Consider the following 58,313-nt stretch of genomic DNA (forward strand, 5'->3'; position numbering starts at 1 on the left):
TCAGCTCTCTGAAGACTCTGGGTTTCAGCAATAAGGGAAACCACCTGTAATTTATAAAGTAGCCATGCTCACTTGGCAAATCCCAGCTAATAAGTAACACGTGAAACTCTTACCACGGGAAGGTTACACTTTCTTCCACAAACTATTCAGTTTATTGTTACAAATAAAAGCAGGCTGGACTCTGCTGGCTTAACTGTTTTCTTAACCTATTCTATCAGTTGTCTTTTCGAAAAGATTTTTAATTAAAAAAAATACTCAAAAGAAATACTAAACTAGAAATAGGCTATGTGCCAGGAAGAAGGAAAAAAATGGAGTCAAACAACCAAACCCGACAGTAGCAAAGTGCAGAGTTCATTTTAGAGAGCACTATGTAAAGGTTGTTTGCTGCAACTGCCATTTTCTGTGCTCCAATCTATATTCTACTTTAAAATAATTAGATAAGTCATCTGCTTTATTTTCTTCTTGCAGAAGCACTTACCCAAATCTTTTCATTTTAGTATGACGCTTATAAGTGTTATGGACAATAAAATTGGGATGTTGAAGTGCCTGATGATAATCACATAGACATTAATTTAAGTTTAGGAACTCTAAAAACATGGTCTGCATTGTCAAGAGCTTCCCAGAGCAGAGCAATGGCCCCTTAGAGCAAAGTGCCAAAAACTTAATTTGTTAATTCAATTCAAGGATCACTGTGCAGGTCTGCTAGTGTCTCAAGGTACAGAAAAACATGTCATTTATCCTGTAACATACTATGTCTGAACTGCAACCTGGAAGTGAAGCAATACTTGATAGCTAATCTCTGTTGCATAGGAAATCCTAACTGAGGAGGCACAGAAAAAGGACTGACTGTTGATTGCATCCACCATATATGGCATTCTTAACAGCAATTTCACACACGAACACACACACCCAATAGTTCTGCTGAAATCTGCTTTGGTTCAACAGTAGGCTTTTTTGTTTCGTTTGTTTGTTCTCCTGGAGCTGGGGTGCTCAAAGGAATCAGGTCAGCAGGGAGACTATGTAAATTCTAAAGAGTTACAGTAGCATCTATAAAGTAATTACTGGTTTAGGGCTCCTCCTTTTCAAATTATAAAACCTACCTTAGCTATTCGAAAAGTGACAGTAAATTCAAACCTTAAATTCCCCATATCAAGTTAGGGTCCCTCTATAATCTTGTTTTAGAGTGAGGATCACCAAACTCTAAGCAAGTTTCACAGTTTTCTTCCTTCACCTTTGTACTTCCTTGCATCCTCTCTACTCCCTCTTAGCCTTTCTTGAGGCTACAACACAACTGACTCTGTCTCCAGCCATACAGTCAGAAGGTAAGTCTAAAGTTTCTTGAGCCAGAAGGATGCTCCTGGAGCAAATCGCGCGACCATCCCTGCTTACTGTGCTTTTGCTTGCCCTGCAGAGCAGTCTCTGTGAACTGGATCCCTTTCAAATAAAGATAAAACAGAAGATTCAGTCTGAGAAAGCAGCTAGTATGCCCCAGTCATTGATGGGTATTCAGGACAGACAAGCTAATCTGGAACAGAACTCAAAAACGCATGTTTTGCAGATGTTGAGTCCTCAGCACTGTCCTGTGCTCTATAGACCTGCTACACCGGGGTCTACTACCTGCTGATGTAGATGAAGTCAGAGAACCAAGTTACAAGTACCAGCAGCATTTATTAGTTTGGGTTCTGCTCCATGCTTACTGATTAAGAGTAGTTGTTAAAACAGTGGTTGTCCTATGGAAGTGAAAGACATTTTTTTCTGTCACAGCTGCTGTTTAAACACCGTTCTTCAGACAGCTGTTGACATCAACCGTACCTCAGTGACATGGATAACCATGGCAGGGGAGCGAGGGCAGACAGCAGAGCTGGGCCTGCTGTAATCCAGAAGCAGTGCTTGAACTGCGTTCTTCAGGTGAGGCCAGGCACAAGTGGAAGAATAGCTATGATGCAAAACTCCACCGTATCCTAGCATCTGAAGGTACGTTAAGAAAACATGGCTGTACACCCTTCCAATTTCAGCTGCAGATATTAAGTTTCCCCAAACCAGATGTTTGCTTTGGCAAAACAAACAAACAAAACAAACAAACAAACAAAAAAACTCTTTTTAGGTATATGGGTACTTCATCCTTCTGGGCTGCTAGTAGAAAAATATCGCAATGGAAGCAGGTAGCATGGGCACAATCAAACAAGCTCTTTCTACACTATGTTTTTCCTTCTAATTTATTCATTTACTCCAGGTTTTATGCATAGACAGTACAATTAAGCTGTGAACATTGCAAGGCTGTTACTGCTTCTTTCTGCAGACATCGTTGGTTGTGACAAAGTGAGCCAGCACTCAGCTGAAATAGGGCTCAGTCCCTCCCTACTCCTTAGTCAACCTGCTGCATTATTCTTCTCAGTTCTTTTAAGTATACCCTGACTAGATCATAGCCTCAAATTTGGCTTTATTGGTCTGGGCTGGTTGTAGCCTTTGGCTGAGGAGTAAGGCCTGTGATCAAACCTCTGTGATTACAGTGAAGATGTGCTCTGGAACCTTCCCTGTAACAAAGGTTCCCTACCAAACGGGCTCCTAAGTGTACTGCAGTAATAGCCATCTTAACCGCCTCGTCAGGCTGGACATATGGTGCTTTCTTTTTTCCCTCCTGTAAGAAACTAAGGGGGATGATCTGGATAAGACTGGTATTACTATGGCTCACAACTTGGTTTCCTCCATTGTTATCTGGATGGTAGAAAGGCTTTAAGATAGACTTAGCTTAGATAATGTCATAGGGAGATTACTGCCCGCTACTCACCCTTCTTTCCCTGAATCCTCATGCTGCACTGAGTGCTTATTTATGGTATTGTGTTGCTAAAACAGCAGCTCAAGCATACAGAGGATGAAATTCCACCTTGTGTCAGTGCCTCCACTTTGATCTACTGAAGTGCATGTTATTTCTGCAACTTTGATCAAGTGTGACGGACTGTAAAGCAATAGCTAAAGTCATGGTATACATTGTGTACAACAGTCAACATTTCTTCCACATTCTTGCATTTGCCTCTGAAACCATGCACAATATGATTAAAACAAGGATGCAAACGTATGAACAAACAGTCTTGCTTCAGTATATACAATCACATCTCATTAGCTTCAGCATAAACTACTAGACAGCTTCTTAAATACATATGCAGGACAATTGGATTTTTCCATTTCCGCCTCCACACAGTTCACAGTCAGGGCATTATGTGCAGTAGAAGCAGGGAAGCCGAGCTATGGTTGTCATTTGCTGAGATACTGCAAAAATGCATTGCTGACATAAGTGGATACAACTCTGTTTTACCAGAGCAGGAGCTGTGTGTACTCAGCATGCTGAAATTCAAGCCACTTATGTACTATGGGCCTATGTCCCCCAGCTTTGCCTTAAAAACTGGGCTCAAAAGAAATTCCCAAATCGAAGTCCAGTAAGAATGCTGAATAGTTAGCTACCTCATCGTCTACAAAATCCAAACAATAACAAGGAAAGAAAATCAGTGAAGGCATGGGAGGAGCCCAACGGGCTGTGCAACTGCTGTTTAAGCACTGTGCAGATTCCAGACTGTGCTGTGATCCGCCAATCATTGTTGGCACGGATTGTAATCTGGCTAGTCCTGAACATCTGTGTATGGTATATCAGGTTTTATTTCATTAAAAAGAAGACAAGTTACACAGTGGAATTCCAATCCTTGTAGTCTAATGTATAGCAATACAGTGTTTTCTCAAATCAAATCTGGTACTGCAAATTTTCCATAGACTCTGTTCAAACCCTCATACCTTACTTAAAAAAATATATATTTTTTGTCAGTGATAACAAGTGGATTTAGTTCAGCACAGGCGAACAACACTCAAGTAAATAACCCGCAAAAAGAATATTCATCAGCCTGTGACATTATGATCAGCTCTGCAATTCCCATTGGAGCATGAAATCACTTTAAACATCCTTTAGTTTCTATAGGACAGCAGTTGTCTATGCTACAGAGGCCACAGCCAGCAACCTAGAGAACACAAAATTATCACGCAGCTCCTGATACAGACATATCCAGACAGGGAAATCAATTCACCTTTGAAGTCCAGAAGAGCAAGATAAAAGCAAAAGACACATACATACAGAATATATTCTTAGTTTGACTCAACCACAATCTTTTTCTCAGATACAGCTGACAAAATAATCTGCAAAAAGAAAGTGTTTTATGGAAAACTTCATAACAGAACAAACCATTTTTGAGTTACAGGCAGACAAGTACTGGATAAAAATAGTTTAAAAGTTACAGTAATTTTCCCATTACCACTAATTAAAACATCATTTAGTAGAAGAAGATAAAATTTGTAAAAATGTAGCTATAACACAACCTATCAGAGGAAAAAAAAATTGTATATCTTACACAGTTAAAAGAAATTCACTATGACTTGTTTTGCTAATTGCTCTGCTGTTTTAGGCTATTTAGGGAAATATTTCTGTTAGCACTGCAAGGAAATCACACCATTTAAGTTCAAGTGTGTAACGCTAATGGAGCAACAGTTGGAGGTGTTTGGCTTAGTTTAATTTAACCAATTGCTAATATTAATATTACATACATTTTTAAAATTTGCAGTAAAAATGAGTTTGCCCTGTTCCAAATTTTTCATATTTATCTGTTAACATAAATGTGAGCAGAAAGAGTTTGAGGCATTTGCCTTCATCTATGCTTAGAAGACCTCGAATATGTAAATACTCCACAGTTGCTTTATTAGGTTTGCTTTCGCCATTTGAGTGTTAATAATTCAGCTTCCCTAGGACATATTCTTCAAATAAGCTTGGAAGTTGCTCTGTCTAAAGATACAGGAATATCTATATTCAAACAACTAAATCTACTAAAGTTAAAAGAATAAAATTATCAGCAGCAACTTACTCTAAAAGAAATTTTATGCAGCAGCACTTTCACAGGTTATGTAAGGTTAGAAGAGCTGAGTCTTCTATAATGACCACAGAAAGAAGGATTCATTTGTTTTGTAATACATATGGAAATAAGGAAACAAAGATTTTTTTTCTTCATTTCGTCCCCTGCAACACTACAGGTTTTTACTATTCTTCTTGCCCTTCAAGAGAACAGCTGCTCTTTATTTACGCAGACCATTATGCATCACCAGCACATCCCTCTACATGTGCAAAACTACGGTCTTCAGTTATACGTGGAACAGATTGTTCAGCTAGTCTTCAGTAATAAAATTATTAATTAGTTGCTAATTAATTTGAAGTGGAAAAACGTTGTAAAAGACCACATCCCCAGTTTCCCTGCAACCTAGCATCAAGAATAGCAGGAATTAGTGATACATACTGCATGAGAATAGGTATTGGTGTAGTGGTATGATCAGGTTTTCTTTTTTTTTTTTTTCCTTTAAATCTAAAATAAAGCTACACATGGAACTATAAGTTGTGCCCAGGCTCAGTCACTATGCAGTATGTAATCTACAAAATTTTCATATCTTATCTCATGAGTTTTGTTCAGACGGCCTCATACCTGCAGAATACTGATCTACGTCCATTCCAATTCCTTATTAAAAGTACCGCATGTGTTCTTGACCAAGCCTTTGGGCATTCTCTAAGGGCTTCTCTTGTGACAGGGTCTTCCTTTTCTCTTTATAATAGGTGTCCTATTTCTTCCATCTTGAAGATTACACCAGGAGCAGGGCTTGCTATAAATCCAACAGATTCTACAAACACCCGATTTGTGTAAGCTTTAATTTTAGCTTCTACCTCCGTTTTTGTGGTAAATTTAAAATATCAGAATATTCCTTTCCAGCAATTGTTACATGGGAAAACTCCATCCCTAGAGAGCAGAAACTAACTTGATGCTTACTAAGCAAACTAGGGAAGGTAATTGGCATTACCCATAAATCTCAGTCGGCATGAAAAAGCCAGGTGGATGACCTGCTAAGCCTTTCCCATCCCTCTTACGAACCACAAGTAGTAAAGCAGGATATGCAAGCCATATGCTCTCTAAATTAAGACCACATAGAGCTCTGCATACATGAGACAGTCTGGAAGATCTTTACTTTGTTGATACTCTCAAAGCTTCTTGATTTATTTATGAGGAAAAAAGAAACAACTTGTGCATTTACATCACATACCTGCATGCTTCTAAGTGAGGCCCAAGGGCAAGTGATTTCATTTCAGTCAGCATATAAAGGGAGCTTACTCCTTTATGGTTTAATTTCCCAAAGCTTATTTTGAAAATGGTGCATCTTGAATTTTAAAGAATAGGTTATGATAGAAATATTTTGAGAGGTTTATTTTAAATGAACAAAGAAGGGCTAGATATGAAAAGCCACGTTCTAAGCAGCAGATTTTAAGATATGAGGCTGTGTTGGGTCTGTCTAGGATGGAGTCACCTCTCCCTGCAGCAGCCCACACAGTGCTGTGCTCTGCAGTCGTAGCTGGAACAGCACTGGTATCACTCCAGTGTTGTGTCTGTTGCTGCGTAGTGCTGGCACAGCATCAGGACTCCCTCCAAGCCCCCAAGAGCCAGCAGGCTGGGGGTGGGCAAGTGATGGGGAGGGGACATCGCCAGGGCAGCTGACCTGAACCAGCCAAAGGGATATTCCATAACACCTGATGTCACACTCAGCAATAAAAAGGGGGGGCTCTCGTGGGGGAGGGGGTTGTCCTCCTGAACAACTGCTACGCATTTTGAGGCCCTGCTTCCCAGGACATGGCCGAACATCGCTCGTTGATGGGAAGTAGAGAGTAACTTTTTTTCTTTCTCTCTGTGCTTCCGCACGGCCTTATTATTTCGTTTCTTTTTCCCCCCATTCCATTTCCCTTTAATTAAATCATTCTCATCTCAAACCTCGAGCTCTTTGTGTTGTATTTTCTCCCCCTTCCTCTTTGGGGGGTGGGGCGGAGTGAGAGAACGGTTGTGGTGGAGCTCGACTGCCCACCCGAGCAAAACCACCGCAGAGGCCATAAAGCAAAGATACAAATTATGCACTGCTATGAATCAGGCAACTCCATGACGCTGCTTCAGGAAACCTGAAGGGTAAAGAAACCCATAGACCTTGCAAATTATGTATTGCTACATCAAATATTAGAGTAGGGAAATTGTGCCTAACCCAGCCAGTTTATGAATACATTCTGAAATATTTGGCATTCTTACAAGCAAGCCTCATTTGAGGTTTGGAAGTACCTGAGGAAGGCATAGAGCAGTACAGAAACAAAGCTGACTTCAGTTCTTCTGTGCTTTAGGAAACCTCTTCACAGGCCATACTTGTCGCCCTACAATATTGTCTTTCACATTTACTTACATGCCTTTGATATTCCTTCCCCTGTTCACTTCTCAGGAGTCTCCCACTCACTGGTTCTCTCCCTTTCATTTTATCACAAGCACTCTTTCAAGAATGCAGCAACTGCCCTCTTTTCCAATGCTTTTTGAGCCTATCTAGGAGTCTCACATGAAGAAGGATTCTGAGAGTTAAGGTTTTTTTGTTGCAAAACTGTCAAGGACAAGCTTTACAGTTAATAACCATATTGCAGTTACAGGTCTATCACTGGATCGTAACCCTCTGAGAACAGCAGGACAGTTGATTTAAAGTACATCCCTCACAATCAAAATTTGGAAGATTGAAAAGCCGATTCACACTTCAACTTGTGTTAAAATGAGACAAAACATTTTACTATCAGGCACTGAAAATAACTTTCAAAACTTTCAAAAACCAGTCGAGCTGTTATAATTCCTAATCTTCTGAACTTCAGATGAGTACACTAAACTTTTAAAGAGAAAAGTATCTCTACTATACTAGATACTACATTTAGTAATTTGACTGCATCTTGTTCATACATGTCAAAAAGTTGTTTGAAGGATAACAGGTTACTTATCCTCTAAAAATGACTGAGTGCTAATCCCAGCCCAGTGTTTTGTATATTGAGAATGAAGTATAGCTGAACCTTGACAAACACACAACTCCCCTGACTTTGATTAACTTGGCCCATGAACATGAGCTACAGAGCTGTCTCCGATTTGTTTGAAAAGCCAGTTGGTGTCGTTTCATTCTGCAAGTCTCCAAATGAAATTTAAACAACGTTTAGTGGATGAGTTTTAGGAAGCTTAATGCTTACTAGTTGGTTCTACCCTAGTATTATGTATCACCGCTGTATTAGAGGTGGACTTCCCACTCTCATGCACTCTCCAAAAATACTACTGTTGAGCACACACTAGCAGGGGAAAGGCCCAAAATACTTATGGTTACATGAAGCAAGTCACAATTATTAACTTAATTTCCAAAATAAAAGGGGAGCTCTTCAAAGGAATAACAGTAAACAGTAACACCTAGATCCAGGAAAACACAAAAAGGTTAACAGCATCAACAATTAAAAAAAAAAAACAACTTTCTCAGTACTGACCCAACAGGCAACATCTAACAGAATTTAATGCTGGATGTTAGGCTGTTTCCATTTTTTCCTCAGTTTTGTTTAAAAAAACCCCTGATTTGTGTACCTGTTTTATATAGCAGCCTTCTGTCAGAAGATGCTCCTGTATAGAGCACAGAAGCCAGCTCAGTGTGAACGAGCAGAGCAGCAAACACTGTTCCCCAGTGACCTCTCCGGATGCTAGGTACGCCTCCCAGTCCGATTTCTAGGGGAATGGTGTTCCTAGTTCAAATGAGTGTAAGCAGCCAGGTAAGATTTAGGGACTTTGGTGCAAGATTTTGTTTAATTTCAAAATCTGTTCCAACAGAACTTCTGCTATGTTTTTTCTCTTTAACAGCCTCTGTTTAACTTTGTGAAGTTTGGATAGAACAGTTGCATAACAGCAACCAGATACGGTAACTAACTCATTTCCCAAGTTGATCAATGACCAGCATTGGATTCATCAAGTATCATGTGCCATGTCTAGATGGATGAGAGGGGGAATACATTAAAAAAGTGGTAAGGAAAAGCACTAAAACCAGTTACAGCTGCACTTACAAAACAGTGAACCTGCAACTGCCCTTCTTAATGTGGAAGGAAATTAGTTTATCAAATTCAAAATGCAAGCCCACTTATAGCCATATAGAAGAAAGCCAGATGCTATTACAAGTGACAGATGCTATTCTGAACTGTCCTTCAAGCAGGCATACTACATCCTCTTTCATAAATAAACGCCATTTGTTTTTGCCCCCAGAATAAACCGAGAAGTTTGAATTTCTTGTCTGGAAAACACTAACTCCAAGTCAAATCTGAATTTACCCTTCTAGCAGGCTACTAGCTCTAGAAACAAAAGGAAACATTGGAAGACTTTAGGAGGTGCTGAAACATTTGTTTTGAGGTTTTATTACAAAAATATATTTGCAAACATACAAAATTTTGGATGAAAAATGCTCATTCTTAAACATTTATGCAATAACTTAGTAACTGCAAACATACATAGGTGCTATAAAATCCATACCATACTAAAAATGTTAATGATGCAGTATCTACATTTATTGACTTAAAATTGTTCGGGTTCTGTTTCCAGAAATCTGTCCTGAAGCCTCCCTTCCCCATGGTTTTCATGCTCAAAGAACATGCAAATGAGTACGTAACTGGTGCATCCACCAAAGTGGTAAAACTCGGAAACTGCTAAAAGCACATAACGTACATTAAAAAACACAAAACAACCATATGCCCATACACTGATAATAGATAAATATAAATAGACAACCAAATTAAAGATACTGCAATTTTTCCAACTTGAAGTGAAGGGAAGATATTGCATCTTAACATTTCCATAACATTGCCAGACAAAACTGAGGTGATATATATTGCACACATTCCTCCTGTTAAGATACGCTGTACAAAGCAACCGAAATAGCTGGCAAAAAGGTGGGTGATTTGTTTAGAATACTTTTTAAAACAAGAAGTCCCAAATTAACGTTGGCTTTCAAAAATATTTCAGAAAGTACATCAGTGACTACACATGGCATAATGGGTTTCAGAAATATACCAAAATGAAGCAATTAGAAATGCAAGCAAAAGTGAGATACATCCAGCAGCGAGTTTTTAAATATTATATTGAGTATCTATACAGAGTTAAACATATATAAGAAATCAAAATGAAGTACTTAAATTTTTTAAACTTTATTCAATCATTCTGCAAATCTTGTTTAATTTGGAAAGATATACTGCTTCTAAGTTAACAGATGTTAGGCACCTTTCATATAAACTTTGCATTAGTAAATAACAGCAGATAAAGTTTAACTACAAAACTGAGAATTTTGATTTTCCTGAATAATTCAGCAGCTGTAGGTTTTAAACCTGTCTTTGATTAGGCTTTATTTTTTTGTTTGTTTTTAAATTAAAGTGACTTAACATTAGCCACAAAAAAACATGCTTAGATAATGCAATTTATTTGGGGAGTATAGTCTAAACTAACTTTTTCATTCTCAGAACTAATAGGTATAATCCCATTAACACAGTAGTTTTATCAAAAAACTCCGCACACTTGAAAATGGTCAAAATAGTTTGCTGTGATGATCCATGGTAACTTGCTACACCCTAGTTATAGCTACATGCTGCTAACACGAATCAAGCACGTCAACAAGCTGGTAGTTTTAGGTTTATGTAAAAAGTTAAAAAAAATCAGGAAATAAAAGTTTTTAAATAACACAGTCTACATTTAAAAAATTTCAAGTTTTACACTGTAGTTAAGCTTGTGTATTACAATGCAACTTATCTTTAAAGAGATTTATCTGTTAAATCTGTTACTCTGGCACTCATAAATCACAAACTCTGCAGTGTATTAGAGGACACCTACGTTCGTTCCAGTGTCTGCTTGCTATACATACAGAGGCCAGGCCAGACCAGACATGTTCAAGATGAACAAGTCTGCTTGTAGTACAAATGATTTCACTGTTTCCTTTCCAATTCATTTTAAAAGTTGGGGGAAACAAAAGTAAACCATATTTAAAACATATTGCTACTAATACATTAAATAAAAACAAATGAAGGATATTCAGGTGACAGAGTAGAGTCAAACTCTCATAGCAGCATTGCTGCTCGAAACAGTATTTTGTCAACTGTACACAACTTAAGGACTCAAAATACAACTCCTTCCATTGTTTCTATAGATCTTTGGATACGACTGTATTTAGCAACCAGTACAAATATTCGTCATTAGCTTCCAATATCTCTGTTCTTAGAAACTCATCAAATCTTCCTCCAAAAAAGCTGGAAGTTGTACATAAAAAGCCGGGAGTTATGAACTCAATCTTTGCAAAAGCAACTCTGTATTTGGTTTAGGCTATACATTTTTGTTCATGGGAACTGCTCATTGGTTTGTTCCTTTTAGTAAAAGTTTTTCTAAACAATAAATTGAAACCGTAGACCTAATCTGAGTCTCGTTGTTTATGCACGTATACAGTATCATAACTCTAGAATTTGTGTAGGAAGCTCCCATTTTCCCTAACAAGGCTCAGTGTCTATATTGCTGAATTCAAATGCTACCATTAAAGCCAATACAGTTCTTCATGAATGTGCATGACATTAGCATCATTCCCTGAATCTTCCCCTTTTTTTAGCAAAATACTATATATTTTAAACTGAAACATTGAACTCAAAGGCTGAGAAGAGCTCTTCAGAAGGCAGGTAGTGCTAAAGAAGATATATTTTTCCACTAAAAAACTATAAAAAATAAAATAGATCAAATACATAAAATGTAAATATTTATCTAAAACATACCACTTTGTGAAAAGTCACAATTAAAGCTCAATTAGTTTCAAATGAAATGGCCTTGACTATGTCAACATGTACTAATCCTTAGGATACATATATATACATATGTTTTTTTGTAAGGAGCCAAACAATTTTTTTCTTCAATTTCAACAGTGCTTGGGGGAGGGGGAAAAAGCAGTGCATCATAACTCAATACAGATCATCTTTCTACTCAATAAACCAAAACTTTTCTACTGCAAAAGCAACCTTTAAAACTACTATTGCTGGAAAAAGTTGAGACCTGTAGTCTTATTAACTACCTTTGTATGACTTCAAGAAATAAATACAAGCCATGGGCTAACCAATACAGCAGCGTAAGAAAATATAATCAGAAATTTTTCTGACTTCAAATGGGAAAGTATGAGGTTAAACTCTTACATTACTGAATTATGAAATCACATAAGAAGCACTAACAGGTTAACTACATAAACTTCAGACTATGAAGTATGCATGAACAATCTGGGGAGAGGGCAAGAGAAAAGCATGCATTTGTTCCCCATCTGCATAGTTTTCAACACCGCAGTTCCAACACAACTGAGGAATGAAACCCAACTAAGATATGGTCCATCCTTAAGCTAAAAGGGAAACCAAGTATTTCAAACTATTTCAGTCAAACACTACTCAATGGGAAAATGGTCTTTCAGTGGTGGTTTCTTAACTATACATTTAAACCAAAATAACTTCAACATACAACAGAACTATTCCATTGCTTAAAAACGATACAATCACTGAAGTTTGCATATTTCTAATTCCACCTTTTTAGAGAAAATGGCCTTACTCACTTGGATACCTGTTTAATGTCAGGGATGGAGAAGCAGTACAATTAATGGAATATATAAAAGATGAATTGATGTGCGTTAGCTAGAGACTGTTAATGTATTGAGCAAATCACATTTTTAAACATTTTGCTAAAGATTTAGCTCTGAAGGCCTGGTGTCCAGATCCCTCTCTTCCCCACAGCTGCCAACTTAATCACGTAGCATTTTGCTCTCACCCTAAAACTGGAACTAGGTTTCCACAACCAAGTTTTGTCTGGTGTGGTGTAGTGTACTGTACTATGTATTTGATAGTTTAAAGAGTATGAGTCTGTAATCCTTGAAAACTGAATACAGCTAGGAATGAAAGCCACAGCAAACACCTGCATGTTCCGTTAATGCGAATGAAAGCTCATATGCAACTTAACTCCCCTCCCCAATAAAAACAAAGGTTTGCTGGTGATGATCACAGTGAAAACCTAGATCGCTTCTGAGAACATTACTTTCTTAAGTATTTAAGGAATAGTCTTTCCTAACAGGTTCAAATTCAAGACATTGAAAACTAAATATTCTTTTAAAAAAATACTAGTTTTATAGATGAGGCATAATTGTTTCTAAAGTGGTAATATTCTAAGTAGATTTAGCTTCGATTATAGGTTAATGTTGTCTGTATTCTTGGTTAGGACTTGCAAGTAGACTTCGTGAATAGTGCTGAGAAAACGGGAATCATTCTGTAGGAAAAAAAAGCATCAGAAACATTAGTAAAAAGATACCAGAAAAAAAAGTATAATTTAACTCCATTTAAGCTATGCACAAAGATTCCTACTATGTTGCTATCTACCTGAGGGCTAAGGCAAGGGAACTGGGGCAACTTGATCTGGTGGGTGGTGTCCCCGCCCATGGCAGGGGGTTGGAACCAGACAGTCTTGAAGGCCCCTTCCTACTCAACCTTTCCATACATTTATATTAATTCTATGATTTAAAAATTCCTGTCAAAGCATCACCAGGAAGTGAAATTTTTTAATTGATAGACAACATTTAGAGAGATTTCCTGAGTCCTACTCCTTCAAATGGTATACATTTCTCTAGGCTGAAGATGTAGTATTCTTTCTACAAAAATCTACGGAGAAAATTTATGTATCTTGCTTGGAACATTCTGTAAGTACTCCCATGCTACAGGGTATGCCCATTTTGGCCTATGTTCAGCTATCTCTATAAGTAAAATGAAGACTAGAAAGCTGGCTGGAATATTTGTCTCCAAAATCACTACAGTGATTCAGACTACTGGGGGGAGACTCTCTAATGAGAATAAGACTTCTGGCAATTGAGCTCAGTTGCAAGTCTTACAAGTAAGCTAGTTTAAGTCTTTAAATAAAAAACACCAATATGCAAGTTGTGCAAAAATAAACAACATAGATAAGTCAGGCAATCTAGCTGATGTTGGGATTTGGTAGTGGCCCTTTTGATCATAGCTTTTTCGCTAGGAAGATATTGTTTGCTATTTTAGACCTGTGTTTTGGGTGTAAAACCTAGCATTAGCATGTACAGAGCAAGAGAATCCTGAGTTAACACAGTACAGCTGTCACAGCAACTTCTGCTGGTTACCTATGAATCTCACTATGGCTACTCCCAGCATTACAGATTTAAATCAGCTGAATATTTTAGTCACTAGGGATGGCAACACCAGAGCTTCGTAAATTCCATTTCAAAGACACATACTTTGGCTAAAGTACAAGAACAGCTCTAGGTAAGTGGAAACAGGAAAGCTTTCCCAAGGAAAGCAGAAACACCCACAAAGACAGTAAAAACAGCCCCCAACCCCCATACAAAGGCTTCTACATGTATAACTTTTTCCTCAGGTGTCCACAAGCTCATATGGATGTAAAAGGACATCTCAAGCAGAGCTGTCCTTCAAAGTCTTCCATCTCACAACCAAAGTCTCAGTACTGGCTACTCTACTTGGAACCCCATCCCTCAGATACTGAGTTCTTTAAGGACAGGACCTTTATTAGATGTATCAGTGCTTCTTGAAGCTGGGACCTACTGAGAACAGTAGGAGGTATAGTCTGAATTTCTGTTGTTCCAAGTGTTAAAGGTGAAGAAGAATTGGCTTTATTTTCCACTTCAGTAGCTTTTGTAGCTGACTGTTGAAAAACACTAGGAGACAAGAGTATTGAAGGAGTTACTGTAGTTGTGGCTGTAACAAACTGCGGAGGTGTGACCTGTAAAAGAACAGAAAGTCATTGAGCACCACCTCCAGTAGGAACGAATGCTGTTATTAAAAGACAGAGATAAGCACAAAAAAATAAAAAAACACGCTATTACTGTAGGTCCGTTCAGTATTACAGAATAGTTATTCATAATGAGGAGGTATCTGCCTATGAAGGGTACCTGCTCAAGGGCAGTTCTAAGAACTTTAAATTTGTATCTAGATCACCACAGCCTGCTATTACAAAGTTTCACAGTGGTAAGTTCTGTTATTCTTTTCTTCCTCTATCTGCCATTTTACTGTCCTGGTATCTTTTTTCATGAAACACAAAGTATCTCAAGAACACTGAAAGACAGCAAGGCAAGGATTACATTTTATGCCTCTTGGGTGCTTAAGGCTCAACTGAGGCTAATATACACCACAACAATATAGCATAAATACTTAAAAACAAAAATCAGTTCCAATGGTGTTAACGCAAGACTGCAGAGCCAAAAATGTACTTTCATTTCTGCATTTGCACCAACAGTAAGAGATACTGTAATATACAACTGACTAAACTTCTGTAACTCTTCCTCACTTCAGTACAGCTTGTTTCTGCTCCATCAACGGCATTTTAAATATGGTCAGAGTGGACAATATGACTGTATGATATGGCAGTGATTACCATCTTTTAAAATGTCTTAAATTTTATTTTAAAATCAAACTGAATGCGTTGAAGTGTTTATTCACCTCACCTGACTTGTTTTAGATAAAGTCTTCGTCTGTGGAAATACTTCTGATTCCTTGTTTTGTTGTACAGTCTAATTTAAAAAGAAAGAATAAATCACAAGTTAGTATCCGCAGCCCAATTTCCGGTGGTGATTATCTGAGTTTTTACAAAGCTGCAAAAATCTAAGTACCAACAGATTTTAGATGTAGTTCGCTCCAGTTTGTAACAGTTGGAATTCATGTTTTATACTTTCAGTATTACAGCTAACTCTTAACAACACAGTTATTAAGAAACTCTACCACAGTTCAAAAAAACTTTAGTAAAACATAGAACAGGAACCAAATGCATACAAAATGAAGAGTTTAATCAGAGTGTATGTCAGTATGGCAAACTGACAGGATGCTAAATTCAGTGTTTTTTCCTAGAAGTTTTATCTAATTCCCTCTACAGAAATGAAATGCTGTTGTCTACTAGATCTCTGTATTTTATATCTTTACAAATGACATCCAGGTATCTCTTTAGTCAGATTTCAAGACTGTAATATAATAAAATTATAGGATTATAAAAGCTTGGAAAACAAACAAAAAAAGGCATGTAGATAAGGTACTTTAATAAATTCACCTTGCATTCTTGGAAAGGCTTGTTATAGCCATTTGGAAAACCTCAACAGAAAAAAAAAACACACCCTCAGGTAACTGATAACCTATATCTATAATGACAAAAGTCAAATGAGCTTTCTGAAGTGGTAACAATGACAAGATCAAATCGCTAAGACCTAATTACGCAAGAGTTAAGAAGTCTTGCTAGTTTGAGAGAACATATTTGGACTATGAAGAACTTTGTCCAGCAAAAATATATACACACAATGGACCTCATCAAAGAAAAAAGGGTGCAAGACTAGCACATGAATCAGAATTCACAAGGCTATCACAGCGGACATTGAATAAATCTAGTAAGAGCAGTTACGGATTCACCTTGCCAGCTTTTCTAGATGCTTAACATCACAATCCCAAGTCAAATCTGTACCAAGTTTTACCAGTACATGGAAGAAAGACACTGCTCAGAATGTACAGTTCTTCAACACTAGATCCAGACCGCTGCTCATTCTTGTACTCGGACCTCCTCCTCCCTTGGCAAAATGGATCAGCCCGAACATCTCAACAAGGTGATGGCTTGTAAAATAACCCTAGTATACAGCGCTCACGGCCTTCTTGAAAGTTTTCAAGAACAGCAGTAGGTTATAAATGGGGTAATTAGAAAGACAGCACAATGACAGCACACCCATTTCTTAAAAAAAGAAAAAAAAGTAATAATTCTTCTAAAGACAGAAGATCCACATGTGAAAAATACAGGGCATTTACTGCTTAGGGTGCTACAGGCAGAAGAGTTGAGCTGTTTGTTAGATCTGTGTTATGAGTAAGTCATCACCACTATCACAGCAAAAAATAGTAGTATCAGCTGACCCAGACAAGACTGCTGAAGATTTTGTCAAAACCCAGTGGGAAGCACTGGATAATAAAAAAAAAAAAAAAAAAAAAAAGAAAGAAAATTCATGCAAATATAGCTGTAAGTAGTTTTGTGTGATAGTTTTTTTTCTTGCATTCTCACTGTCCTTAAGATGCAACACTAAGCAACAGAAAATTTAAAACACAAAGCACGAGCATTAATCTTACAGAGTAGCAGTAATATTTCCACCTAGTCTCTCAAAACAAGTTTATTTCTTTGGGTTATATTGAGGCATAGACAATAGATTTGCCTGCAAGAAACAAGTTTAGAAGGTCCTTTAGAAGTGATACTGGGACAAAAGAAACCAAGAGGATCAATTAGGCAGAATAAATCAGTTGATGATCCACGTTGATAAACAACACACAAAATCTCAAGGTAGCTCAGAGGGATTCCCAACAGAAGTGGTCAATACCAAAGTGTTATGAAACACCCAAAGCTATATAATCTGAAACAGGAGACTTAATTTCATACTTTCAGAGAAGGTACAGGCTAGATTTCCACAGTAGCAACACTCATAACACCATTTGATCCGTAACCTTCAGTCCTTTCTCAGATCAGACTTAGCAGTACTTCTCTGACACAAGTATAGGCAAATTCCTTAGGATACATTCATCCACTAACAGCACCAGCCTGAAAAAACTCCTCCTCTGCAGACAAGTCTGTCACTGATAGCAGATGCTAATGACCAAAATTAGATTTTGAAGTTTGCAATTCAGTCACACACATTAGAAGTCCTTTTTTTTTTTTAAGAGAAATATATAAAAGCACATTTTCAAATGGAAATACTTGAAATATTTGTAGCCAATAACAGCTTAAAGCTTTATGGGTATAAAAAGCCACAGAATACCTGCAGGGAAGGGATTATCTTGTTGTTCAAGGTTGATGGTTTACTGTGCGATTCTTTGAAGCTTTCTGGTGTTGCAAGCTGGCCAACCGAGGCAGAGATGTTTGGCGTTAAGGAAGTCTTAGTGAGAGACTGCTGCTGCATTTGGTCATGCTGTGGGGTCAACCTGAGTTTCTGGAGAAGATCAACGCTTGTATGGGATGTATTTGAGACAGTTCCCGTATTTGTTGATGTCAAGGGTGCTATAAGCTGGCTTTGGCCAGCCATTAGATTTTGTGGAGCGTGGTTCACTTCAGATGGTGGCTGATTCACTAGTGGGGATATCTGCTTGGCAGCTTGCTGCATGACTTGCATTAAACTGTTGTTTTGTTTTAGGCCAGGAAGCCTCTGAGCAGGGGCAGCTTCCATTGTTGAGGCTGAATTAAGAATAGGGCTTAAACGAACTGAATAGCTTGAAATGCTTTTTACATCAGGCTGGGAAACTGAAGCTGGAGGTATTAGCATAGGTGTTAAACATTCCTGCTGATTCAAAGGATTGGCACTGGTTTTAACGTTTGGACTTTCTGATTTCCCTAGTGGTTGCTGTATTACTGTTGACTGGTCAAAGGAAAAAGGCAAGAGCAAGTTTTGCTGCTCTCTGGCAGAGGTGTCAGTCTGCAACTTCTCCCTTCTCTCTGCATTGGGATACGGAGGTGCAGGCTGTTCCTTTGGGACAGAGGTTCCAAACAGTTCTTCCAAAGTCAGATGCTTTGGCCTCAACTGAAATGTCTACAAAGAAGGGAAAAGGAAGGTTACAGAGTCAATTTAGGAATACCCAGACTGTGAGAAGTACCGTGATGTATTACAAATTCAAGAAAATTATGAATACAACTAGGTCAGATACATTTAAAATACACCAAATTTTCTGTCACTATTTTTTTTTAAATAATCACAGTCTCAGGCTAAGCTTGAAGCCAATTCATCACTTGTCACTGGACTCTCCTTCCACCCCCCCCCCCCAAAATTGCACGCTCGTCCCTTCAGCTTGCATTATTTTTCTATTCCAAACACCTCCAACTCTATCTTTAAAAACTTCCACTGCCGTAAGTGTTTACATTCCACCACTTGGCTAGAGTACTTGGGGCTGGGGGAGAACATTCACATTTCTTCAAGCCTGACGTTAAGACTTGAAATAACCCACAGCAATAGTAATGGCAGTGGCACGAGGGCAGGATACAGCTACAGTAGAGATGACACCTTCACAGCACTTTCTATCTCTACATCCTTCTCTAGACAGACTGCACTACTAGTACAGAAGGGGGACAGGTATGGTTTCTGCTGTTAAGGTGATGCCTGCCATCACTGATCAGCCTTAACTACACAGCACACTTGGTAGGGGGGACAAGGAACAACATATGTTTTGAACCAATGCCATGCAGAATTTATAGAACTGTAAATAATTAAATGGTCTGAAGGATAGGAAATAAAAAGAGAAGCCTGACGGTAAACAACTGATCTAGCAGTACATGCCTAGCCAGTTCTCCTATTTTCATCAAGATTGCAGTGGATGTCACAATAGGTAAAAGAATCTGTACAAACCTAAAAATATTTATTAATTTCCTTGAAAAGCATGTACACATGCACACATTGATCCTTTAGTCTCTTACACAAATATACATCTAGCCTACAGCACTGACATTGCTAGAAAAATCTTATCTTAAGGACTTTCTATTCCTAATATTTTGCCTTACTACATTTAAACAGCATTCCCTACGTTAAAAACCAACACAAGGTTAGCAAAGAAGAATGGCTGTCTACTAGGAGTTTGTGTAGTATTGTCTTCCCCCCCTCCAAACAAGCTATCTTGTGAAAAACAGTCACCCTCTAACTATCAAAATAGATGTTGGCTTAACAAATGGAAAAAATGCTTCTTTCCTTATTTGAGAAGAATCTGTAGAAAAACAGGATTCCTTGCAGAACAGGAAAAATAGTGGAAGTCCTAACAAGGCAATCGAGGTGACACACAGTAATAAAAATACCCCAAGTGACTCGTTCTCACTTTCTCCTTCCAAAGGAAAGCAATAATTATTAACAGAATGAGAAAGCAAATTGAAGGAAAAAAAAGTAGGGTTGGCCAGGTCTCCTTGCATTTCAGGTGTTGAAGAGGCAATACAGCACAGTTTTGAATTACTTAACAGATCTCAAACATTTTTAAAATGCCTTAAAAAAAAAAAAAGATGATCACAGCTAATGAATCACAGGCTCCTGTATACTATTTTGCAGGGGAAAATAATGCCTTTTCTTCAGCAGTATAATGAGAGAGTCTGAGTTAATCCCTTATGATACACCTGCCAATTCTACCATGAATTACTCACAGTTTATTCCAAGCCAGCTACTATACAGCAGATATTTTAGCTGAATTAGTTTAAAATGCATTTTTCTAGTGAGAAAAACAGCTACTAACACCCTTATGTTAAATTTTTTCCTGCTTTTTTAGGTTGTGCAGGAAGAAGTTACATAAAACAGCTGGACTAAAACATGACATTCTGTTCAGAAGAGTGAATGGCCTGCAGCGAAATTCCAGTGCCTTGTGTATGTCTAAACAAAGACACTATTTCACAATGACAATTACTGCACCGTGACATTGCTCTGCTAGTTCCAGTGTTACTAACATTGGTAAGGGCAGCGAAGGAATGGCAGCACAGGTAACATGCAAGCTGCCTGGTAGTCTCGAGTTTGAAATCACATTGACTTCTGCCCAGGTTACTAACTTGTGCTGCTGCCACTGCTGATTTATTATTATTATTATTATTCTGTTAAGAGAAAATGACTATTCTGCCTCAACTCTGCTTTTCACCTCAGTTTGAGTAACTGACTGGCTTTCTTTTGTTAATACATTAAAATTTTCACCTAATGAACAGAAATCTCTGCCGTGCTCTGATTGCAGTCAGATTAGCCCCTTACACATAACACGACACATACAGCTTGAAACATGAAGTTCATTCCCAACCTGAGGGATACAACACATCTTGTGCTTGACTCATCTCTGACTGAGGTGTATTTTGAGCATGTCAGCAACTCACTGTGTTATGGACACCCTTCTCCGCACGGGGTTGGAAAAAAAGGCAACACAATCCATTTACTTGACAGGAATGGAGTGCTGCCCAAAGGGTTTCTCCAGGAATTATTTCAGATATATCGAGGCATGGGAATTAGCAGTCATAGCTGGCACATGACATTTCGCTGTTCTAGTTCAGTTTTGCTCATCACCAACACAAAAATATATTTCATTATACAGCTAGTTTTCTTTTTGAACTGCCAGGATACAGAACTTGAACTTCAGAATATCACAGAATTGACATTTATTTTTTATTCCCAAATCTGTGATGTCTTTAGCATGAAGTGAAGGTAGTCCATCAACATACAACTGTGACATTTTGGAAGGGTTTCAGGATCTCACAGTAATTATCGAATATATACTAGTTTTTAATTTCAATAGTTATCTGTTTTAATTAGATGAAAAATGTATTCTTACAGTTCAAATAGCATTTTTTCCAGTTCTCTTCTGGTAGTCCACATTATTAAAAATGAAATTATGAACAAACATCTTGGTGCTGTATTTGAACCCAGCTAGCTTTACAGAAGTAAATTATCACTTAGATAACCCAACTTTTTCCTGTATCTCCACAGCAATTATTTTAAATAGCTCAACAGAAGAGACACTAGAACGTGCCACTTCGCCTGCTCTATAAAACTGTAGTTTCCCTTGAGTTACTTTAAAGCAATGTATTACAATCTTAGAATTTTTAGAAATTTAAACATTAGAATTTATAGATCTTTTTTCAAGAAAAACTTTGAAATTAGAATTTTTCCTTAGCTAGTTTCCACTGCTCTGCAAGCTCATGCACTGTCAGGCTGGCCACTTCAGCTGATCACGCACGCACAGTCTCCACACAGCAGCCGAAAAGAAAATTTCTTCTTTTAAAAGCAAGACACAACCCTGTTGCCAGGCCTCAAGATCAAGCATGCAGCAAGCACAACTGGCTGCCAGGGGTCAGTCTATCACTTGTGCTGGTCCAAAACCAGAGGTGCTGCTGAGAGGGCAGAAGATGCAGTGACAGCCAATAATCCCAGCAAGTTTCCCCTCACCCCGTTTTAACCCATTGATTGTTATTACTCCAGCCCCTTAAACAGATTTCTGCTACTCATACCGTAGCCCTAACCTGTACTAGACATTATTTATTTTTACTACAAAGTAAGTATGTTGTTTACAATTACTAAATGCAGCATTGCCCGCATTTTCCTAGGGCATTTTCCAGAGGCAGTGCTTTATTGCATCCAAAACACAACAATAAGCTACAAGGAGCTGGAGGCAGGCGCTGCCAGATCACCTCCGTGGGACATTTTCTGGAGAGGACCACCACTGACCTTTCTGTCCCCACTGGGTGGCACTGTAAGCAGGCACAAGTTACTCGTGTTAGAGCATTTAGTTGTTGCAAAAATTATTAGCATTTTTTAAAAACGAACCTCCAAGAAGCACTGTAAGAAGCTACACGTCCCTCGTGCATAAACGCTTCCTAGAAAATGGAGCCAATTACTGAACTATCGCTACCTATGTTCCAACCACTCCAGTGATGACACTAATTGTTTTTATAACAAGTTTCCTATGGTTCATCAACAACATTTACATGAAGCATAAGTTATTTTCGCTAGCGTTTTTACTGTAGTTTAATCTTTAATTACAGAAGTAATATCAGGCTTTAGAATTTGTAGATATCTGGATACATGAGAATTGAACATGTATCTAATAATTATCTGACAGACGTCTAAGCACTGTATGTGCACTAGAATTACCATAAATTTGAGCAACATCCCTCACTGACATCACTGAAACAATTTTGGAAGGTATTGCTTAACGCAGAGGAAGGAATACACTGTCAAAAAAGTCTAAACAAAACCGAAAAGCAACACAAGAACACTTCTCCCATGATGTATATTAATCAGGCAAGTTGAATTTGATCATACAAGCAAAAAAGGTTAAACGCAAGCTACAGAAGTATGAGAGAAGACAGGTATGCACACATTCAATAACTCCAAAGAGTATTTAGTGCTCCATGACTGAAGTACTTTCCATTTCTTCTCTAGCAACTGACTGATGATTTCATTTAGTAGGACTGTAGCTACAGCTTTAAAGGCAGCACCGACAAACTAAGTAAATGTCTCAGACACAGGAAGACAGTGCTTCAGTTGCTGTTTGAAAGACTGCAACACAGCGTACAGTGAACAGATGCCATATTCATTCTGTCAATTTGACAGAGGTAATTTTTATTTGCTCCCTTACTCAGAAGTCATCCTGCACCGGTGTCTCTATACTATCATGGACTGACTTCTTACAGAATCTGAGTTAGCCCATTTAAACACACTTCTATATTGACAGGAGTGTGGACACAGCCTCATATTTAAACATTAAGTCAAAAACCAGAATTTAGGCTCTTTAGAGTCTTCAGACCCATTAGTTTATCTGAGGGGGGTGTGGGCAACAGGAAACATACCAGCTGATCTTAGACAAGCATAGTCAAGAGAAATGAGAGTAGATAATAAAACCAATTCTAAACTGCAGTTAAACTTACAAATTTATTTTCACAATGAAGCATAATACATTCAGCAAGATGATACTGCAGGCATTCCAAGAAAATAATGTTTTGGTACCAAAACAAAGTGCTAAATGAAGAAGTAACACACTATTTAGATTTGGATGACACTTACCTGATCTTGCACTTGTATTGAAGGTTTTTGCTCTGAAGTCTCTGTGCTTTCTGACTTCAGGAGATTTGCATTTTGTTGCATTCCAGAACTTGATATAATACTTAAGTCACTGATCTGATTCTGGGGGGAAAAAAAAAGTAAAAAAGTTACACACACACAGGAGCTCAGCCACTACTATAATTCTGCTTAGGTAGCACTTGGGCTGAAATCCAGAGGATGTACAGGGTAGTAATTTTCTGTCAGACACTGTAAAATTCACAAGTTTCAGGAAAAAATATACCAAGTAATACACTATCTGGTAAGTGTTCACAATGGTTTTATTCTGTATTATCAAAAGAAGACAACTGGCTTTATAATTTTTTCCACTGATAAATAAATAAAGGTAGACTTTTCACATCCTGTATTAGCTGCTAACGAGGCCATTAAATTAAGAATTCTGCTAGAAACAACTTAGCATGCTAGAAACAACTTAGAAAAAAGTCCTCTCAGAAATCCTTCTGAAGTGACTGGAAGAAGAGCTTGTCACTGACTTATTTCCACCAGATTTAAATAACCACGTGCATGTACTTTCACAAGGCATTAATTGGGTTTTCTGTGAATAAGGCAAACTAGCCAAGAAAGCTGTAGTAATAGGCCATGCGTTTATGGATTGAGTTGACTTCCTTCTTTACTAAATATATACATTTACAAAAATAACAACTGTATTAAAATTTAAAGCACTGGTGAAAAAACTGTAGAACCAGTCTAGCTTTAAATAGATAAACTATGTTTATGATACAGCTGAACATCAGCACATCAGACAATCTCTCATCACTTACCTGACAACTACAAAATATGAGAAACACTGTAGCAGTAAGCTAGAAACAATCTCAGCTTTATTATTGCTTTGTTTTAAATTTCAAATTGCAAGTGATATAAACAACATTAGGACTATATGCTGTGATTTAGGGGACAGAGGGGAGAGAAACAATGTCTGCCTTTCTGTATTTTAGCCACTAATTCAAAAGGTTAAAACTCTTTGGGCCTGAAATGGTTGACTGCCTTGCAGCTACAAAATCAAACAAAGCCTAGTTTTTCCTTTTCACTAGAGGATAAGCTGCTACGTTTTCCATTCTCAGACTGAAACACACACACAAACACCATAAAAAACATCCATTCACTTCATTAAAAAAATATCTCAATTCATTCATTTTCACATATGGACTTGATGGAGCGAGTACTTGAACAATTAAGCTGATTTGGAACCCTAGATTAAATCACTCAGACTTTCATAAATCTCTTTTTCACTCTCTCTGCCCCCTTCTCATGCTGACACTCTGCCAATCTCATGTGGGCTGCACACAAGGATTACTGTATGATCCATCTGGAATGTACCAGGCAGATAAGTACTTTCTGCTCCTAAATACAAATTCATGCATAATTACTGAACACCATAAAATAATAAGAAAAAAAAATAAGACGAGAAAGGTCTCTCAAGAAGCCACCATCCAAGTTGGTTACCTAATCATATTAGCTTTGATGTGTGCTGGCCACGAGGAGTTCCAAAATCGATGTGCCTGAGGTTTGTTGCTAAAGCTGAGGTGGCTAACAGAACATCCTGCAGGAAGTTTGCCTGAATCACGACTAGCATTGCTCATTTCTGTTTATTGAGCAACTTCTACAAAACTACACTCACAGCAGCCTATGGGATTAAGTTGGGTAGATTCAGTTTACTGCTCATCTACACGCACACAAAATGAAATAATGTCTCTAGTTACATAGGTCTAAAAGCATCAAGAAGCAAAATCAAGATTGCGATGCAAAAAAGCTAATTTATGTAGTATCTTTACTGTAGCCTAGTCCATGCCCCATGTATTTCCACACTATATGACAGCTGCCACAGCCCATTTATCAGTATTTTACTTGTCTACAGAGCTGCAATCATGACACTTCTGAACTTTGTTTCTAGCAAAAGGTTTTCGTTACTCTCACACATAGACCTCGAAATTCAGAGAGGAGAATCTGGAATATTGCAAGAACAAAGGAGAAAGACTTCATTACACCCTAACAGGCCACTACCAGAACAATTTCTGTTTTTTCTTTTTGTTTTTTCAAGCCTTCCATTTCTCCAGATCTGTATCAATTGATATAACATGGAAAGATGAGTCATTCAGCTTTCGATGCTTCCTTCTGTGCTCTCACAAAAGCTGCCACTTTCACAATGTTGGCCTTCATACAAAGACACATTCTCCTCAAACGGGATTAATGTGCTGAGAATTAGCTTTTATTTGTACCTATATTAAAACATTCTGAAAATACATTACTGATTTTCAGAAACTAGAATATAGCCTGGGTCAAATATATCGTATGGTCTGTCACGTTCACCTGTCCTGTATGTCAGAAAGTGACAAGATAAGGAGGCTCATACATAGCTTAGTCCACGTGTTCATTCCTTCCTCCTCATCCCACATGGTAGCAACCTAGAATCCTACAAAGACTCAAAACACAATTATTCCAAGGAACTCCAGTGTCCCACTACAGAAGTTCAAGAAGAAATGAAGCACTCTAGCGATGTGCTAACCCTTCTCCCACCAGTACAGCTGCAAACCATACCATATCTCTGCAATATTATAGCTACACATTACTATTGTATGTTCTTGTGTTATTGCACTCACAAAGAATCTTTGTTGCCTTTTTTTTTTTTTGGATCTCCCACAGACTTCCCTTACATTTGTCTTCCATGTATGAATTTGGTTCTCAGGACTATATAAAGTAATGCCTTCCCAAGAGATCTAATACTTTCCTTCATCACATAAACTTATGAATTTAGTCCTGGCAAAAGACACCAGACTCACCATTCCGGTATCAACTTATTAAAAGAACAGACACACAACAGACAGGATTGAGTACTACACCAGGGAACAGAAGGAAAATGTTATATGCTCATCTACAGCAATTAAAAATATGCTTCACTGGGTTTACATGTACTGAATGACTAAATCTCTACCCTAACACCACGGCTTTGGGTTTTTTTTTTTTTTGAGACTAACTGAAGGCTGACACTGTTGGGTACAATTTTTGTTATTCCTAGAGACAAAATTTTCTTCACAGCAGTAGAAACTGTTGTAGAATTGGTCTATCAAGCTCCATTTTCAAGTTGGATCACAGAATTAACATGGGACTTTTTCCTGCTACAGTGTACTTGAGGGAAGGAACAAGGCAGCATTCTGAAAACAAGACTGTTGAACAATGGCAGAGAATGCCTTCTTTTTAAACAAAACACAGTTATGTTAAAAACTACTTACCATATAGGCTTTCTTAAGAATGAAAAAAATGAACAGTTTGGCAGAGTTGCCTACCAAGCTAAAAATTATGGAAATAAAGCTTATGAACTTATCCAACAGGCAAACTCCACACTTTTAAAAATTTTTTCCCTACACAACCTGCCCCCCATAAGTCACTGTACATCTGTGCTTTTATCACAGACATGGGACAGTTCGCACCTTCAGGGCTTTCGTTATATTATTTAAGATGCCAAAGCATTTTGGTATGCAACCCAGTGAATGCTGTTGATTATGCCATGAATCACAGCCGACCTCCTCCAGTGATTTTCAGTACAGTGGAAAAAAAAAGAAAACCTGAAGTGTTAGCTACTATAAGAAATGTTTACGGAAGTGGAACTTCAGAATCACAGAAACAGACATTGTCATCTATTCTTCTGCAGTGTTACATTCTGTTCATCTTTCCTTTGCTAATGATCTCACAAAATAGGACAATGGATGAATACTGAGATTAAGCAGCCCATGCACCTGTTTTAGAACACAGTATTTATTGTGTTTGCATTTCTAGGTACCCATTTTTAAAACTCTACTTTTTTCCCCTCAGGAGGCAGCAATTCAAACATATAAAATTTCAGGCCCGCTGAATTATGGATTAGGCGCGCTGCTTTGTGATTTTGGGTTAGAGTATACTCAATTGTCCTGTGGAGCACACGAGAATCCTTCTCTACCACTGCTCTCAGAAGCCACAAGGCATGCCATTTCAGCAGACTCCTAAGATGCCCTGACCACCTCACTGAGAAGGGGAAGCAGTGTTTTTATTCATTCATAGCAGAAGAAAATTAAGACGTTTCCTTACTCGTTCATATTCATCCTTAGCTTTACTAAGCATTTCCAGGATGTCAATAGGCCTGTTTTCACTGCAGCCGTTCGTTCTGCTGGGACTTTTTCTGTCCTGGGAAACTTGCTGTGATCTCTGAGCTTCTTGTTCTACCACTCTGCAACAGGAAAAGAGAAATGTTTTTTCACAATTTTTATCTGGCATGAACATCTTGCAAAAAGCAGGAAAGAAAAACATTCTCTGAGCATATAAACATGTTTTGTTCTGCTTGAATGAAAACCTAACACTGAGCTGACCAAAGCTATACAAGTTTTAATTTGCTACAAGGTTTATACAAGTCAAATTGTCAAATGATCTGTATGATTTACCTCTAATCCAGACAGCACTGGTCTATATCTCAAAATTTGCCTGCAGTAAACCCTACTTCTGTAAAACTGTCACATTTAGACATTTCTTACAATAAACCATGCGGACATCCAAACACATGTTGTATAAGCAGCACGCGTACTATACCACAGACTGAGTAAACTGTATATTTTTTTATTGTTTAGTACATAACATGCAGTTTTTCCATATTTAGCCAAAATCAAGCCATGTTGTTCAACTAAATCAAATACAAACCAGTTCTTATTTAGGACGAGGCCTACCATTAGAAAACAAAAGGAGTAAAGGCAGCATACATTTCTACTCCTAATCCATATACAGTTCACAAGATGTACATGGCTGTGCAATGCGCTAAAGCTTATTCTCTTGAAATAAACACACACCAGCCTGTAATCCTCTCTTTTTTAAGCCTGCATGAATCAAATATGTTAAGAAAAAACAAGCACTGTAAGCAGGACAGAGCTCTAGAGCTGGCACGTCACTTGAAAACTCTCATGCTGTGGAGCTGATGGGGGAGCCGAGGTGCCATCAGAGCAATCACAGAAAGCGTCAATCATCCAGCCTCCAGTTTCTTCTGGTCATTTAGGACTCAGGAATAAATCTAGATTTTAGACTGTTGAGTAAATAGATATATCTATGTACCTCTATGTTATCATTCCTGAGGAAAAAAATAGAGCAAGCGTTAGAAGATGCCTCCCATTTTCCTAGCTGCCAAGACCCTTTACTTCACTAGAGCTCAGCTGTGTTTATTTGAAGAAAGATTAGACTCTGCATTTTTTTAAAAAAAGAAAAGATGGCTTTTAACAGTATAGCATTGCCCAGGAAAATGAGTTTCAAAACTTTTAATTATACAAGCTGCTTATTGAAACAGCTTCTCATTATTCTTTGAATATTACACAGCTTCCTCTCTGTTTGCAGGCAAGCACTCACCTGCGAACGTAACTCAGGATCTGGAGGCCAATCTACTGTCAGACAGTTTCTAAGAACTGCAGCATGTGCTGCTTTGGGTGAAGCAGCTCAATACTGTACAAATGTTTCTATGGTGACACCATGAGAGAACATTTTGTTCTAGCACCCCCCATGGTCATACAGCCCTGACTTGGGACTTGTCTACACTCAAATCCAAAACTAGGGATGAGAAAAGGCAAGATGAAAGAACCAGAAGACTTTGCTTTTTTTTTTTGTTTGTTTGTTTGTTTTTTTTGTTTGTCAGCATGGCTGCATCAGGAAACATAAATACTTTGGCTAAAGGGCAATTTCTGGGCAGCTGAAGTCATGCACGTGCTGCCTTGTAGGCGAAGGGACGGCTTGAGTCTCCCAGCCCTCTTTCTGTTCATTAATAACAGGCCCAGAAGATTTCAACAAAATATCTTTCCATTAGAAATAGTTCTAATGGTCTCATAGCAAAGTATTTTCAATGAGTAAATCCATTTGACAGAAGTGCTTCAGAAATATTTCCACAAAACATCTCAATTATTTTCTTCTGCACATTATCAGGGGTATGCTACCTTTGTAATAGTTTACTTTTTGTTAAAGAATGAAAATGAAATTATCTCACGTAGATAAGTGTCTAATGGCTCTTCCTCCATTTCCTGTCTTATGCAGGTTACATTCAGATGATGGCAGCAGTGTAAATGCGAAACAGCACCCCTTCCAAACTGCCCCAGATAAAGGCAAAAATCTAGAAGCCAGAGGCTGTTTCAGAGCCCAGCTGAGGTCTGACAGTTAAAATAGGGTAGAACAAGCCGATAAACAAACTTCAAAATAAGAAAAATACAATGTACACATCAGAACACAATAAAGTCTCCCAAAGACTTATGTTCTGGCAAACCTTGAAAAAAAACCAACTGGTTAATGTCCTACTACTTCTAGGAAGCTTATGCTTCACAAACAAGTATTTTAACTTGACCCAAATTTATTCCTCCTCAAGTTAGCAGTTTGAACACTTGTATAGTCTTTTTCATTCCAGAAAATTCTAGATTTCATTTTTAAAAGAAAAAGTTCTATAAATCCAATGCCTTTTCCTGGGGTAAAAAGTCAAAAGAAAAAAACTTCCACTAATGCAAATCTGTAAACCAAGCATGCTCTGTATGCAATCAGGATTAAATCTTCTTTAAGCAAGGCCTGCTGTTTCTTTCCATTATATCAGATAGTGGAAGAGGCACACATTCCTTCAGGGACACAGAAGTGGCTGTGACAGTTTGCTCAAGAATATCTGCAGTTATAGCATTGAAAATATACCTGGCACAACCTCACAGAAGAGCAGAGAAGGGGTGGGGAGAGAGACAGACAGAGAGAGAATGTGAGAAGTGAAGTTGTGTGATTACAAAGCCTATGAAGAGTAATTTTCTTTCGAAAGATAAGCCACCAAAATATAAATGGATGGCCTGCAATCTTGTTAACTCAATCTGGCACAATAAGGTCAACTCAAACAGCAGGAAAGAGAATGCAAATCTCCTTGAAACCTTTTATGGTTATGTTTTTGAAGCTATGAGGTACTCTAAATGCAGTCCTCTTTCCTGTAAGCGATACAGGACACCCCACCTAAGTAAAAGGGCACCAACAGGCACAATCCAAGTTTCTGCTGCTAACAACAAAAAACATGAAACAAAACTGATACTCAAAGATAAACAATTATTGGAAAATCCACTGAACTAAGCCTGGTGGGGCCCACAACCACGTGACGAAACTCATTCTCTAAAAAGGATTATTATTTTTTAATTAAAGGGCGTGGGAAAGGAATTTGCAGGGAGCTTTGTGCTGTTTCGCATGTTCCTGAGTTAGAGATACTGAGGAAAACAGCAGTAGAACCAAAAACTTGAGCAAGGTCGAGATAAAGTAAATTGGCTACAGTGCTAAAGATGAGCTTTGGGCAGTGGCCAATTGCTGGCTGGCTCGAGGCGCATGTCTGAGGGTCTCTAACCAATTGTATGACAGATTCAGGCGTGTGGAGCTACGGGGAAAGTATATGTAGTAGTGAAAAAGGGCAATAAACGTCTCCTGTTCAAGAGCCATCAGGAGCCTGTGTCATGCATCCCTTCAAATGGTGACCCCGATGTGATAGGGGAGGAGCAGCGCTGCACGAGCGTCCGAAGGGAACCCAGCTGAACGAATCAAGCTCGCAGCTGGACTGCAGCTTCAACCCCGGGACATCACCCGAAGGACAGGTGAGCGGCTGGGCATTGACCAAGGAGCTAGCCTTTCGGCAGAGGAAGAGGCTACAGTGAAACTACTAACTCCCCTAATAGACAGGGGAGAAAAATCTGATCCGTTTGAGATAAAGCTATTGACATTTTTGTGAAAACAAGGGTTCCCCTCAATGACTTCCACAGTATTTGATGTAAAAACTTGGGACCAAGCGAGGAAAAAAATATGGGAAGCAGCGTCCAGTGGGGATACTGAGGTGATGCTGCTGAGGTGATGACTACGTGGCGGCTGGTGACAGAGACTTTAAGATCGTGGCAGGCAGAAAAAGAAGTACAGAACGCCGCTGCCCAGGCAATAAAAGCAGCCGAACTGAGATCAGAGCCTGCAAGGTCACCAGAGCAGTGCAATTTGATAGACCTGGGGGATGACAAGGAAGAGGGCCACGGACTGCCGCCGCAGAGCCCCTCCCCGCTGACCCCCTCGGCTCCCGCCTTGCCTGCCCCCGATAACGCCTCCCTGCGGGCCCGAGCTTTCGACCCGCGGGAACGATGGGAGCTGGTGCGCCGGGAAGCGCTAAAGGACGAGGACCCGGTAGAAACGGCTTTCCCGATACAGGTGCGACCCAACGGTCCAAATGAATGTAATGCCTTCCACCGGGACCTAATTAAAGAATTAAGAAAGACTGTGACTACATATGGGTTACACGCACCGTTTACTCAGTCATTGTTAGAAAATGTTATGTATGACTGGTCAACTGTTGGTGCCGTACGATTGCCGCCAGCGCCGCCGCCCGCCCGCCCCGCCGCCGGCTGCTGCGTTTCTCCGGTTTGAGCGCCCGCCCGCCCGCACCGGGCGCTGCCGTGTTCCGCCTGCTGCTGCGCCCGGGCCCGCGGCCCCGCGCTCTGTCCGCCCTGCGTGACCGGGCAGAGCCGCGCACCGCCCGCGCTCCGCGACAGCCCGCACGGCCGCAAGAGCCGCCGCCGCCCCCCCGCCCCCGCCGGGTCGGCCCCCCCCTCAGCCCGCCGGCCCTTCTGCTGGCGCTGCGGGCCGCCGCCGGCAGCTCGGCCAAGGATGTGGGTGGATCCCCTGAAAAGGCAGCCACAGATCTCAGCAGTGAACACAAACTCAATAAATCCCAGCAGCTGAAAAAAGTTTTCAAAGAATACGGTGCTGTAGGAGTTTCATTCCATGTTGGAATTTCATTAGTATCTCTAGGAATCTTCTACCTGGCTGTGTCAAGTGGTGTGGATATGACTGCAGTTCTCTTCAAACTTGGTTTCAGTGAATCATCGCTGCAATCTAAAAGGGCTGCTGGTACAAGCACATTTCTGTTGGCATATGCTATTCACAAATTGTTTGCTCCAGTACGACTCAGCATTACTATAGTTTCTGTGCCATTTATTGTCCGATACTGCTGGAAGATTGGTTTCTTTAAACCTCCTACCCCAAACCCGTGAAAACTTCTTATGGTTTTTATTCGCCCAACATGGGGCTCAAGGAATTTGAGATAGGATGATAGTCGAGAGAAGTAACGGGCAAAACCTGGACTGGATTTTTTTGATGAATGTAAGAGTTGTGAAGAATTTAAGAAAGCAGCAATTATGAGGAATATGTTTCATATTAGTGTGGTGAAGGGACGAGGGGTGGTCTGTGTGTCAGTTGTCCACCTCGTCAGTGTTGTGATGATGTTATGTTTATTTTGGTGTGGGGAATTCTTTTTCTCTTTGATGTTAAGTGAAGTTTGTGAAGATTGTGATAATTGTAAAGTAAGAGCATACTGGAACATAGTGGGTTTATGTGGCAAGGTATTGGTAGCAGGGGGCCATAGGGGTGGCTTCTGTGAGAAGAATCTAAAAGCTGCCCCATGTTAAGTAAGGGCCCCGGTGCTGACCAGAGCCGAGCCAATAAGCGATGTTGTTTGAGCCTCTGTGAGAGCAGACGTAAGGAAGAGAAAAGAAAAAAAAAAACAAAAAAAAACACCACTGTGCCACACAGCAGCTGGGAGAGGGAGAGGAGTGAGAAACAGCCTTGCAGGCACCAAGGTCAGTGAAGGAGGAGGGGGAGAGGTGCTCCAGGCACCTGAGCAGAAGTCCCCTGCGGCCTGTGGTGAGGACCGTGGTGAAGCAGGCTGTCCCCGGGCAGCCCATGGAGTACCACGGTGGAGCAGGGTTCCACACTGCAGCCCCACTGCCACAGTTACCACCGTGGACACCCTTTCAGCAAGAACCAGAGGGAGTGCTAGAGTGGATGCCTCCACAGTAACAGATGCCACGTTGTGGTGTACTCACGTTCATAAAATTCCATTTAATGTCAAAGGACCAATAGGGAATGACTGTAGTGTATTGCTGCTAGGACGATCAAGTACAACTTTGACCGGACTGTTTGTTTTGCCGGGGATAATTGATGCCGATTATAATGGACAGATCCAAACTATGGCTTGGACACCATCTCCACCATTGTCAATACCAAAGGGAACTAGAATTGCTCAATTGATTCTTTTCCGAGCAGTAGTCTGCACAACTTGGTTCAAGAACAACTCCAACAAGGACATATTGTTCTGACAAACAGCCTATGGAATTCACCAGTGTTTGTTATCAAGAAGAAGAGCGAGAAATGGAGATTACTGCATGATTTGCGACAAGTCGATGCAGTGATCGAGGACATTGCAGCCAGAAAATAAAAAAAAAAAGAAAAAAGGAAAAAAGAGAAAAAGGAAAAAAAAACAGTACCTTTGAATATTGCATCAGACTCGCAATATGCTGTAGGTGTTGCTCAGTGCATTGAGAGGGCACATTTGAGACATATCCCAAAGGGAAACTTGTTTCTAAAATTTAAAGAGCTGTTATTTTTGGTAGAGCAGCAAGTGCACCTGTATTGTATTATTCATAAGCAGAGCCACGCCATGTTACCTGGTATTTTTGCAGAGGGTAACACACACGCTGACCAGCTAACTAATATGACCCTGACTGCCCTGGTGCCTACGGTGCTGGAGCAAGCTTGGTTATCCCATGCCTTTTTCCATCAATCCGCCAAAGTCTTGGCGAAACAATTCACTATATCGATCACTGATGCCAGATTGATTGTCCAAACATGCCATGACTGTCAACAACATGTTTCGACCCCATCTTTAATTGTAAACCATAGAGGTCTACAGTCCTTACAGTTATGGCAGACCGATGTAACGCATATTCCAGAATTTGGTCACTTGAAATATGTTCATGTATCGGTAGATACTTTCTCTCATGCTATTTGGGTGACAGTTGCGGTGGGTGAAACTAGTCGCCATGTCCAGGCTCACTTCCGTGTTGCTTTCGTAGCGCTAGGCATCCCAAAAGAAATAAAACCCGACAGTAGCCCCACCTATGGTAGTCACTCCCTTCAAACCTTTTTTCAAACTTGGGGTATCCGACACATCACAGGCATTCCTCATTCTCCCACGGGTCAAGCCATTGTTGAGCGCACACATCGCACCTTGAAAACACTGCCAAATAAACAAAAAGGGGGAGACACCCAGGAAACACCACAGAACAGGTTGGGAAAGGCACTTCACGTAATGACTCATCTATCATTACCCTTTCCTCACAAAGAGGTACCGCCCATAGTAAAACATTACAAAAATATGAATTCCGCGCTGTCACGGGTGCCACAGTCAGAGCAGGCCTTAGTAATAGTAAAAAAATTAAATACAGGTCTTTGGGTGAGACCCCAGCCTCTAATAACTTGGGGTCGAGGGTATGCTTGCGTCTCCACAGGTCATGGACCAAGATGGGTACCAGCAAGGGGGGTAAGGCCATGGTTGGTCTCCTCCTCACAATCGCCGCTGTCATCGGTTATTGCCAGCCCTGGATCTCCATCCAACCACGCCACAACATCTGGGTCACCCTCGCCCACATGACAGGACAAGAAGCGATGTGCGTGTCCCATGCTAGTGCTAACGATCCATTCACGACATGTCTGGTGGGGAACCCGGCAGATAACAAAGACTGCACTGTCTACTTGCTGCAAGCGCCCCTAGAGCCACAGGAATTAGACATTCTGGGATGTGAAACAGCAACAGCACGTGTAAGGTTAAATTGCTCAGGCAAAAAAACAAATCATGAAACAAATGGTCAACGCCACACTTGCTCCTTATTGCAATGCATCTCTTTGATGTAATTATACAAAACTATAATAGCATCCTTCCTTGCGCCAGGAGCCGCTCTGCTCGGCAGTGGGATCGACTGTGGAACGGATGCCCCTAGGTGCACCCTGAGCATTTTCCTCGGAGGGGTCTCCACTCTCAGCTGCTCACTATGGGAGTAGACAAGGACCTCCTGAAGCCACGGACAAATTATTTTAAGTGATATTTTCTTGTGGTATGAATGAGAAGTGCAAGAGGCCTCTCTGCATGATTGTGCTGTGCGAGTGAGAAGCACCATCGCTGTGAAGCTGCATTCCTAGCGCTTAGTGGCTTGTTGACTGATGTAGATTCTAGTAGGCACACTACTTTACAATCATAATTCTGCTTGCGATTTTCACCCTGTTGCTTATTGTACCTTGCTTATTGCAGTGTCTGCGGTGATTGATAGAAAAATCTATAGAAAGCGTTTGGTTGATTGAAAATAAAAAAGGGGGAATTGTGGGAAAGGAATTCGCAGGGAGCTTTGTGCTGTTTCGCACGTCCCTGAGTTAGAGATACTGAGGAAAACAGCAGTAGAACCAAAAACTTGAGCAAGGTCGAGATAAAGTAAATTGGCTACAGTGCTAAAGATGAGCTTTGGGCAGTGGCCAATTGCTGGCTGGCTCGAGGCGCATGTCTGAGGGTCTCTAACCAATTGTATGACAGATTCGGGCACGTGGACAGCGCGTGGGGCTACGGGGAAAGTATATGTAGTAGTGAAAAAGGGCAATAAATGTCTCCTGTTCAAGAGCCATCAGGAGTCCGTGTCGTGCATCCCTTCAAAAGGGCATATTTTAGTTTTTTGAAATACATTTTTCATCCCAGGCTGAAACAATCCCTGCAGTTTCAGCCTCCTTCTTGAAAAGGAAGGACACGTAAGCATCAGCACTTTTACTTTTCTTCTCACTGCCTTCTACCCATTTGCAGGGAGAGGAAGCTTGACGTTTGGAGAAACTCATGTCAACAAAATAGTTTCAATCCACTTTTCATCAAGTTTGTAACACCAGCCTCAGAAGTGCAACTTTCCCCTTCTACAGCAATGTGCAACTACAATACCTTTGTTCCATTTTTTTTTCTTTCCATCTTTAGATTCTCAGAAGCTCTAAGACACATGGTACCAAACAAAGTGTGCTTTCATTCTACAGGACTTTAAAAAAATATGTAAGACGATATACTTGCACAAAATGCTTTTAAGTATAGTAATGGCTTCTGCAAATTCTTTTGTCACCCCTACATCTATACACAACCATTAAGAAAAAGAGAGCCAAGAGTATTTAGACATTCTACATACTAGTAATGAGGAAAGGCTTTATGAAATATACTCTCAGGTAATCAAAGACTTACTACCAGCAATATGTAGGCTAGTAAATACCACATCCTTTTTGACCACGTTAATAGCAGCAACAACTAAAAACCATACTGAAGTGAGGTCCTAGGACAGATCAGAAAAACTTAACTGTCTGTATTTTGTCAATACCCAATCAATTACTTTTTCTATCTACATGTTTGATTTCTGTAGTTTCACTTGCCTAAGACTGAAGAAGTGACTATGGTCAAGACACATTCCCAAAATCTGCTTGATGTGTTAACTCTAATTCCTGTTTCCAAGATACGCTTAATCCACAGTCACGCCAACACCTAAATTAGCAATTTGGTTTAAAACGATGTTCACCCTATGTCTACTTTACATATTATTAAGTTCTGCCTGTCTTTGAAATGTCATGACTTGCAAGACATGACATGCTGATTAGAGTACACAACAGGGAAGAAGGTGCAGGAAAATAAATAGTGATGGTGCAGAAAAACAAAGCAGAGAACACAGGAAGAGAAAATACCCTGTGGAATACATCTGCGTTTCGCAATTTTGCATTTTTTGCTAACATATGAACACACTGTCACACACTTTAAACTCTTTCCTTTCACAAAGGACACTGAAGATTCACTTAAATGAATTCTCATCCTCTTCTATAAGCAAGGCTTAATCAGCAACACACCTCACCTGAAGGAACAGAGACAAGAACACACTCTCTACCCTACACTCGCTACATTTTAAGCACCTCATGCCACTTGGCCAAATCAACCAGCGTCAGCTTTCCTTGACCTCTTCTGTTCACCCAAACTACTGAAGCCATGCCAGTGCAACCACGTACAGCACAGATAGGCTAACCGTACTGCTACACAGATAGTATTTTAACAAACTAACAATACCATGTGTCTGCAAACACAACTTGAAGGTTTCTTTAAACAGACATCATTTCCAAAATTCTCCCGCTGCATGGTCTCCACACTTCTAAGAGCCTCAGGAACCGTAAAATAAGAGCAAGTGACATGGCAACTTTATAAACTAATTTATCTCCTGAGAAAGAAGAAAAGCATTAATAAAAGTTGAATAACAATCTAGAAGTTTAGCAACAAGTTCCTTTTATTTTGTAGTTCAGTCTACACTCCTAACACAGAATCTTGCAGAATGAAGAACTATGTACTTCTCCCACTTTCCTTCAATTTTTTGACTTCAGTCAGGAATAATAATCAAGCTTTTCAAACAGGAAACGACCCACCACCAAACCAACCACAAAAAACACAGCCCTTACTTATTTGCCTACACTTTCTGCCTCAGATAATCTTTTGCCAGGGTATTACTCTCCATTAAGCATCTCAATACTAAATACAAATGTAAGATAATAAACAGGACTTATGTTTGCACTCTTCAGAGAAGGCCAACTAATACTTCAACTGAATTCTTTACTACTTAAAAAAGCCTTAGTGCTATAGTTTTGATTATTAACAGACCCCAACAGCAGCAAGAGCTTTGTATCTCTTGATTTAAGGAGGGAAAAAAACACACGTGTAATAGGTTCATTTTTTTTTTTTGCCTGTATTATGTAAAAGAATTACAGATAACAAGACAGGAGTACTTACTTAGCCATGAGTTTTGCTATTCGATGACAGTCATTCTTGTCGTAAAACCAGATACTGTAAATTGACACTTAAAAAGAAAAAAAGGCAAGTGTGAGACAAGGGTTGAAAGAATAAAAATAAATCAGTAGAAAGGAAGCAAAAAACAACAGCCCATTAGCCCAGTAATGTATGAATTAACATCAATTTCCACTCAAATATTCTCTGCATGACCAAGTACCATTTATAAAGTAATTACAAATAGCATGTGGGTAAACACAAATACAATGTAAAACAAATTAAACGGATGGACTACAAAATGCTGATGCTTGTTCACAGGTAGAAGAGGCAAGCAAATGAAGTTTTACATGCCAGATGGTTTCTCACTGCGGTTGCAACCTTCTATTTCGAATGGCAGATCTTACCATTAAACTAGGCTGAAGAATATCCACATAGTTTTTGAACACTCGTTTTCAACACTGCCAGGTTTTGAAGTTCAACAATAGCGTTCAAGTTCGAGTTGCAGTATGACAATTCAGTCACAGGCTCTCTCTAAAGGTTCCCTCTCCTAATTCTTTTCATGAGGAGCAGTTGTACAGGAAGGGAGTGATAACAACGCTCCAGCTGTCCTGTCACATTCATGGAGCAGCTTAAACCCAGATTCATACTGAACCCTGCTCTTTGAAGGCAGCAATGACAAACCAGCAAGGGCAAAAGGCTTCCAGCTCAGCAAGACATCCAGCACAACTCTGGTTTTCAGGGCAAGTACAATTCCACTGAAACTTGGCCAAATTAGAGCCTGATCACTCAGTGAAAGACATGGCAGAGCAAGAAACGTGGTCAGCAGTGCTACATACTATTTCTTCATCAGCAGCCCCACTTTAAAGATGCCATTTTCACCCAAATACATCCTCATCTCCTCATTGTCCCCTCAGTTGTGCCAACACAGCAGATCTGCAAACTATTCTCACAACTGTATTCGATCCAATTCACACAGCAGGTTATTTTAAATTCTGGTTCAACTATGAAATTTACCAATGCAGAGCGTGCAAGTACCTCAAAGGCAATTAGGCACTTGACACATGTTACCACTGGAATATTTTCATTTCTGAACAGATATTTTTAGCCCTTTAAAATTCAGCTTTATAGCACAGTTCATGCCATTGTTTTCATTAAGTTGAAATCCTTACAGAAAAGGGAAGGAACAAGTTAAAAATGAACACACTACCTTTCCTAGCTGGATATACACTTAATTTCAATTTTTTTTTTGTTTTAAAAGACAAAAAACACACCCAAAAAAACCTCAAAGTCTCAACCAAGGCCTACTCAAGGTTATTTAAGCCACAGCAAAGACTGTGATTATTTACCAAACATAATTTTCTAGAACTTCCAGTTATCCTAGGCTTGCTGTGTTGGACCAAAGAAGTCATGCCCACACCTCGCTTCTATAACAAGATCTTAAGACAAACTGAAGTTGTACTTTGCTTCATCTTCTTATGTTTTTTTCTTTTTCCTTAAGTAACTATAGTCATTTAACTTTCTTTGCAAGTTCCAGATGAAGTAATAGCCAATAAAGATTTTCTAGCCATAAAAAAATAAATATAGCACAATTTAAGCTATTTTCTCCTTGCAAAACACATAAGCCAACTGACGAGCACATTGCCAACATTTATGAAATATTTATGAAAATTTGTCACCTCATACAACTGGACTGTTTACTGCATTGAGACTCAACAGCATTTCAGTGTGAGCTGTTTCTTTAGTCATGTAGAATATTTTAACGCTAAAGAAAAGCTCCTTCCCTTCCCTGACTCCTGTATCAGACGAACTACTAAAAGAAGAAAGCTTCTTCAAAAGCATACTTGCTGAAGAAACAAAGATAAGGAACCTATAATGATATCTTAATGGGATAACTGATAAGAGTCACACACTGTTCTGCCAGACACAGGCCTACACAAGACCTGAAGCCGGTTGAAATCTCAGCTCTGCCTACAGAGCATCATTTTTTTCCTCACTTTGTACTACTGGCAAACAATCACAGGGATTCACCACAAAACATTAGCAGTATCACAAGGTTCTAAAGCAGATTATGAACAAGCAAACTTGGGCATTAAGTTAGATATGGTCTGACAGACTGGAATGCTTACCTCCCTCTTTTCAGAAGAGGACTCATCGGTACCATCAGTTCAGCTCCCTTGCTCCAGGTATCTCCAAACTTTCTGCCACAACTGCCTTACTACATTTGATGTATTTAATGTGTATACAACTTCAGCTATGAACATCCTTGCATTAGGAGTTGGTACTTCCCAATTCTTTTGCTATCCGTGATCTTACTACACCCAGCAGAAACATCAGCTGAATGTTCGTATGCCTAATGGCACATCTTTCTACTGCAGCTCTCTAATAGTTTCAGCCTAAACTGACTAATTTTTCCAACTACTTTAACACTTTTACTCTAGCTTTTCTACACCAAACGCTGGGCAGCATCTTCAGTAATCAAGCAGAGAGAGTGTAGTCATAATAATACTTCGGTGGCATTCACATTACACTGACACAAATGAAGTCATGAGTAATCCTTAATCACAGCCAAACCAGACCTGATAAAATTAAAATAAGTCAGTTATCTTAATCTAAATTCTTCTTGGACATTAGGTACCTGGGCAAGTTAATTACATCACTTTGATTAAAAGCAGTGACTCATAAGTATTAATCTAAATGTGTAATGCCAACTTCTCATCCTGGCTCCTTCTCCGTTGTGCTTCCACTGCTACAAAGAGCAGTCAGATCACCGCTCCAGCACTGCCCAGCTACTGGAGGTGAATTTGGAGCGGAGACAGTTGAGTGCCACAGCAGGACAGAGGCCACACTCTGGCAACTTAAAGTAAGGCTTCATGCCACGGCTGCAGTTGCACTTCAGGTTTCATTTCAAGTTAGGGAAAATAAACAGTGTCGCCACCCTTACATTCTCACAACTTTGCCGTGACTCAGTTTACCCCAATCCACCCTCTCCCTTATGTCAGCCGGGTAAACTTTAATCCAGACCAGTTCCCCGATATTGTTTGCAGATCAGCTTGACAAACATGCCATCTGGTACCAGAGAAAAGACAGAAACAAGAAGCTGAGGGCTGCACAGTAAGGCAAAATGGTTAAAATGTTCATGTAATACTATGCCAAAAGGAAAGTATACGGGATTCGTCAGCAGTGCCAGTTTGAGAGATTGCAAACTACCACTCTCTTGCTTTAACCAGGTTAGTCATTTGTGCAGATACAGCTTTACCTCATCCAAAACAATGGTAAATTGTAAAATGGATCATAACTAGCTGGGAGAGCTGCTGGGAAGAGAAAAAAAATTACAGTTTCAATTCGGATGTTATCCTACAACAACTGAAAGTGGGGGACAATATCCCTTCCAACTCCTTCTGCAAAAAATGGGTTCATATTTTGAAACCACCCTAAAAAGAAATCATGGAAGATAACCCAATCTCACTCCCATTAAAAACAAAAAGCTGATATATACATCATTTTACACCTCAAATAGAAGGCAGGTGTATAAAGTGATCTCTCTCAATGCTCATATTTCTTTCAGTAGTAAGATTAGCTGAAATGCCATGGCCCCCCAGCCACTGTGCTCTAATCTCTTCCTCATTCACAACTCTTATTTTTTTTCAATTTAAATATTAGACTGTCACATAGATTTATAAATCATTACAAATCATTTTAAAACATCCCTCCCCTTCTTATTGCTTTGAATATCAAAGGCTACTTCACAAATAGTATTCACAGCACAATCCCACCAGCAGTTGCACTGGAGTAATTCAGCAGGTGGCAAACGGCAGCCACGTCCAGGATCAGGAACACTGGAACAAACTCCCATCTGACAAAGCACCGCACAGAACGAGAGGGATTACTACTACGCAACACTGAATTAGAGCAGAAAACCCCTTCTAGTTCAAACGCCATTTTTCAGGTCAAACAAAATATTTTTAGCACTGCTTAGCAGCTTTCAATGGTTCTTCCCCTCCCCCTAGCTCGCATTGCTGCTTTTGCTGTAAAGGTATCAAGAACAGGCTCCTTCCTTATCTCGGACTAAAACACTGGGTTAATGCGCTTGCTGGAGAGCCCTTCAGCTGCGCCAGCTGCAGAGATGTGTTATGTTCACTGCCTCGTCAGTTGGGCGGGGGGAGAGGGGGAGAATATGATGAGATACTTTCCTTAACTGTAAAGATTCCCTGATTCGAAAGCAATCAGAAGCTCCTGCAAAGAATTTTAAAAGCCATTTGAAATCAAGCAACTCACTTTTGGTTTGCTGTTCTGAATATGAGTGTTTATCATTAATGATAACGCAGGATGACAGCACTTTGTACCCAACTTTTACATTTAAAAGTATAAACATCCCCCAATCCATTACTTTTGTTTCACTAACTCTTACCTTTGGATAAGGAGTAAGAAGAAAGGGGAATAAACACACCAAACAATGACCATTTATTTTATTTGTTAAGTTTTACACTTGGCATCTGCCTTTTCAGAACCACGGAAATAAATCTGCCTGACCTTCCAAAGGAACTAGCTTGGATTAAAAAGCCTTTTAATCAAGACCAACACCACCGATACAGAGGGAAAGTTATAAATGAGAAGGACTTAGAAGAATACTTCTTGCAGACCTTTAGGGGTAAGATGGTCATTGTCTAAAATTGTTACTAATTTTCCTTTATTATTTAGCAAAGTATCTACTTGTAAAAAAAAAAATACTGCTGCACAGGAGCCATCACGCTCCAATTTCTCACATTACAGACTGAAAGAAAGTACAGAACTTTTAGACTAGGCTATTGTTATTGTTACAGACAGAGCCACATCCATTTTTTAAAACAGATTTTAACATACTTTTTCTCAAAATACAAACAAGAGGGAAGTTGATGGAGATACATCAGTGGGATTCAGTGCTTCAGGAACAAATACTCTGAACACTCTAAAGAACGTGCATGTCTCCAGACAGAAAGCTAGACAAGGATCTCATGTACACAGCAACACACACTCCCGATGAAGCAATAATAAATACCACAGTAAGTATGAAGCATAATCTAAAAGGTCTAACTTTTGAGAAGAATTCTAAACGCAAAATCTGTTACGTTACCAAACAAGAAAGTGATTGATTGCATTTCTTGATTCATTCTTATTTAGAATTAAAGAAAGCTAGTACTTCCATCTAACGTTGAAAAGTAGAATATTTTTTTTATTTCACCGCTGTAACTGATACAATGTTTAACAGCTTCTTAGTCGCCGCATTCTGTCATTTTTGCTTTAGGATCTGATACTCCTGAATAAGTTGTCTAAGTTTTCAAACAGCATTATATACAAATATTAAAGTAAACATATCTTGCCTCGAATTTTTAGATTTTAATATTGTTTTGGGGTTTTAATCCTATGATATCGTCAGAATTATTTTGAGAAAAAAACAAGTTGGGAAGTATTTCAGTTACCTGCAAAAGTATTAAAAAGGTATTATTTTCTGAAAAAATGCCTCTGCATGTCTTAGATCTAACCAAAATAGCAACTAATACTTTGACCCAAATGTTTTTCATATCACTCAGTGAACACAAGAGAAGGTAGGTGTACAAAAGATATTTTATCACTTGATCTGTTGTGCTAGTAGTACAACCATGAAAGACACTTTCTTACCCCATCCTGCAAAAAACAGAAAAAAAATACAGAACAGCCAAAGAGAAGTGAGGCCTCCTTTCCCATGGGAATAATATAGCAATTCCCTCAGTTATTCTAAGAGCATGAAAAAACCTTTGTGCAATTACATTAGCTATAAGCTTGAGATCCTTTAACAATAATTAAGTTAAATTATGCAGCAAACTATAAATTCCATTGTATAGAAAAATGTATTTGCACAAATCGAACTACAAAAGAATGGTAAACCCATCGAGAACATGATTATCTAGCATGACAGGCAAATTCTTCTTACAGCCTCCAGCCAAACAGAAATGTTTATATATGGCTTGCAAAATTTCTCATATAACTTGTTAGTGACTCTGCACAGACCGGAGTATGTCACTTGATAGCATCAGAACAGTTCTCATGCCATTTAAGAAAAATGTCAGAGGTCTGAACTGGTGCACATGACAGACTTTGCCCTTATTATCTTTGTAAGGCAGAATCCCAGAGCAAAGTGAAAATACAAAGTTTATAAAACAGTGATATAAATATTGTAATCACTTATAAATATTGTCGACGTGCCTCCACGTATTCAAGAGAGGCTCCATAATTTAGCTGATATCATCTTCTATTTCTACCGTGCCCTGGAGGAGCATCAAGCACCATTTGTCATTGATCTTGTTACAACCTAAATATACAGGCACACTGCTGTTTGGCAGAGACTAGCAGCAGTATTAACAAACAGGAGTTTTGGAAAGCTAAGGAACCAGAATAGTCAGTTCAATAATTCAGCCATTTGAGCAGGACAACTTAATTTTGAACGACCGCAGTAGATTTTCCTCAAACAGGATGCAGAAAACAGTGCAAGAGAAACAGGACTGTTGCCAACACCCTGTTAACAAGGTATTTTTCCATGCCCAATCTAGCAGTCCATCCTCTTTCTGTCATTACAAGATCTCAGAAGAACTTCACGTTAAGTCCTTAGAGATACACACCACAAATCCCTTAGGGATGCGCATTATATTATCTATGGCCTTAGAGCTCCTATTTGAATTGGTCTCAAAAATGCAACGGTTTTTCATGCCAGCAGGCAGCTGAGCAGAAGTGGACACTTTTCTGCATGAAGAGAACTCCGACAAGAATTGCCTCACCTACCTGTACAACTAGAACATACACATGTTGAAGTCTGTCTGTAAATACGGATCAGTCCTGGAAGTGGCTTTGCTTATTTAGGTTTCTGGAACAGTATGCAGATAGAGGCAAATGGATTCAAAAACTTTTTAGTTGTATATATACACATTTTTTTCCTAACTAATTCAATGGATGGAGATCAGGCAACTGGGGAAACTGCAGGCAGGTAAGAAAATCCCAAACCCAACAACTAAAAGCAGAATATAATGGAGTTAACATGCTAAAATGATAAGGACTAAGAAGCTTACATGGAATTTTCCATACTGCTAAGTTTGTTCTTGAACAAAGCAAACACTAACAGAGTGCACAAAGTGATCTGCTGCCTATTTGTAGCACTCAGGGCAATAACTAACAGCACACTAACTACACTTCACGTCTCCAATTTGCATTCAGTGCAGACTGGTTCTGGACACACCTACGCTCTTTCTAGGAGACAGAATGGAGTGATGAAATACAGGATAGTTTCCAACCAATGCCTTTTGGTCAGAATGACAGTGACACTGACAAAGATACGGGCAATAAAGGTACTCTTCAAAATGCAATTATTTCCAGTATCAAGTCTATCATATTCTCCTTGCACACTTCTGTCTAAATTTCTTCCTTCCTCGTACTTTCCTGTCATCTCTGTCCTAACTGCCAGGAGCCTCCCACAGATTTTACACAGTTGTGTCCCATAGGAAAATGAGGGCTTTCGTCAATGAAAGAAAAGCACATAATTAGCTTTAGGGGTTTCTAATGAACTCACAGCCAGCCTACCTTCTCTGACTGCTTCCATTAAGTGATCCTCTGTCACTCCCACTAGCATACAATATGGTAATTCCACAGTAGCTCCTGATACCATCAGAAGCTCCAAGCAACAAATGAATCACCAGCTTCCTGTTTCCCTTATATCACCAGCCTCACATTTGCAATCATTTCCTCTGCTGACACCTCAACAGCCACCCTGTACCTACAACCATCCCCTACAGCTCCTCTTCCTTCCAAACCAAGTGACCTGCTTAAAGACCCAACTCAGTGCAGCATTTCCACACACACCCCTCACAACTTCTTGTGAATCATTTCCTTCCCTGATCTCCTAGACTTGTCAATTCACTGACAAATTTTGACTTCTTCCCCTCTCTGAGGCTTACAGAAGGAGGATTGCTAAGCCCATTAAAAACAGAAACCTCCCACCTTAATGTGTTCTCTGTCAACTTAATGGAAACTATCCTACGCCCCACAGACCCTGAAGGCTTTCCAAGGGGCAAAAAACAGGATGGGATTAAAATCTGATTGGTCTTTTAGGTACACTGAAGCACAGCCAAAACAGTGTTCCTATCTGTAATTCAAGGAGACATTAGATGATAAGAAGAAGAGATTGTGTCGAGGAAGTACTTTTTCCAGACAGTACATGGGTTCTCTAAGTAATTCCGTAAGAATCTGTCACTAGATAGCAAACTAATTTCAAGGACGTAGCCTAAATAAGAGGATATAAAGTGATAGTTTTATATCACGAGGACACTCTGCTCTGTGGGACACCTTTTATATCACCTCCTTAACCTCACAATAGTTTCATATACACATATAATCCCTTGTACCCTCTAAGAGCTACCTAAGTTATAGTTTGAACTCTTTGCAGTAATAAGATTTTTACTGTGTGCCAAACTGGAACCCTAACTCAACTGACGACCCCAAATTGGTATTAGAGATAAACTGCACCACAAAGATAGGGCTACTATTTTACCACTCATCTCACAGCACTCAAGACTTGCTGGAGTCTAGATTCAAAGAAATTTAGCAGACACATTTGTCTCCAGATTCCAAATCCTGTTCTGGAGAAAGAAACCATCACCGAGAGCTGTGCAATTTTCACAACCCAGGCAGCTACTGATTAATATTTAATTTTCCTCTTGCGAAAGAAAAAAAATTGAAGAAAGTTTCACAATTTGACTTTTGAAGCCCTCAGAACTTCTCTCAGTGTTAAATATTCTCAATAGTTACACATCTTCACTTATCTTTAATAACGCTATAGCCCTGTGCATGTTTATGTTAAACCTGTAAGCTCATTAGTTAAAAAGCATGTAACATTATCGAACTTTGTCTATCCTGTTTTTACTGAAAGCAGGTGATCATCGTAAAACATTCTCAGCTACTTAAGCATATCTAGTATTGTAGACAGAAACATCAAACAAAGCACTGGAACCCAGCCCACTGCATTACACTGAAACACAGCATGGTAACTGGAAGCAGTCTGGGTTATAAAACAGAATCTGAGGGTTATATGGATTAAAGGATGTTATACTCACAGCTAGCATTTCTGTAAAGAAGAAAAGGCTCATGGAGCTGAAACTCCAAGTCTTTATTTACTGGTTCAACCAGGTTGTGCATGTTCAGTCGATTCACTATTGTAAAACCATGATAAGGAGAAGCCGACCTATTGTTTTAATTAAAATAAAAGCATGGATTAATACCTTGATCAACATATACAAACAATTTTCTGAAACACAGTTATGTATTAATCCTCAAATCTCCATTACTTTATGAACTAAAGCTTTAGCAGTCCTGAACATCTAACAGGTGTTCTTCTACGCCATTTCTTGGCGAACCAACTCATTTCAATTGAAAATCATGCTTACCTCAACTACGGTTAGGATTAGCGTTACAGTTCTGAACTGCTGAATCAAACATATGCCTCAAAAAAAACCCCCACAAAACTATTCAAAAAACCTAGGGCAGGCCCAGGATTAATTTTCAAGTGTATTTAATACTTCAAATAAGACAGCTTTGAAGCTTTTTAGAATCTTTAGTTAGAGGAGAAAAAACATCAAACCATACTATTCAGCAACACTGACCTTACTGCAAACAGGTGTGACAATAAAAAAAAAGATGGCTTAAGTAACAGGAAATTCACTTAGAGGGTAACCAGAAGCAGTAATTTCTTCCTAAAGGGATACTCTGAAAATAAAGATTTTACCCAGTGTCTTCAAAGTAGTTATTAAAATATTTACAATTGTACTGCTTAGTGAAAGAATTTTTAATATCCACATTTTTGGTAGACACCATGTGGAAAAAGGAAGCAGCAAGCAAGCAAGCACACACTGGAAATACAAGACGGTTTTGTTTCAGGTCTATTTTCTCTTGCTGCATGAATGTCATGTCAGCATACTGAGCTGTGCCTGTAAGCACTCATATAATCAACAAAGCAGCATGATGAAGGCCTTTGGGGGAAGAGGAGGCTTGTTTTAGATCATTCATTATCTCAGAAAAATAACTAGCTAAGCAAAGGCACTAGGGTAAAGAAACTGATATAATTAGCTAGTAAGCGTTAACATTTTTATAGCAACATGGACACCTTTAAACAATGTCCAGCACCAAACCTGCCAAGAGTTTCTACGGAGGTGGCAAACAGTCCTTACTGTCACAGGTTACTCGTTTAGTGCTCTTAACAGACCTTTTGTGAAATAATCAGAAACTTTTTGTTTAGTTTGTTTTAGTTTGGTTGGTTTTCTTACACTGTATTTCCAAACTTGGAGCTCAAGCAAAGTTAACAGCAAAAGGTGACTTGTATTCCTTTACAGTGCCAAAATACAACAGTTGGAATAACCCAGTCCCTGACAGCCTGTTTCAGGATGGGTTGATTAAGTCTGCATTATTCACACTCCTTACATTAAACAGAGTGTTATTTCACTGTTAAATTTCTGATATGCTGGCAACTTAAAACTTAAATCCATGACTGGTTTTGCTGCTTCCATCAAGAATATCAGTCCCTTTTCCCCATTCCACATAACTGGGAATTCCTTTCATTATTTTAACGAGGAAATCAAGTAGCCCCCAAGTGACATCACCCATTTTTAGAACTAGACAGGATATGACAGAAGTAAAGTTAAGAACATTATTTAATTTGATTTGAAATGCATATTGTTTTCATGATCAACTTTATGTATTTTAGGAGACATGGGGTGGCTATGCATTTATTGACCCCAATACATTAACAAATGTTATTGTTATCAACAAAATAAGACTAATAAACTAGGTTTTTGTGTAGATACACACGTAGCATTTATCAGGCCCTAAGATTTTTCAGCAGTATTTCTGTGTGTTTTCAATAGGGTTATTCACTCATGCGCAGAGTTTATTCTTCCCAAAGTAAGCACACGTATGTTAACAGCTGGACAAATAAGCAATTATGAACTGTATGCAATAAATCCAGTATGGAGCTGCACATGTAGCCACCTCCTTTGTTTTCTTTGTAGCAAAAAAGAAAACACAAAAATAACCCTTACCTTTTGTACACAAATAAGGTACCTTCTATATCAGTTTTCTCCTACAAAAGAGAGCAGATGTGTTTAAAAAATATACTTGCTCACAGAGATAGCTTTTATAAAACATTCTAATTAAAAGACTACTTTCATTTTTTTTTAAGGATATTGTGATCTGTTATTTTATGGTACTACTTATTTTTTCTTAGGGAAGTTCAGAAATTAAACCCACTTCCAGAAGATTTCCTTCGTGCTGTTAACTTACTGCTGTGATATAACGTATCCCACAACGGCCTCATGCTCAGCTTCACCAGCCAGAGCTGCACACCTTTCTCACAACTCCTATTTTAAATAAGGACTACACTTTATTACCTACAAATAGTTTTTCACAGTTGTTACTTAAAACATGTAGAGCGCCAGCACACAAAACAACAAAACAACCTAACTACGTGCCCCAACTCTGTTTCGTACTTTAATTTTCCAAGCAGCCCTCACCATATGCTTGTGGGTCTCCAGCACAGCTCCAGCGCTGCCCACAGCACTGAACTTCCACACGCTCACATCTCGCGGTTCTGTGACCAAACTACAGCAGGCAGCAACAGCCCGAAGGAGGCACAGGACAGCTCTAAACCTAAATCAGGCTTTTTCCTTAAACTGCACCTTCAGAGACGCCTTTTTACTGTAGGACAGGCAGCCATACGCAAACCACTGCGAACAACCAGCTGAGGTGAAAGCTATATTTTAACGCAGCGACGAGTATTACTCCCCAAACCCCACTGCTCCCGAATTAGGGCTACGAACAACAAATTACACTTAAAAAAGTCAGAGCTGGAGCAGCCACCAGGTGCCCAAGAACCCTCCAGCCCCACAGCACCGATACGACAACGAGGGCCCGGCCGGGGGCGAGGGGACAGCCCCGGCCCCGCTGCCCGTCACTTACCCATTCGTTGGCCTTGGGACTGAAGCTGTAGAGCGCTACCTGGCCGGTCACGTCGGCGATGCTGGTGATGTAGGGGTCGTGGCGCTGCAGGGCCGCCAGGCTGATCTCCTGCCCCGCCCGACCCGCCGCCGCCTCCATCTTGGGGCCCGGCGCGAAGCGGCCGCGCAGTGTCACGGCGCGCCTGTCCCCGCCGCCCGCCGGAACGCTGAGCCCCGCGCCTGCCGTTCCGCCCCGCCTCACGGCGCACCCCGCCGCCCTACCTTACTTAAAAAAAAGAAAAAAGGAAAAAAAAAAAGAAATAAATGTCCCCTTGACTGCATTGAGGGACTGCTGCCCTCAGATTGTCCTGGTCACTTGGTGAAATGGCCAGTGGTGGAAGGGTAAAGGCAGTGCTGACCATGAGACAACGCTGATCCTACTGCTGTGAGGCGAAAGGGCACAGCCTGTGTAAAAATAAATGAAGATCTTGAAGTATTGCTTTTCAAGATTGAAAATTCAGATTCAGCTGTCACCTGAATTTGGTGGGTATCTTCCCATCTTCCCATGAGTCTGTCCAAACACAGTGGACGTTTCTGTTATCCAACATTTTCAGTTTCGTTCCGAATTGTCTCTCTGCATCTGGGCATGTCATGAAGAGAAATAGCTTCTTTGTTTCTCAGGGCCAGATCAAGCTAAAGATCTGTGTATTGCTTACATTGTAAGAAGTAATTATGTTTTTGCCATAATTTATTTCCTGACACGAGTAGTACAAAGGCTTCAGAGTTTGCCGCAGGCTGGTCTGTGACATGCTGTGAGCTGGGTCCCAGGACAGAGGAGTCACCTCCCGGGATTTTGGGGCCAATGTTGCTTGTTCCCCTGGGTTCCCCCTGCCTCAGAGGTGGGAGATGTGCCTGCGGCGTGTCTGTCTCCTATGCTGCTGACAGAGCAGACGGTGCAGTCAGGGCTGCAACTACGCGGTGCGGTGTGTAGTGCCTCAGACTCTGCCTCTGTGGTTCTACCCACCCCCTGCAGATACTCACATGTTCGTCATTACCTGGTATCTGGTTCACACTCTGCAGTGGGATATGGAATTTTCAATACTTCAGAAGAATTTTGGAATTAAATACTTTGTTTTTCTAAGGTATGGATTTTAGGAAAAAGAAAGTACAACATACATATGAACAAGACATGAAGGAATTCCAAAATAACATCATATTTGTAAAAGTTTGTGAAATCTGCCAGGAAAAACAAACAAACAAACAAACAAAAACAAACAAACAAAAACTTAAGGCTAGCAAACTTAAATCAAACTATGTTTGTGGCGAGCTTATGACCCTTCTGAGAATGTAAGGAATTTCCTTTATGCTTTGTATTACCACAGATCATGTTGTTCTCCATTGCAGGTGGACATACTTCTGATTTTAATACAATTAGCTTTACAGTTTAATCCTCCCCCCAAAAGGCAGACGTTTCATGCAAAAGCATAAGCAAGGATCCAGCAGTTGTGTGGCTCCATAAAGTGTTCCTGACAAGCAGCAGAAAGGCCAAGTTCCAGTAAGATACCAATTTATTTATTTATTTAAAAGTAAAGCTTTTTGAAGTGAACGTTAATTTACCTGTTTCGATGTCAAACAGCTCTAGCATAAAGTAAAAAGACATTTCATATACATAAAAAAGGTAATCTGTACACAAAATTCCCATGTACCTTCATAATGTAACTCATTCCTGAATCCCAAAACCTAACTACCTGTCAAAAAATCATAAAAAGCATAGACAATGTCATAGAGAGCTCCATAAATCTTCCATCCCTTGAGTCCTTCCTGTTTTGTCACAAGGGGGGTCCAATCTAATCGACAAAATTTGGGGTTTTATTGGTTCTGTTGGTAAAGTGTGAAAACCCATTTCCATAAAGGGCAAAGAATGACACTTAATATGATGTGAAAAATACTTTGCTATAAAATAGCTAGTTACTATTCAGTAACACTCTAAATTAGGTAACAACAGTATGAAGAAGTTCATGTTTAAAAGTGATCTTTTAAAAGACATTCTAAGGGCTCAAATGAAGCTAACAAAATGACAAAAACTTTTTAAACAGTTGGTTTTAAATGGCATCTAAAACACCTGCACCAAGCTGTTCCTTTCTTCAAGACTACTATAAGCAAAGGTATTTTTTAAAGTAAAAAACTTCCTGACAAAGGGCAGCTTTCTGCTGTGCCAGATCTTCTCAAGTGTGAAAACTCCTTGGCTGCATCTTGAATTAAAAGTGAAACATGAGGAGCATTGATTAAAAAAAAAAAAGAAGAAGCTGTGTTTTCCAGTTATGGGTTGCTTACCTCCTTTATCTGCTAATTCCTGTTCTTCATTTTAGTGAATTTATTCTCTCTGACCTTCTTCACTGTTGTTGCCTTGGAATAATATATTTTATATCAGAAATGAGTCATATGACCTGCCATCTGCTTCATCAACCTTGAAGTACACTGAAACACACAGTATACTTAGACTCAAGCTGTGACCTCTGTAAACTGAAATGTTAGTTGTATCCAATCAGGCTTATTCCTTGATTATTGTATATTGCAAATTTCTTTGTCCTCCTCTAAAGCTATGCAGCAGCTACTGCTGGGGAAAAGTTCATCCATTGTTCTCTATTTCTGGTTCTTGCACTGTACCAGACAGAAGTGTGATGCTGTACATAATGCCCTTTTGATGTTTGCTCTGTGAGTGGGACAGATTCCATTTGTGTTTCAACAAGTGAAGAGAACATTATGTTCTGTATTTCAGTTATTCAGCTGAGGTTTTGTAGGACATAATATGATGATTTATTACCCTCTGTACTGTTATCTACTTGATATGTGTTAAGATAGGTGAAATAATAAAGACCCTCTTTTACCCCTTCAGATGCTTGTGACAGCATGGTCGGGTCTTTCCACTGATGTCTGCTCTGCTGTTTGCAGTTGTACTAACTCTTTTATCTGGCCCTTGTTTTTCACACAGCAAATTACTTACGTATTTTCAAAGCTTATTTGGGCTCCTTTCAAACTTCATACAGAAAAAATGTTCTTCAGTCTGCAATACCTTTGTTTATCCCCTGTTAGCTGGATATCATCAGGAAAGAATATATTGCTGATGTTACGATGATGGAGAAATGTAGTCAGCATTCCCAGTCACTGCATTTGCCGTTACTGCTAAAAGTTGAATTAGGGTCCAGTGGCTTCCAGAAAACCTGAGTGACTCACAGAGCTAGTGTTCTGTCATCCTCACTGTTTTCCACTTGAAGCAATTGTCAGAAGTTTCTGGTATCATGAGATATTTTGCAAATAGCAGACTTTTTATTGGTTTGCTTACTGATTTCCTTGAATTTCAATAGCAGGTAATTCTTGTTTTATTTGTTAGTAATTGCATTGGTATTTATGCCTTAAATTTCAGTGATAATGGCTGTTATTCAACAGAATTCATTTATCTGGGCTTAGTTCTAGCTAGGGTAAATTGCCCTGATGATGACTTCCTTAATCAATAACTTACCAGACTTTCATTTTGCAGTTTAATTCCCTAGACAAGCCTGCAAGCCTTATTTTGTGTGTGGGTTTTTTTTTTTTTGTGTGTGTGTTTGTGAGAGATGTCAGTTTCTAGGTGTTAAAGTGGTTAAAACAAGGGGGGAGGATGCTAGAATTTTGATAGGTCTGCCATTTTGTTTGAAAAATCATTTTATTTCACAAGAAGCGTTACTTGGACATTTTTATTTGCTTATTATTTATTACAGTGTTTACTTCAGTTGCATTATTCGCCCTACTGTGAAGGCACACTTGATCTTTGCCATTAGTGAGGCTGACAGTTCCTGGTATTCAGTCTCATTACTATACTTTACTGTACAAATAATTCTTCATGGGATGATTCTCCAGGCTGATAAAGGATAACCGAACATGGCTACAGTTGGAGATAAAAACCTCTCTCTTTGTAAATGAGATCTGTAAAAATTGTACTTTCTGAGGATTAGCACAGAAACGGGCTTTTATGGTACTCACGAGCAGTTTATGCAGTTTTTATGTACATAAAGAAAAGTTTTCTTTCCTGGCAATCATTCTGCAGTGCTGAGCGAATTACAAGCCTTTCATAAGTCTTCCAATTTGCAGTATGTTCTTTCTGCACTAATGTTGCATCCATAGGTACCTTATTGAAAATTCATGGTCATAGATATTTATTTTTAGCTATGAAAAATCTATTCCCACCTTTAGAGGAAGGTTTTCTAAATGGTTACACATTACAGCGTTATAGGGTAGCAGCATTTTTCTTTCTGCTAATTCTGCAGTATCCCTTGGTCACCAGATCCATTTCCTTTTAGCTTTCTTCCCTTGGTTACAAAACTAAACTTGTTAAAGAAGTCATTTCTCCACACCTACTGGCAAAAGGACAGAATGAAATCTGGTTAATGTGCCACAGAAGTTGTTAGGCTGGGTCCCTAACAATTCCAATCAGTGGGAATCGTTAAGCAATATAACATGTTATTGAAGGTTGTTAAAGTGTTTTCTTCACTGTTGTGTTTTAAGATCAGATGATATAGTATCTGCCAGGGTTGATTCTTACATACTCAGTTCTTACATCTGTACAGAGCCTTATAATTAAGTTAATTATTCAATTGTGCTATCATATCATTTCTGTCCTGCCTTTCTCAGGAGGTTTGTATCCCTTCCCTTCTGCCATGTCAATTGCTTACGTCAGATTTATGAAATAAGCCAACTTTATGTTTCTACAATTCTCCACACCAAAAGTGACAGTTTCTGGCCTAGGTTTTCTCAACAGGGTTTTTTTTGACTGTGTGACTACATCTGCAAATGCAGTGTGGATGGACAAAGCATAGTGATAATCTAAACAGTTAAAATCTGTGCGATTGCTTGATGTGTAAATCTACTCCTGTTTCTGGATTGTCATTTCAAAGTGACAAGGTAGAGGAAAACAGTGCTTGGACTCCAGACTTACTCAGATGTAGGTATGGGATTTTTACTATTTCTGTGCTGTACCTAAAACAGGGATAATATATAACAATTTTGTAGGGTATCTGAGTTTCCCAGATCTTGCAGTACTGAAATCTGATTTTAACTATAAATTACCTTGGTCTCATTTTGTCATGTAACAGTAGCAGTCATGATTCTGTAACGGAAATGGATGATATTTTCTTCCTTTTTTTTTTCTTCTTCCTTTTTTTTTTCTTCTCCTTGTGCAATTGGCAAAATGGTCTAGCAAATCTGAAGCAGGAAGCATAAAAAACAACTGTGAATTACTGAAATAATATAATTTAATAAAGTACAAGTAAAATGATATAAAAAATGTTCAGTCACCTATGAGTTCACTACCATTTTGGACGTGATTGTCACCAACAGTTATCGTCCTTATCACAGATGCTAAAAAACCATGAAGCAGAGAGAGGGGAATAAATTACAATTACAATTCAGTAAAACTAAGAGAATGAAAATACTCAATTCTATTTATACAGAAAAGCTGTTCCCACAACAACAGTGTAAGAGGTTGAAATAGGTCACAGGCAGCCCTCCTTACATTGCTCAAGAACATTAGAAGGATTAATCATTTATGGATTATCTCCTAGAAACAATGATCTGGCGCAGACAGGTAATCCAATCTCCTCTATCTTTCTAACCTGGTTTGCCGTTTCACAGGGGATTGTGCAAGGGTGGCAATTTTTTCTAGGAAGACATTGTCTGCCTGCCAGCTTGAAACATGTAAATTGCTGGAATTTGCATCAAAAATATGACAGCTCTTCTCTGACAAAGGTAGGTGGTGAAACTAGATTGGTAAAACTAAATTTTTTTAACTAGAGCATGGAGGTTTGGCTTAGAAATTTTATCGTTTTCACCTTTAGTTATAATATGTCACTGAACAGAGTAAAGAGAGAATTTTGTCATTGACATCAATAAGAACTATAGAGAAAATGTTGTTTCTGGGACTCTGTATTTTGCATAAATGTCTGGTAATCTTTTCTTCCAGACTAAATTTGTCCAAAAATTTATATACATCTTACTTTTGAATACAAACCTTTCAACGATCACAGCCTCTATAACTACATTAGAAGTAGGTATACAGCCTTGCTTTTATTGATTTGTATGTTTAGTGTAATATGTAGGGATTTGAACACATCTCTAGCCAGTGGTGTCATATTTTATCCAATGATAGGTGCAGGGCCTGCTGCTGAATATATTAGAACTATATTAATTTCATTAATGGAAATGAACTCTATTGCAAATCTCCACTGGGGCAAATTAGCAATTGGACAAGAATATTGCAGAAGGAAAGGTGCACCATCAGGGATTCTCTATTGCTCATTTCATTTTACATGTAGTTTCCGTTTTATTGGTATAATAACATTATGGAAAACAATGTGCAATTACTATCGCAAGGCTCAGAGTAGCCTGTTCCAAGTTTTCTTGTCCAGATTACAGACTGCACAGATCAAAACCCGACAATTAGATTAGCAAGGTTCTGTTTTGTAGAGAACTGAGAAATACAGCAGGAATAATTGTGCATCAGTAGTAGATGCCTTAAGCCTTGAGCAATCTACTTTAGCAGAACAAAGTCAGTTTTTAAACTCAATTTAACATAATTTTTTAAATTATTGAGTTATTGACCTTAAATGTACTGTGTCAGTTTTATAGCATTACCGAATGCTTACATTTTTGTTTTATTGTAGCCATCCTTCTGTATTCTTTAAGGTTCTTGAGCCTCTTTGAACATCTCTGTGTACCTACCCCTTTAAAACAGATTATCATGCAAATCTTAAAATGTGGGTTTACATTCTTTTTAATCTCAGAAGCCTTCCTGTAAAATAGCAAATCAGAAGTTCCTTTTTAATGTTTTTAGCTGGTTCTCTTAGAAAATATACACGTTTTAGAGCAATTGGCTTTAAAATAAGTTAGTTATATTTTTAAAGGGCTTTTCTTGATGTGGTACAGTAATAAGAAAGAATATGCAACAAAATTTTCAGAGTAAGTAGCTTTTAGAGCTTTTCAGACATGACTGGGAACAAATATAACACAAAACAGCCTGGTGATTTGGGCTTGTTTTGGTGCTACTTAGATTGTCCAGTGCCAGAAGAATGGGAATCGGTAAACCTATGTTTGGGTCAAACCAGTGTCATTTTGTACACTATTAAACAAATTCAGCTCTCTGTACCTTTGTTTTCCCATCATAGAATGAGTATCATGGCTTTACTCATCACTGTTCTTTTCACTGAAATACTTTTCTGAAGGGTGATATGAACAGTAGGTGTGAGGAGGATGCTTCCAGGGGAGAATACTTTCTGGGAAGGGCTGGTGGCTGCTGGTCCATCGCAGGGCCTGGTCAGAAGGTGAGGGCAGCAGCTGCTTGACTGCTGGGATCCTATTGCTGCGCTCACAGCAAGGAGCTGTGTCAGCGTTTTCAACCTCTTTGCTCTGTCGGGGAGGTTTCCTCAGGCCCCTCGCTGCCCTCTGTGCCTGCCTGCATGCTGGCGTTGGGCTGCTGACTGAAAGACACACGTGTAACCAGGCACATAAGGCACAGAGTCATTTAACGCTCAGTGTAAGCTCACGTACCTCCTGCTTGTCTCCGTTAGCTCTCTCGAGGCTGTATAATGCCCGGGACAGTTCAGTGACATAACCATGTGGACTTAATGTCCATCCTGTGACGTGTTCTGCCCGTAGCAGCTACAGCCAGGAACACAGGTTTCAGAAACATGTTCCTGCCTAGAACCGAAAGGCTGGGGCCGAGCCACGCAGCGTGGGCCTGCAGCCTGCTGCCGGGGTGGGTGGCAGGGAGTCTGCACCTTCCTGGAGCTGCGGTGGGAGGCTATGTAAGGAGGAGTCATTTACTGGCAAAAAGGAAGCTTAATTACATCGTGACTAAGTAAATTAACTGGATGAGGTCCTAACTTCTTATTTGGCTTCTTTTCACCAGTCAAGTTCTGGCTGACAGAGGATTCCTTTGCCATAGTCAGTCAGAAGAAAGCCATAAAGCTACCTGCGGAAGATCCTGTGAGGATCCCCATGGTTCAGATGCACCAGGCATGGCAGAGGAAGGGAATTTCAGGAGGAAAGCGTTAAGTTTTCCTGTGCTGTGGAAGTCTGCAGCCAAACTGTGGCACAGAGCTAAACACAGGAAA

The 58,313-nt window shown here is 39.4% G+C and overlaps 1 protein-coding gene across 1 annotated transcript; it reads right to left on the reverse strand.

Moving 5' to 3' along the window:
- Nucleotides 1-9,269: 9,269 nt before the first annotated feature.
- DCP1A (decapping mRNA 1A) lies at nucleotides 9,270-50,389 on the reverse strand. The gene is made up of 10 exons (XM_035558348.2): nucleotides 50,192-50,389; nucleotides 49,276-49,316; nucleotides 47,299-47,426; nucleotides 38,189-38,255; nucleotides 27,598-27,736; nucleotides 23,482-23,601; nucleotides 17,740-18,504; nucleotides 15,412-15,477; nucleotides 14,472-14,690; nucleotides 9,270-13,199 (listed from the first exon to the last, which is right to left on the reverse strand). The coding sequence occupies exons 1-10, from the start codon at nucleotides 50,327-50,329 to the stop codon at nucleotides 13,119-13,121; spliced, it is 1,764 nt and encodes a 587-aa protein (XP_035414241.1). The 5' UTR covers nucleotides 50,330-50,389; the 3' UTR covers nucleotides 9,270-13,118.
- Nucleotides 50,390-58,313: the final 7,924 nt, after the last annotated feature.

The sequence above is a fragment of the Cygnus atratus genome, chromosome 10 (genome assembly GCF_013377495.2).
Source record: "Cygnus atratus isolate AKBS03 ecotype Queensland, Australia chromosome 10, CAtr_DNAZoo_HiC_assembly, whole genome shotgun sequence".
Taxonomy (NCBI): Eukaryota; Metazoa; Chordata; class Aves; order Anseriformes; family Anatidae; genus Cygnus; species Cygnus atratus.

Bases quoted from the DNA above. Each gene is read 5' to 3' on its own strand.
- DCP1A (XM_035558348.2), bottom strand. From the start codon at position 50,329: ATGGAGGCGGCGGCGGGTCGGGCGGGGCAGGAGATCAGCCTGGCGGCC. The intron at 18,505-23,481 runs GTAAGTGTCATC...CCTTCTTTGTAG, and splicing joins CAATACAAGTGCAAGATCAG to ACATTTCAGTTGAGGCCAAA. The intron at 15,478-17,739 runs GTATTCTGTGGC...TTTTTAAATTAG, and splicing joins AGATAATCCCTTCCCTGCAG to ACTGTACAACAAAACAAGGA.